A 70,617-nucleotide genomic window follows, 5' to 3' on the forward strand; every position below is an offset into this window, starting at 1 on the left:
GCACTTAAAAACTTATGAAGTGGTTAGATCTCACGTTGAGTGCTCTTACTACAATAAATACAATAAAAACAAAACATAACCACCATAGGACCCAGCACTTGCCCTCTCGGGCAATCCCAGAGAAATGAAAACTTACATTCATACAAAGACCTGTAACGGATGTTTTATTCAAAACAGCCCCAAACAGGAAACAACCCATATATCTTTCAACAGATGAATGGTTAAACAAACTGGTCCATCCATACCGCAGAACACTGCTCAGCAATAAAAGGGATACACCTGACAATTTGGATGAATCTCTGGGGAATTCTGCTGACTGTTGGGGGTGAAGCCAATCCTAAAATGTTATGTAATGTGAGTTTCCACTTACATAGTGTTCTTTAAATGACAAAATTATAGGAATGAGAACAGGTTGCTGGCTGCCAGTGTGCAGGGATGGGATGGGGCTGGGGGATGAGTGTAGATCAAGTGCATCAAGAAGGATCTTGGTGATAATGGGCTGCTCTGTATCTTGCCTATGATAATGCCAACATCCTGGTTGTGAAATTGCACCAGCATTTGGTAAGATGTTACCGTTAAGGGAAAATTGTGGTAAAATATACATAACATTTACCATTTTGACCATTTTAAAAAATTCATTTGAGAGAGACAGAGACAGAGATAGAGAGAGCACAAGCAGGGGGAGCAGCAGGCAGAGGGAGAGGGAGAAGCAGACTCCTCGCCGAGCAGGGAGCCGAACGTGGGGCTCTATCCCTGGACCCTGGGATCATGACCCGAGCCAAAGGCAGATGCTTAACCATCTGAGCCACCCAGGTGCCCCCCATTTTGACCACTTTTAAGTGCACAGCTCAGTGGGATAGAATACATTCACACTGTTGGGCAGCTGTCACCATCTGTCCCCAGACTTCTTTTCATCTTGAAGAACTGAAACTCTGTCCTCATTAAACAGCTCTGCATTCTTCCCTCCCCCAGTTCCTGGAACTCACCATCCCACTTTCCGTTTCTGTGAATTTGCCTATTCTGGAAACCTCATGTAAATGGAGTCATACGGTATTTGTCCTTTTGCGTCTGGCTTCTTTCACTCAGCATGTCTTCCGGGTTCAGCCACATGGTAGCATGTCAGAATTCCTTTCCCTTTTAAGATTAATCTTCCATTGTGTGGATATATCACATTTTGTTTATTCATTCCTCTATCAATGGACATTCGGTGTCTTTCCACCTTTTGGTTACTGTGAATAACGCTGTTATGAACATGGGTGTGCATACGCAGTCACGTCCTTCTTTCTGTGTCAGAATCCCACTTCGCACTTGGCATCTTAGGCTCCTGACCTTCAGTCTGTTTTGTTTTATTTGGTTTTGAGTTTTTAGTCTCCCCCCCCCCCCATGACTTTATAATCCTGAAGATTGCCAGTCAGGTACTGTATAGAATGTCCCTCATTTTTATTTGGTATTTTCTCATGATTGGACTGAGTTTATGGGTTTTGGGGGGAAGACCTCAGAGGTGAGATGTCCTCCTCATCACATCATACCTGGGGTTACTTGATAGCTACATGACTTTACCGACAATATTGACCTTGATCTCTTGGGTTATGGCGGCATTTGCGTTTTCCCATCCTTGGGTAACTGCTTTCCCTTTCCATACACTATTCTTTGGAAACACTGCAGACTGTGTTAAAGAAATCCTCCCTATCAGCGTCCTCAATGGTACAGAGGGCAGTGTCATGTGATAAAGCACCAGTGTTGACATTTACAGTTGGACAGTGATTTCGATGATTTGTAACTGTCTGAAGACACGTAGAAAACCTTAGCTGACTTACTGTATTTTCTTTGTGGTAAAATATAATTTTTAAATAAATAAATATAAATATATAAATATAAAATATTTTAAAATATTAATATATATTTATATATATATTTTATATATAAATATATATTTATATATATTATTTATATTTATATATTTAAATAAAATATATAAAAATATAAATAAAAAATATAATAAAATAATATATAATAAAAATTTGTGTGTTTAAATGTCATGACTCTTTTTTTAAGATTTTATTTATTTAACAGAGAGAGCTCACAAGTAGGCAGAGAGGTAGGCAGAGAGAGTGAGAGGGAAGCAGGCTCCCTACCGAGCAGAGAGCCCAATGCAGGACTCGATCCCAGGACCCTGAGATCATGACCTGAGCCGAAGGCAGCGGCTTAACCCACTGAGCCACCCAGGTGCCCCTAAATGTCATGACTCTTTAAGTGGATATAAAATAAAAAATTTTGCAGGGTCCTGGGATGGAGCCCCACATCGGGCTCTCTGCTCAGTGGGGAGCCTGCTTCCCCCTCTCTCTCTGCCTGCTTGTGATCTCTCTCTCTCTCTCTCTTTCTCTCTCTGTCAAATAAATAAATAAAATCTTTTAAAAAATAAATATAAATAAATAAATTTTAAGTGAGCAAAAGCACAGGAATTTAGCACAAATCCCCTCTTAGAACATTAATTATCAATGGGGGCAATATTGCTCCTAAGATGGTGAAAATCAGTTCTCGGAGGAAGGGACGCAAAAACCCTAGATGTTTCAACGGTTTGTGGCCCTCCAAATTTCAATCTTTTTTTTTTTTTTAAGATTTCACTTATTTATTTGACAGACAAAGATCACAAGTAGGCAGAGAGGCAGGCAGAGAGAGAGGAGGAAGCAGGCTCCCTGCTGAACAGAGAGCCTGATGTGCAGCTCGATCCCAGGACCCTGGGATCATGACCCGAGCTGAAGGCAGAGGCTTTAACCCACTGAGCCACCCAGGCATCCCTAAAGCTCCATTTTTGACAAAAACCTCATCAGTAATACTGAACTTCTCCCCTTAAATTAAATTGAATTGAGCTCTCTTTAGGGGCTGTTCTCTTTAGGGGATGATTATGGGGGGGGTTGAGAAATGCTGTCACAGAAGTTTATAAAATAGTGACTCATCTTACAATGGATGGCCTCACGCTGTGGTGACAAAAGCAAGGCTGGAACAATGAGCATAGGTTGCATTACAGTTTGTGCCTCAGTTTCCCTACCTGTAAAATCAGGATGGTTTGTGTAACAGGGTGGCTTTGGGAGTAAATGAGATGATCCATGGAAATCCAAGGGAAGTATTAGCTGTTGTTAGTAGCAGCAGCCACAGCAGCCCCATTTTATAAAAGAGGAGAGAGAAGGTCAGAGAGATCAAGCCACTTCCTGCAGGGCGCACAGCCTTGGAAGTGCCGCAGAGGAGAGTCAAATTGCTAGGTTGGCTGGGGGAGAACAGATTTCCCCAGCTGAGTCTGTCTTATTCCTCCCTGAGGAGCGGATCCTATCAAGGATCACCCCACCAGCAAACCCATACCGGCAGGCAGCACCAGGAAACGCATTCTCTCTGGATGCTCTCTTCCAATTCTTGAATACCAAGGGTAGAGTTTATGGCGGGAGAATTGGGCAGTCACTTGCTGCCCCCTGCAGGTAGTACTGGAAATGTCAGTCCAGAGCCCTCCTTTGGCCTGATGCCGGGAGGCTTGCTTCTCCCTCCTTCGCACTTCCTCAAAAGTCTTTGGCACAATTTGGGCAACAGCAGTCTAAATGAAAATGCACAAATATACATAATCTTGGAATATGTAGTACAGTAGTATATAATACTACGGATTCAGGCCATTGCGAAAGTGAGCTGAGATTTGTGGGCAAGTAGATGAGCGTTGGTTAGGGAGGGCCTCACTCAGCTTCGGCACCTCCAGCCTTTGAGGAAGGTGAGCAGAGGTAATTGGGGCCTTGTAAAGAGCTTCAAGACATTCAAGACACTGTGCTCCAGTGTGGGCATGGAGTCCGCTTGAGGGAGGGCTCTCTCTCCCTATGCCCCTCCCCACACTCGCACGCTAGCTCACTCTAAAATAAATTTTTAAAATCTTAAAAAAAAAAAAAGACAGTTTGCTAAATGAAAGACTGAGGACGGAAATAAAAAAAACATTGCACAGATATACAGATGTTGGCATATACACTTTTGTGCCGAAAAATATTAAAAATGAAATTGCTAATCACGTTGGAAAGAGGTAGGAAGAGACGTTTCTACTTTTTTGTTTTCTTTTTCCTTTTAACCTTTTCCATACTGCGTGCTTTTCTTGAATGGGGCGTATGCGTGTGTATATATATATTTTAATGTCAGCAGAGGATTATGGGAGATTTGAAGTCTTCTGTTTCCCTCAGTATTAACACACAAAAGCAGTCACAACATTCTGATGGGGAGAAGACCTAAAATCCCATTTTTAAAAAAGATTTTATTTATTTATTTGACAGAGAGATCACAAGTAGGCAGAGAGGCAGAGAGAGGGGGGAAGCAGGCTCCCTGCTGAGCAGAGAACCTGGTGTGGGGCTCTATCCCAGGACCCTGAGATCATGACCTGAGCTGAAGGCAGATGCTTAATGACTGAGCCACCCAGGCGCCCCGAGACTCAACATTTTATGAAGAGAAAAACCAAACCTTGCTACTATTCTACTTAAAGTAATGAAGGCATCAGAAGTGAGCCCAAGAAAAATGAAACTTAGGTCCATACAAAGACTTATAGACTGATGTTCACAGCAGCTCCATTCATTACGGCTCCAAACTGGAAGAAGCCCAAGTGTTGATGTACAGATAAGTGGATTTAAAAAAAATTGAGTATATGTATACAGTGAAACAACACTCAGCAATACAAATGGAGTACTTTTATAACAAACAAGAGCGGAGCACCTGAGTGGCTCAGTTGGTTAACTGGCTGCCTTGGGCAGCATTGGACCCCACATCTCTCTCTCTCTCTCTCAATAGCATGCTTTCTCTCAAATAAAAAAAAAAATCTTTAAAAAAAGGAAGAATTTCAAACACATTATGCTCATTGAAAGAACTCTAGCTCAAAAGAGTGTATATAATTCCATTCATACAGTATAATTCCATGTTTATGAAACTTAAAAAAAAAAAACAAATCTAATCTACAGTGAGAGAAAACAGGTTCAGAGTTGCCTGCGGAGAACGGTGGGGTGGGGGAGGGTGATTAACTGGGAAAGGGACCAAGGGACTTTGTGGTGATGGAATGTTCTAGATCTTGATTGCGGAGGTCATTACATAGGTGTGTAAACATGACAACATTCATTAAAACGTACAATTAAAATGCATGCATTTTACTGTTTATAAATTATACCTCAATAGAATATATTAAAAATTTTTTTTTCAAATATGATTTACATGTACTTCGCATAATACCATCATTCACCAAGACCGGAAAAAACTAGTTAAGTACCGATTAGGTTTACAAAATTAGGTCATCTATTAAACTCTCAGGGGTGCCCGGCAGGCTCAGTCAGCAGAAATGACACTTGATCTTGGGGTTGTGAGCTCTAGCCGCAGCGTGGGTGTAAAGATTACTTAAAAATAAAACCTTAAAAACCAAACAACTCTCAAAATACAGCAATAAAAGAGAACGGAACACCCCTGTGCATCAAGCCCCACGTTGGGCTCCCCGCTCAGTATGAGGTCAGCTTTAGAGTCTCTCTCCCTCTGCCCCTTCCCCCACTAGCCATTAGCGTGTGCTCTCGCTCTCAAATAAACATTTTTTTATAAAAGGTGGGGGAGAGAAGGAGGAGGAGGAGGAGAAAGAAGAAGAAAAGAGGAGGAGGAAATGAGGGCCCCCTCAAAGGACCTTCTTAGATCGAGGGGGCCCAAAGCCGGGCAAACCGAATAAGTCCATCAAGCCGTAACCGTGCCAGGATACTGCCTGCGCGGGATGAGATTCACTCAGACCCAGAAAGTGTGGTCCAGCTCCGGATGGCAAGAGCGCAGGCGCGCCTCCCAGCTCAACCAATCAAGAGGAAGTGAGGCGGGCGTTCGGACGTAAAGGGCGTACGCAAACAGGAAGTGTGGCAGTTTACCTACAGAACGGCGAGCGGCATCATGGCGGCCTACGAGCAAGTTCAAAAGGGGCCCCTGAAACTAAAAGGCGTTGCAGAGCTTGGCGTCACCAAGCGGTGAGGCCCCGAGAGCCCCTCAGAAGTTTGTCTTCTGTCCCCTTAAGCCTCTTCTAGAGTCCCCGCGTTCTCTCTACCTGATGCGCCCTCATCTCTCCCCGCTTCTCCCCATCCAGAAAGAAGAAAAAGAAGGACAAAGACAAAGCGAAACTCCTGGAAGCGATGGGAACGAGCAAAAAGAACGAGGAGGAGAAGCGGCGCGGCCTGGACAAACGAACCCCGGCCCAGGCGGCCTTCGAGAAGATGCAAGAGAAGCGGGTAAGGCCGGTGGGGAAGCTGGAGATGCTCCGCGCGGCAGGTCTGGGTCTCCGGAGGTAGATGGAGAAGCAGGGCCAGACTACTCGAAATTGGGGTCAGCCCCGGGTCTCTCGGAGGGGTGTGAGCGGTCAGAGAGACCTGGATTCCGGGAAGACGGTATCCACGGTTGGGGCAGTTCCGAGGACAGGAAGAGCCTCTGGTCAGAGTGGACGGCAGAGAAGAAAGCTAGAGCTGGCATTGAAAGGCCAGAGCTGGGGGCTGGCTTTGGATTCCAGCGCAGTTGCTCATTTGCCCAGTGACAGGGCTAATGATTCCTCTTCTTTCTGCCTCAGTTTACTTGTCTGTAAGGATCAGGATAGTGCTTTCTCCTAAAAAGGATGGGAACTTTAGATAAAGTCATGCAGATAAAGCATTTGGCACTCAGTCTGGCAAAAAGTCAGTCAGTGCTCCGTTGATGGTAGCTGTTGATATTAAATGGTGATGCTTCTGGCTATAAGTTTCCACAAAGTCTATTTCCATGATGACTTTGTTTGGCAGATTCGAATAGGTTGTGACTGTAACCTACGTCTGCTCCCATGAAGACGTTTGGCAGTGGTTGAGGTCATTTCTGTTTGTTAAAACTTCAGGGTGTGCTGATGGCTGTGGGAAGTAGTGCTACTGGCATCTAATGGGATGAGGCCCGGGATCCTGCTCAACATCCTACAGTAATCAAGACAGCATCCCCCACAGCAAAAATGATCTGGCCCCAAGTGTCAATTGTCCAGGCTGAGAAACCCTAACCCTGATCTGGGTGATTTTGTCCAGCAACATCATAAAGAGTTAACTCATCACTCTCAGGCTTAGTTGAGTTATTTTTTAAAAAGAGGGGGGGTGGTGAGACTCATTGGCTTTGACGAGACCGACCTGGGTTGCATTCTGTCTCTACTGCTTCTTGGTGGTGGCATAACTCTGGGCAGGTTGGTTAACCTCCCACACCTCATTTTCTTCACCTGTAAAATGGGGCTGAAGTCCTTATCTAACAGGTTTGTGGTGAGAATTTAACAAGTGAATGCGCTTAAGTTCCTTCCCTGAGGTTACAGTCCCAGGCTGGGCTGGGATGTTACTCCTGGAGTGAAAGCAGGGTTAGGGAGAGTCACCATTAGGTGACTAGTAACAGAATAGGACAGTAATAGTGGAAGCAATGGAAAGTATCAGGTTTGGGATTGATTTTGGACCAAGAACAGAATTAGGTGATGGATTGGGTGTGGACTAGGACATGAGAAATGGCCAAGATTTTTGGTGGGATATACTGGGTAAATTAAGTTCCTGTTTACTTCATTAGGAAGGACAGCAGGTAGCAGGCTTCTAAAGTGGGGAATCAGGACCTTGGTTTTAGGTCACTTGAATGTTGAATGACTGTTAGACATTCAAATGAAGGATTCTTGTGAACAGTTTGAGATCTGAATCTCCAGTTTGGAGGAGAGGTCTAGGCCTCTGGACCTTTACAAACGTTCTGGATTGCCGTGGGACTGGATGAGATCCTCTGAGGAGGCACAGTGACAGAGATGAGGTCTAGGATCTGAAATTGCAAAGGATCACGGGAAGGAGGAAAACCAGGAGAGTGTGTCCTTAGCCTGCGTGGAGAAAGTATGGGTGCCTGGGTGGCTCAGTGGGTTAAAACCTCTGCCTTAGGCTTGGGTCATGATCCCAGGGTCCTGGGATCGGCTCCGAGTCGGGCTGTCTGCTCAGCGGGGGAGCCTTCTTCCCCCTCTCTCTCTGCCTGCCTCTCTGCCTAGTTGTGATCTCTGTCTGTCAAATAGATAAATAAAATCTTAAAAAAAAAAAAAAAAAAGAAGGAAGTGATCAACAGTGTCAAGCTGCCAAGGGTCTTGTGGGGTGAGTACAGAGAGCCCTTAGTTGGAATGAGGAGGAAGAATGGCTGATTAGAGGGGATCATGGGGTGGGTGGGGAAAGGCAGAGGTGGAGACAAGACCCAGAAATAACTCTTGGGAGATGTGTCAAGAGGAACAGAAATGAATCTGTAGCTGGAGGGTGGTGGAAGGTCAAGGGGAGTTTTTTGTTGCTGGCACTGAAAACTGGGAGTTCTGCTATGGGTTTTGTTTTGAACCAGGAGAGAGATGGGAGAAAGTGTGGGCAAAGGTAGGTGGAATTGGGAAATGCGGATTCCTTTGTAGAAGGGTGTTTGATTGAGCGTAGTGAGCACGAAGGCTGGACAGTTCTTGGAAGAAAGGCCCATGGGCAGGGCCCCAGTCTGAGGGGATAGGGCTTGGCATCTCCAGTCTCATCACCCACTGCACAGGCTGGTCCTCATTTTCTGCATCTGTGAAGTGGGATACCCTGTGAACTTGGTACATGAAGTGGGGAGAGGGAAGGCAGAGCCCTACTGAGTGCCTGGCATTGGTGACAACTGGTCAGGTCAGTGTGGTCTCTTGTAGGGACACACAGGCCTCACAAGGGCTCACAGCAACAGGAAGATGGGAAAGCGGGTCAGCCAGGTGGGAGCCAACTGGATGCAGAGGAAAATGGGATAACAAATGAGATGAGGGACAGGAAGGAGCAGCCAGGTGGTGGCTGACATGGTCTTCTCCTGTGGGCTGGCTCGGCTTACCTGGATAATTCTCCAGCTTGCCTCGCTTGGAATCTATGCAGTCAGATGGCAGCTGGAGTTGGAGCCCCAACCAACGTCCAAGATAGCGTCACCATCACATTTCTGATGCCTTGTTGTTTCTCCCATGGCTCCTCTTCCCACATGTCATCTTATTCTCCAGGTCCTTTCTCTCCAGTAAGGTCATCAGAATTCCTGCATGGTGGCTGGCTTCCAAGAACACACAAAGGCTGCCGGGTCTTACATCTTTGGCCCAGCACTGGCACTGCATTCTGTTAAGTAAACTGAGTCACGGGGCTATCCCAGAGTCATTGTGGCAGAGGACTGCACTAGGGCACCAATACCAGGCAGCATGGGTCACAGGGGGGCAACCAAAGTTGGCCATAGTCACTCAGTCAGTAAACATAGAGCCAAGTGCAGCCCCAGGTTTGTCGGGCTCTGTGTCCTGTGCTCTTAGCTCTTACGAGGTCCCATCCAGTTTTGGGAATGGTGTGGGGCAGGTCATGGTGGTACAAGATACACATTCACAGTCACATCCATCAGGGTGATAATCTGGATCTTGGAGCCCTCGTGGCACTGTGGCACCAGCACCTACTTCCTTGAGCTCCTACCAGGTGTTGGGCCCTTCACCTTCCTCACTTTTCATCTTTCTTCAAACCCCATCTGAAACCTTCTTCTGCAAAATGAGAATGCAGTCAGTTGCCCGGGGATGCAGGAAGCACACATATAGTTCCCAGCAGAGCCTGCTCAAGTCAGTGCTCGTACATTCCTTGCCACTCTGACTGAAGGGCAGTTGACCAGGGTTCCTGGTGGGACATATTGGGGCCTGGGCATCCCTGTTGGACCAGCCTGAGTAGAGTTAAGAGAGGGACAGGATGTACCCCCTGAGACCTCCAGCGGTGCTAGGTGTGAGAGCCAAGCTGGTAGGGGCTTCTGTCTTCCACACCATTCTGGCCTGGGCTGTGTCAAGTGTGTGAACTCACCTCCATTTCTCTCCTCTGTTCAGCAAATGGAAAGGATCCTAAAGAAAGCATCCAAAACCCACAAGCAGAGAGTGGAGGTAAGTTACATGCCCAGTGGGGAAGACCAGGCTATGTAGCCTGGCAGAGGGAGCCACTGGCGTGTTGGGGTGGGGGTACCCAACAGAAACGACACCTCCCCAGGGTCATTTAAGGATGAGCCCAGAGTTCAGGACCAGGTAGCTTTGAGAGGAGGGGCCTCACAGAGGAGAAGTGGGAGTGGGCAGTGCCACACAGCACTAGTGCCCTGTCTGAGGCTGTGCTGATGTGCGTTTTCTTCTCGGCTTTCCCAGGACTTCAACAGACACCTGGACACCCTCACGGAGCACTATGACATTCCCAAAGTCAGCTGGACGAAGTAGCCTCCCCACCCAGGGAGTGGCACAAGGGGAAGTGGAAGGCAAAGTTGGGGTTATGTTTGGTGCCTTTGGTCTTTTCTAGAAATATACTTTTACACACACTCTTGCGTCTTGCGCTGAGACAAGTGCTTTCCAAAGCAGTGTGCCCTCTTTCTGGAACTTGATTAAAGTAATAAGGCTGTCCTTTTACTCTATTTTGGTTTGTCAGTAGCACAGATGATAAACCTTTTTAGTCTGGACTGGAAATTTTTGCAAGTTTACCCAGAGATTAAGGTTATTTCTGTGTGTCACAGAAAAGTGTCTTTACCTCCCAAGTTGGATCTAACTCTGACAGTCAGCCAGCTCTCTTTCCCCGGATGAAACAGACTCCAGAAGATAAGGAGCTAATGCCCCCACGGGGCCCTGCGTGAGCTGTCCTCCCAAGCTTCCTCTAGCTTGGGGCTTAGGCTATTCCTTCCAGAGCCTAAGGAAGCCACTTGAACCTTCATGACCTTCAGAATGCCTCCCCAGCCACGTGGTTTGTGAGACAATGTAGTTTGGGAAGCGGAACGACCATCTAAGGCAAGAATGGGATGCATGCCTTGTCCCTATCTGAGCCTGTGGCTGGCCTGCAGCCTCTTCCCCTGGTGTCTCCGTTCCAGACATGTCTAGAGGGTGTTGCCATGGCAGACATCACTAATCAAGCATGGCATCCCTTTGTAATAGAACCCTGACACAGCCTGCCGCTCTACTCTTGACCCTGGGCTCTAAGCATCCCCTGGGTTTATTCAGAGTTGGCACATGACATGTAGCCCGTTTGGCCCTTCTGGCCTAAGGACACCTCAGGGGTGACAGGACCTGGGCAGAGCCCCAGCACAGACAGTGCAGTCAAAGGGGAGGACCCAGATCCTGGTGCTGGAGAGCCGTGATCTCTGAAGACCTACCTGCACCCTACTTGCTGAGGATCAAACTGCATATACTCTTGGGAGGAAGACTCTGTTGACCTAGGTAGTGACAGAATAGCAAAGTCAAAAGAGAAAAACCAAGTGTTGTGTTTGAGGCTGTCACCTATGAATGGAATAAAGCAAAAAAATAGTTATTGAACAGAAGTCTGAGTGTCTTAATTAAAAGTGGTTTGATTATCACTAGAAACACTGCTTTTGGGATTGTTGCCCCTATAGAATGTGGATGCTACAAAGTGACCATTCACCCTCAACTTGGAAGAAATTAGGTGACGTATTTTTCCACCTGTGGCTTGCAGCCCACCTGAGAGCCCACTCATTAGTAGTGGCTCTTTGGGGGCAGGTTCCCCCTCTGCCTAGCGGAAAGGAACTTGTAGGGCTTTTTCATCTACGAGCCAGCAGCTGGGGTTTGTGAGCATGATGGGATCCTGTGAAAAGCCATCGTCAGTACGCTGGAAGATAGCTCCTCCACTTTCCTGCCTACCTAATCAAAGCCAAAGGACTTAAAACAGCAGGGTTTCTCTTCTTTGGGTTGACTGCTGGGCTGGACAGTTCTACGCCCTGTGGTATAGTTCCGTTGTGTCACTGTGTTAATTTGCCTGGGGATTAGAAAGTCTAAGGTGGCAGCTACGCCTTCTTCAGAATCTCTGTGTATTCTATTTTGTTGGCCAACACAAGTCACATTTGGCAGACCCAGTGAGGGAGAGAACTCCATGGCCACGCATACCAGGAGACCTGCTTGATTCAGGCCATCACTGCTATTCTACCACAACATTTCTCAAACTCTTGTGGATACTCTCCTGGGAGCATTAAGAACCACTGATGCTTCCTGGGGTGGGGTTGTCACTGAGATTTTTCAGAGCTCCTCAGATGATCCTAATAGGCAGCAAAGTTTGAGAAGCCCTGGTCTGCCACAATGGGTCTGGTCTTTTCTGAGATGGTGCAGAGGTCAAATCTGGCTTATACATTAAGTGTAACTGCCAAGGACAGTGACTTGAATTCTGCCCACACACGGAGAAGGGAGGGTACAAATAATTTATGTAAACAGTGTTTACTGTCATGGTGTTCTTGGCACTTGGGAGTCTTGTTTCTTCAAGACTTTTGTCCAATCTGTTCCTCCCAGCCCTATCCCCACCCCCCAATACTGATTTTAAACGTCTAAACATTGCCTAGAGCAAGCCTGAAATACTCCATAATGAGAGGGGTCGCCTCTTCTGGGTGGTTTTTCTTTTTATCTTGTACTTTTTGGCATTTCTGTAGATTTTTTTTTTTTCAGGGAAGCGTATAATTTTGTAATTTTCAAAAGACATGTTTTCCTAAAACATTGAAATGTTTTGGGCAAACTATGAGGCTGGGTATAATAGGGTATTGTACAAGACAGTTGCCCTGTCAAAAACAGTCTTCCAGACATTTTGTGAAAGAATTCTTCCAGCCCAGAATTTACTTAATAGTTTTTTAAATACTCCAGTTTTATTATCTGGATTTTCTTGCACGTCATCTTTATCCTAAGCAGAGGATGTATTGCAAAAACCATCTTTCAAAACCCCAAAGGAGATAGGAGGGAAGATTGCAGGATCGTGGTCTCCAGAGCACTGTGATGATTCACTAGACAAAATGCAGGCATTTCTCCACAGCCCAAGTGTTCTTAAAAGCAATGAGATACCCAATCGATTGACCAGGGGTCACAATTTGCATCACCCATTATGGTCACTAACTACAGAAACGAGAGAAGTGCTTTTCACGGAGGTTTGGTGGGGCATGGTTTCCAGATCATTCCAGGCAATACACAGGCACTGAAGAATGTTGACACTGACAGGTAACAAGCGGTGACTTGTTGGTAAGGCTGGATTGCCATTCAGAGAGTTTGGCCTCTTTCCAAGTAACCACCGCCTTCCCTTTCCCTATAAAGCATATCATAGTAACTCTATTTATTCCTAGACTCCCCCACCACACTGTGGGGTTCATGGGACTGGGCGCAAGGTGGGTTCTGCCACCGGTATGTCACCTCACTTGGCCCACGGCGGGGCGGGGTTTCCAGCTTCCCTGGCCTCGCCCCGCCTGGCATTTGGCGAGTGCCCGCTTCAGTCGGCCACGCCCGGTCCCGCCCCTCCGGGCCTTACTTCCGGGATGTTTGAGGCAGGAGCGGGAAATAAGGTCACATCGGGTGTACTGCGCCTGCGCATACTCCGCCTCGCGCCTGCGCCTTTCTGGCAGCCCCTCCCCGACCGGACATAACGGTCCGCGCGCGGCTCCCCGGACCGGAAGTGGAGGCGAACTGTCGCGGGGCGCGCCCGGCCTTGCTCAACGCCCGGCAGTCCCCGCCGTCGCCGCCGCCCTCGGCAGCTGCCGAGGCTTCCCGCAGCCGTCATGTCCGCCAGCGCCGTCTACGTGCTGGACCTAAAGGGCAAGGTACACACTGCTCGCCACCCTCCCCGTTGCCAGGCAACCGGTGGGGCCTCACCCCCTGGAGGGGACCCACCCTGTTGCTAGGTAACCCGCCAATGGGACCCACCCTAGTCTTGGGCGAGGAGGGTGGTCGCCCTCACCTGAAGTCCCCACCCTGTTGCTAGGTAACCTGGCGGGGGCTTCCATTCGGGAGCCCCGCCCTGTTGCTAGGTAACACACCTGCATGGCCCCCCCTCCCAAGGTGGGTCGGGTGCTCAAGCCTCCGTGGGGGTATGGGGGAACCCGAGGCAGCCAGGAGGGCGGGCCACAGTCAGCTTCGAAGCCAGGACTGGCGCTCAGGGGCCGTGCGACCCTTGGCCAGTGGTGGTGAGGCGTGTCGGGGACAGTGTGCCCTCGGGCCAGTCCCGCCCTCCTTATCCGGTGATTGCTCTTGGCCAGTCCCTGCGTGAATTTCTTAATGTTCTGCGTGACACAGAGTTAAAGGATTAAGTGAAGTGGATGGTGGGAGGGCCATTTTGCAGAGGGAGAAACTGAGGCACAGAGAGGCACCACCTGCCCAAGGTCACACCAGTCACAGAATGGCAGGTCTAGGAGTCAGCTGGTATTTAGGGAACACTCCTTAGGGGTGCTTAGCCTGGGGCTGCCTTTGGTAAGCAAAATCGGAATCCTGGAGCTCACAGTCTGGTGGGAGAAAGAGATACTAATCTCAGAATCAATGTCAGTTGCCATCATGAAGCAGTGACGATGTAATAGGAGACTGTGCCCTGGCTGGGGGTCAGGGAGGGCTTCCGGGAGGGAGTGACAAATCTGGCTGAGACCTAAAGGAAAAGTTGCACATGACTAGGACCCAGGTGCCATTCTCAGGGGACTCCAGGAAAACTTCTTCAAGGAGGGATCTCAGAGCCTTTCCAGGGGGGCTGCTGCCTTCCCCCAAGTCTGTCCTGACTAGGCAAGTGAGAGTATTGGCCTCTTGCATCTGGACATAAGAGGAACACTACCAACAATGCTAAACCAGTCCTGCGTGGATCACTGGAAGAGAGGTGGGCATTGGGCCCAGGGGGGCAAGTAGGAGTCAGCTCCAAAGCAGGGGGAGTGAAGAGGTGCGGTGGTTATCCCTTCCTGCCCCCATCCCAGAGTACCACGCTCTAGCACTTTCCGAGAGTCCCTCGAGTGGGTCGCCTGCCCTGGGTGCCACCCAAAGTCAACAACTAGTGAGGCCCGGTGCTGGACTCCTTTCCCTAGCCCTCAGGCAAGGGAAGACAAAAGGGCACACCGCGGCCAAGTGGGTGCAGTGTTCCTAGTGTTCTTGTCACACGCATTCTTCCTTCCACGGGAGTCACTGTGTCCGGGGTTCCCAAAAGCTGCCTTATCTCAGATCTCTCATTCCTTCTGCAAACATTTCATGAGCACCTAGCATGCACCAAGCCCAGTGCGGACTGTCTCATCGTGACTGTGCAGTTAGGGCTGAGTTCAAAACCCACCTCTGCTGCTCAGCTGGGTGACCTCAGGCAAATACCTTCTCTTCTCTGAGCCTTGTTTTCCTCACTGCTTACACAGGCTGGTTATGGTGTTACTGTGCAAACTCTCTGAGCAGACGTTTGAGATGGGCTTGCACCACCCATGGCCCACCGTCCTTATTAATGCCGTTTGGGGCCTCAAGATCTAGCAGGGGAGACACACGGAAGCAGATGGATCCAAATGGTCAGATCTAGGTAGCTTGCGAGGGCGTGGACACAGTCCCAGGTAATATAGATGCCAACCTCAGTTTTGGCTGCAGAAGGAGAGGCAGTTACAAAAGGCTTCCTGGAGGAGGGAGGTGCCGGAGCTGGGGCCAGGTGACAGTCAGGTGGGCATGGAAGCATCATGGTTGGCCTGAGGGGTCAGGGGCAGCCTGCTGGGGCTGGTGAGCCAGAAGACCTGGGTAATGCTGGAGCCTGGAGGTTGGCACCACCAGGGCCACGGGTGGTTGAGGATGTCCAGATGGGAATGAGAAACAGAAGGGACCAGTGGGATCCCGAGAAACAGGAGCCTCCAGAGGAGATTGTAGACTGGGAGGAGCATGACCAGACCTGCCTTTCGGAACGCTCCCAGGGCAATCATGGACTTGCCTCCTGTCCTCAGCAATCATCATGCTGTTTATTACTCCATTCCCCATGGACCTCAGGTTTTAAAAGGACCTTTTGTGCAGACTATATTTAATAAAAAGTAAGGTAATGGCCCATTAAGAAATTCATGACCACACGTCTATCTGCCAGCCAGAACCTCTGATCACCAGGGAAACCAGCATGGGCACAGTTAGCTGCTAGAAAGCCTTCATGGACTTCTCCTTGCCCTTACTTTCTGGTTTCACTGCAGCTTCTGACACCACTACTCCTTGGTGGGCTCCCTTTGGTCTCCGAGTTGTTCTCCCCTCTTATTTTGCCCATTTCTGTCTCCATGTACTGGCCTCTCCCCTTGGATGTTGATTCCTCCTGCTCAGGCCTAGGAGTCCCACCCACACTTTGGGCAGGCTTTGATTCACATCCCTATACCAGGGACTCAAGTTTGTGCCTCATTCCAGAGTACTTATCTGGAGATCTGTCGTCCTCTGGGACACCTTGGAGGTCCTACAGCCACCACAGACCTGGCATTTCCCAAAGTGAGCTGGCTGCCACCCCAGACCGGCTCTGTCCCCATCTCAGTGAGTGATACCACCATCCACGGGACTGCCCTCATTGGAGACCTGGGCATTATCCCAGCCTCCTTTCTCTCCTTACCCCATGTTCACCCCACAGACATTCACTGAGCACCCACCAGGATCAGGCTGTGTTGTGGGTGCTGGGACACAGTTGTGAACAAGTTAGAAGTGGTCATCATTCTCAGGGAGTGTTAGACTCTGGTAGAAGGGACAGACCATAAAAGAGGATAGAAATTATAGTGCAGCGGTGTTGTGGGCAGTGAAGGACAAGTGGCGCTGGGCTAGGGAGGGACAGGGTCTGCTCTCTCTGACTTCTTGGAGGTGCCGCCTGACCTGAGGCTTGAGAAGTTAGAAGAGGCTGGGGCATTCTGGGCAGAGGGAGCTGCAGGTGCTGAGGCCTTGAGGCAGGAACAGTTGTGGAGGGCTCAGAGAGTGGCTGGGGGACCAGGATGGCTGGAATGGAGTGACCTGAGGGTGGGGGAGTGAGGGGCGAGATGGACTGAGAGGCATCGGCGGAGCCATGAAGAACCGGTTTGCCATGGAGTTCAACGTGCAGTTTGCTTTCAGGATGGGGGAGACTGGGGTAGACAGCAGTTTCAGCAGGGGGAATCCCAGTCTGAGTTCTGCTTAAGAAGACCCCTCTTTTTTTGTGGGGAAGGAATTGTGGGGGTCAAGAGCAGCCATAGGGATATAGTTTTGTCTCAATGTTGCCTGCCTCCCTTCAATCTGTCTTGTCTCCTGCCTTTGGCCTCTCATCTGGGACCTGCAGCCCAAGTTCTGAGGTTCTCCTCACTCCATCTACCCAGCACTCACAGGTCCCACCATGGGCTGCACCCCCAGCTCTACCCCGTGGCTTCAGCTATCTTGGTCCCCCTGCCTCTATTCCCCCCATCCCTTCTGGCCTCAGTTTGAAGGTCACACCCTCAGGAAGCTCTCAGTTCCTCCTAAGCAAGTGTCCCAGTGCAGGGACTCTGTTTTGGTCACCTCCGTGTCCCCAGGTCCGGCCCGGTGTACGGCAGAGGGGCACACAGTGCCTGCTGGGGGGGTGAGTGGGCCTCTCTCCAGCCCTGGTGAAGAAGGTGAGCAAGAGAAGTTGCTCCCTGCTCTTTCCTCTGACCATTCTGGGGACTTGGGGCTCCCTGCCAGCAGCAGTCCCCAAAACTGTATACCTGGGGAAGAAGGTGGGCCTTGGGAAGCCAGGAAAGCCATGTTCAGGGAGCAGAAGAGGCAATGCAGGGGGTGAGAACTGGTTAGAATCCAGACTCACCTCTCCTGGCTGTGTGACCGCGGACAGGCCATGTGACCACGGGCAGACTGTGCATCTATCTAAAAGTAACAGTCCCGCCTTGTCTGTTCCCGGCAAGAATTAGCCCCGCCCTGGCCCATGTGCCCTGGCCCACTGGATGCTGGCTCCTTAAGGCCTTCTGGACCTCGCAGGAAGAGGACACAGACCAGGAAAGGGAAACTAGGAAAGAGGTTCTCGTTTTTGACTCTCTCTCTCTGATTCTCTCTCTGTCCTGGCTTGAAACAACAAAGACAATGTATTTTGTGGAACTAGAGGTTCTGAGGCCGGCGCTGCCAGTGTGGTCAGCTCTGCAGGGTCCCTCTTGCCTTGGTGCCAAGTCCTGCTGCCGCTGTCCTCCCGGGCTCGTGGCAGCAGCCCGGCACACACGGGCAACCGGGGGCCCAGGGCTGACTCAGGCACGGCCGCCCAGAGCACCCATCTCCAGAGAGAGCATTGTGCAGCCTGGCAGAGCTCGGCCTCCTCTTTATCCCTTCCGGGAGGGGTCGCTTTCATGTTCCAAACCGCGTTTATGTGATGAGTTCAGTCATTGTGTAAACCCGGGAAGCCGCATGCACACACTCCATCACCCCCGAGGCTTCCTCACTCCCCTTGTGTCGAGCCCATCCCTGGGCTGCCATGGGTGTGTTTTCTGTCACCTTTTGTGAGGGCTTTATGTAAGCGCAGTCCCCTGGGCCGGGATATGCTGCCCGTTGTCTGGTCGCTCTCCTGGCCCAGTGGTCCTAGGAGTCCGTCGTGCTGCCACTCATGGCAGTAGTCGTTCCTTGTCGTGGCTGAGGAGGCTTCCGCGCTGTGGATGGACAGAGTTCTTATTTCCATTCGCCCGTTGGAGGACGCTGGCTCTCCTTCCAGCCTGATCTGTTTACAGTAAAACTGCAGCGAATACGGGTCTTGGTGTGTATGTATGATTTCGCTTCTCTTGGGTAAATATCTAAGAGAGGAATGGCTGGATCTTACACTAGGTCTCCCTGTGTGAGAGCCTGCCAGACTTTCCCCATGTGCTTGTCCCATGTTAAGTCTCCGGGAGCAGCAGATGAGGGTTCTGGGTGCTGCGTGTCCTCACCCAGAGGCTGTGAAAGAGCAAGAAAGAAGCAGCAGCGCTAGGAGGTGCTTCTCGGGCCACAGGGGGATTCTGGTGGACACGGACATCCAGCGGTGTCCCCTGAATGGGCAGGCACCCCGACACAGGCAGAAGAGTGGGGTGTGTTAGCATAGGCAAGGCCCTGGGAAGGTCTGCATCGAGAGAGCTGACAGGATGTTGTTTTAACCTGGCACCCTGCAGTTGGCTCAGTCCCAGCCCCTTGTCCCCTATTCCCTTCCCCTGCAGAGCAGCCGGCTGCCCCTGTGGCATTCACTTTGGGAAATGCTCTCCTTGAGGAATTCCCTGGGGGACAGAGATCAGCATGGCCTGGAGTCTCTGATGGACAGGGCTGTGACTAGCTAGCCACCTTCCCACTCCAGGCACCTGGCTTGTAGGCTCACGGTGAAAGCAGTGTTCCTTCCCGCCCCTGCCCAGGTGCTCATCTGCCGGAATTACCGCGGCGACGTGGACATGTCGGAGGTGGAGCACTTCATGCCTATCCTGATGGAGAAGGAGGAGGAGGGGATGCTGTCGCCCATCCTGGCCCACGGGGGTGTCCGCTTCATGTGGATCAAGCACAACAATCTGTATCGTATCCCTTTGCGGGGCAGCTCCCCGGGGCTTGCTGTGCGCACACACACAGGCACGCATGGGCAGCCGAGAGCTCCCTGAGGTCCCGCTCCTGCAGCCTTTGTTGCTCCTTCCCCTCCCGCTCCAGAGGGCCTGGGGGGTGGCTTCAGAGTACCACAGGCAGCCTGTAGCCCAGGGGTTGGCAGTCTGTGAAGCTGCCCTGGGTCCGGGCGGTGGCTGCCCAGGTGTGGAGGTGGTGTTGGTGTGAGCGCAGCAGGAGCCATCTGACCAGTCCCCAGTTGGACCCGGGGAGGAGACGGCAGCCGCTCACCTCTCTGGGTGCTGCTGCCCTCCCCTTCCTGCTCCCTGGTTCCACTGTCGGTGACAGTTTCCAGCAGGGCCCGGCCTTGAGGGCCTGCTGTCCCTCCTTAGAAAGCAGCAGAAGGGCATGTGATCCCAGGCTGGAGGACAGAGGCCAGCACTCCTTTGACTGGCCCACCATCGGTTTCCCGGGTCCCTGCTCTGCGCAGGAAGTGAGGTGGACATGGGCCCCGGCATTCCTTCTGCCTGGAGCTCTGGGCTCAGCCCCAGGGGCCGGGCGGCACGGGTGTGTCATGAACGGGTACGTCCAGGGCACAGCACATGGGCCTGCAGTGGAGGAACCAGCCTTCCCAGGTGGCTCGAGGCCCTTCAGGGAAAGGAACGGGAAGTGTGTAGCACACGCTGCCCCCGTGAGGCAGGGCCCCTCCCCTGTGCTGGAGGAAGAGTCTGTGCCGCACATGTTACACACATCACCTCGATGAATCCACTGTCAGGCCCCCATCAAACAAGTAGGAAAATGGAGAGGCCATTACAAAGGTTTGCTTTAGGAGCCAAGGCTTGCAGGAAGGGCTTGAGCCAGTGCTGCCCCTGGCTGCCTCTGCTGGAGCCTGGCTGGGGAGCCCTGGGCCTCAGGGGGATCGCCTAAGCCACTGGCTTTGGAGAAGGACCAGTTGTAGTCCTGCTTTTCTGCTCCCTACCCCGGGACGTTCACCCCATCCAAGGTGCACCCCCACCACCATCCTGAGCTTTGGCTCTCGGCTCAGGTAGCAGCTCCTCACGGCAGCCCCTCTCCACCAACCCAGTGGCTGGGGTGGGCTCCCTGTGCCCCTTGCTGCTTCTCTGTCATGGAGGACTCCCTTGGGGACCTGGGTCTGGGCGATGTTGGGTGACTGCTATGTCTCAGGCCTGGCTCAGGCCATAAGCTCAGTAACTCACTGAAGGCCAAGTGAATGTCTGGGGTTGGGTTGAGGGAGGTTCTAAACCCCGCATGGCTGTGGGGTCCCCCTCAGACCTGTGGTGAACCGGGGTCTGCAAGGTACCAACCCAGGCCTCTGAACACTCCTTAACTGGGGCCGCCATGCAGTGGTCGCCACGTCGAAGAAGAACGCATGCGTGTCGCTGGTGTTCTCCTTCCTTTATAAGGTGGTTCAGGTGAGTCGAACCACAGTCACCCTGGCTCTGCCCACACCCCCTGAGGGCTGTAGCACCCTAGGGAGTTGCAGGGCTAGAACCCCGGGAAATGGGAAGGGGGAGCTCTAGCTCCCCACGTGTGGGATTTTATGGCCTTCGTTGTCCATCTGACATGGTGAGGAGGGGAAAGTGAACAAGAGGCAGAGCTCGGGGCAGATCATTGCGCCCTGAATCCAGGATTGGCTGGGGAAGAGTGGCAGGTGCCCAGCTGAGAGTCAGAGCTTAGCAAGGTAGGCTAGCCAGGAGGAGGGCAGAACCAGATTCTGCTCAGAGATGGGGAGGCAGTGAGAGCAGCACATGCAAAGGCCCCGGGGCAGGAGTGCATGTGGGATGGTATAGTCAGGGAGCATCGGGCTGGCCAGTGTGCTCAGGACAGTGTGAGGCTGAGGTCAGCAAGGTTGGTGGAGCTGGACTGGGGTTAGGGACGCAGAGGGGCTGGGGGGAATTTGGATTTCATTCTAAGTGTGATGAGAGATGGTGGGGAACTTGAAACGGGAGATTGACAAGACCTGACTGGAGTTGAGAGCATCTGGCAGGCTGCTAAATGGAGGAGGAACTAGAAGGCGGCAGGAGGCCAATGAGGAAGTTGCTGCAAGCTTCCATAGGGTAAATGGAGGGCCTGACTGGAGCAGGGGCCGGGGGGGTTGAAGAAAGTGGAGAACCAGACCCAGGAGGCCTGGGTGGGCCCAGGAGAGCTATGGTCGCCCAGGTGGTGCCATGTGCAGCTAGCTCAGGAGCCACAAGTGCTGAACACTGGGGAATGGGCTGGTCTGGGCGATGAGAACACAGGGGCAGGAGAGTGTGTGTCCCCCTGGGGAGCCTGAGTCCGGGCTGAGGAGTAGGTGCTCGTCCCAGAGCAGTGGCGCCGTTGCAGGAGTGACTTCCGAGTAGAGAAGGACCCAGAGTAGAGTAGAGTAGGACCCAGCGGCTGGCCCCAGGATGCAGAGGGAGATCAGCGGACCAGAGTAGGGGAAGGAGGAAGTTTCTTCTCCCTGCAGCATTTGGCATTTCCTTTTTGCCTTGGTGACTTTCCTTCAGGGTTAGTGCTAATGAAACTTTTCTCCCTTCCGTTCTTTGATCCTCTTAATTTCCTGTTGAACTGGGGGAGATGTGTCACAGCTCAGGGGAGTTGGAAGAGTCCAGAAGAACACCTTGTTCTGTCCCCCGTGGCTGTTGCCCCTCACCTGAGTCACTTGTGACACGCTCAGGGTGACAGTTAACAGTGGGGATTAAAGAGAAGCTCTAATGGGACCCTAGACCCAGTGGGGGCCATCGGGATGGAGAAGAGAGGGAACCCACAGGGATGGAGATGCAGAGCTCTGCCAGGCCCCCGAGGATGCCTGCACCGCAGCCTGCTCCTTGCCTCTCCGGCAGCCAGTGCTGTCCTCCTGCCCAGTCTCTGAGCCGAGGCCTCATCTGTGGCCTGTCGCCCAGCCTCGCACATAGGCAGATGCAGTGAGTGGGCAAGAGGGCTGTGGGCTCTGGGGCCTGAAGGCCAAGTGGCTTCCTGCAGGTGCTTCCCCTTGCTTGGCCCCGTGTCACCCATCTGCCGCCCCACTGCAGGTGTTCTCTGAGTACTTCAAGGAGCTGGAGGAGGAGAGTATCCGTGATAACTTTGTCATCATCTACGAGCTGCTGGATGAGCTCATGGACTTTGGCTACCCCCAGACCACCGACAGCAAGATCCTGCAGGAGTGAGTGGGTGGGGTGGGGGACCCGAGCCTGGCGACATCACAGTGTTGATGTCATCAGGTGCGGAGACAGGAGGAAATGAAAGCACCTTCCCGTTGTGAGCCGCCACCCCGTCTGCGTCTCTGGCCGAACCTGGGCGTTTGCGGGCTCCCGGGTGGGCGTAGATTCATGTCGCTCGTGCTAGGTGGTGCACTACGTGCCTTGTCGTTAGGGAATCACCTCCCTCTCTTTTCATTGTCATACATGAGGCCAAGAGAAAAACGCATTCTTCTTGGCAGCCCTGCCCTTTACACCAGGGCGGGCAGATCAAGTCCCTCCTGGGCACCAGGCCCTATGGCAAAAGCTTTACCTTCACGCCTTTGCGTGAGGGGCGTGGCTCCCCATTTTACATGGTGCAGGGGACACTCGGGGAAGCCACATGACTGGCTGGCATCCCGCGCCCATCAGTCCCCAGGTGGGATTGGGGTCACCAGCTCCCCCCCCTGCCAGGGGTCAGTCCCCTCCGCCCGCCGAGCAGGAGAGCAGGTGGTGCCCATTCCTTGTTTTCCTCTCAACTGCTGTCTCCTTGCCACCCCCCGCCCCCAAATTGTACGCTCTACACTCAGTGTAATGAGTTTGTTGGGGCTTCTTGACTGTTTTCCAAATGCCGGTGCCTCAGCTCCTGACCTTGGGTGTGGTCCCACAGATACATCACTCAGGAAGGCCACAAGCTGGAAACGGGGGCCCCGAGGCCCCCAGCCACCGTCACCAACGCAGTGTCCTGGCGGTCCGAAGGCATCAAGTACCGGAAGAACGAGGTGTTCTTGGACGTCATCGAATCTGTCAACCTCTTGGTAGGTTCCCTTTCCTTTCTTTGCTGCTTTTAGAGAAATTTAGTCTTCTCCGTGATTGAAGAAGAAGCAGCTAGACTTTTAAAACCAGCCAGGCCCTGAGAGACATTTACTTTCTGTGTGATGCTGACCAGGCCTTTCAGGTTAGGCCCCGCGGGGCCCCTGGGGCGCCTGTGCTCTCGGCTAGCTCTTGTTCCTATTCAGAGTCTCTGCGGGCACACTGCGCTGTTGCTGTTTAAAGCAGGGCGGAAAGTGAGAAGGCAAAGGCCTCCGCATTCAGACAGACCACCTCACTGAAGACTCGCTGTCATCCCACCCCCCCTACACATCCGCAAACGCGCGGTCTCTCCGTAAAGCTGAGAGCAGCAAGGTGTGGTTCTCCCACAGCTTCTTTCCTTGTTGTTTGGCTGTTTTGTGCAGGTTTGCTTTTTCCTTTGATTTTATTTTTTAAATTATCACTAAGTAAAATTGACCTTCTTGTCTGTTAAATTTAGCACATGTGCAGATTTTTGTAGCCCACTGCCATAATCAGGATACACATCCCGTCTAAAGCCTCCCTCCTGCAGCCCATTGGTAGTCCCCGCCTTCTGCCCCCCCCTCCGCCCAGCGGCCACCGCTGTGGTCCCCCTCACTGTCCGGGAGCCCCCACCCTCCATCGTTTCTCTTCCCTAGTCAACCGTGGTCTGGAATCCGAGGGTGCTCCTCCGGACTATTGTCAGAAGGTTGGTAGCAGCCACACGCTGCATCACCAGGCCCGTGGTCTAGTACAATCACATGTTGAGAGAGAGAGAGAAACCACATTCACATACCTTTTCTTATAGTATATTGTTCTGATTGTCCATTTTTATTATTAGTTCATTGTTCATCTCTCACTGTGCCTCGATAAATTAAACTTCACTAGAGAAATATATGTATAGGAATAAACATAGTACATAGAAGTTTCGTTATTGTCTGTGGCTTCAGGCATCCATGGGGTCTTGGAACGTATCTCCTGCAGATAAAGGGGGGACTACTCCAATGTTGTTTTGGGATTATCCTATAAACAGAATCATACAGTATGTGACCTTCTGAGTCTGGCTTCCACTTCGCATAATGCCTTTGAGATTCCAAGTTAACCGTGTTTATCAAAAGTTTGTTTCTTCTTATATTTACTTTACATTTATTTTATATCCTGAACCACACCTTGTGGGTCCATTCACCGATTGAAGGGCTGTTGGGTTGTTCCTAATGTTGGGGAGTTGTGAATAGAGATGCTGTAAACGTTTCACATACAGGTTTGCGTGTGGACAGAAGTTTTCATTTCTCTAGGGCAAATTCCCAGGAGGGAGATTGCTGGGTCCTATGGTAAGTGCGTGTTAACTTTGTAAGAAACTGCCAAACCGTCTTCCAAAGTGGCTGCAGCATCTTCGCCTTTCCACCAGCAGTGGAGGAGAGTTCTGGCTGCCCCACACCCTTGATCGGTGTTTCGATTTTCGCCATCCTCATCGGTGTGTCGTGTTAGCTCGTCATGGCTTTAATTTGTAATTTGTAATTCCCCTGATGGCTAACTATAACCACCTCTTCGCGGACTTCTTTGTCATCCATATATCATCTTTGGAGAAGTGTCTTTTCATGTCTTTTGAGTATTTTTAAACTGGGTTGTTGTTTTCCTGATTGTTGGATTTTGAAAGTTCTTCGTGAATTCTGGATACACGTCTTTCATCAGATGTGATTTGCAGATATTTTCTCCCGGTCTGTCACTTGTCTTTTCATGCTTTCAGTGCAGTGTCTTTCACAGGACAAAAGTTTTTAATTTTGACAAAGTACACTTACTGATTTTTTGGTCTGTGTGTTTTTGGTGCCATGTCTGAGAACTCATTGCCAAACCCAAGGTCATATAGGTTTCTTCTTAAATTTCTTCAGAAAGTTTTATAGTTTTACATTTATGATCAGTTTTGAGTTAAGTTTTATATAAGGTAGGAGATTTATATGTATTTTTAAAAAATCTGGAACAGTGTTTTGCAGTTGTTCCAGTATCATTTTTTTTTTCCAAGCTGACCCTTTCTCCACTGAATTGCTTTTATATTTTTGTCAGAAAGCAGCTGGCCATATTCATGCGAGTCTATTTCTGGACTCTCTTCTGTTCCATTGATCTGTATATCTGTTCATTCGCCCATACCTCACTGTCTTGATAACTGTAACTTTATTAAGTCTGAAAATCAGACTATGTGGTCCTGTCAGCATTCTTCTTTTTCAGAATCTTTTTAGCTATTTAGTTCCTCTGTATAAAATTTTAGAATTGGCTTGTCTATATCTACAAAAAAATCCTGCTGGGATTTTGATTGGTATTTTATTAAATAACTCTATTAATCAGTGTGGGAGAAAACTGATATCTTTAGTATATTAAGTCTCAAAAGCCACAAATGCTATATATCTGTTTCTCTGGTTAGGTCAGCTTTGATTTCTTTCATCAATGTTTGGTAGTTTTTTACCATGTGTATGTTTTGTTAGAGTTATACCTAACTATTTCATTTTTTTGAAGGTATCATAAATTGTGTATTTTTTATTTTATTTAGTGGAATTCATCTGTGAAACTCTGAGCCTAGAGATATCTTTTTCAGAATTTTTGTTTTAAGAGAGGATGGTCAGAAGGAGAGAATCTTAAGCAGGCCCCACACCCAGTGGAGGCTGATATGGGGCTCGATCTCATCACCTTGAGATCATGACTTAGGCCAAAATCAAGAATTGAACACTTAACCAACTGAGCCACCCAGGCATCCCTTTTTCAGGATAATTTTAGCCACAAATTTTAATCCTGTAATGGTTATAGGATTATTCAGATTTTCTCTTCATCTTGGGTGAGTTTTGGTAGTGTGTTATTTTTAAGAAGCTGTTCCATTTCCTCGAAGTCATTGAGTTTATATGCATAGTGTTGTTTATGGTATTCCCTTATTGTCTCTTTAATGTCTGCGGGGTCTATGCTGTTGTCCCCTCTTTCATTCCGGATATTGGCCATTTATGTCATTTTTTTTTTCTTTGTCAGTTTTGTGAGAGTTTCATCTATTTTATCGATCTTTACCAACAAGTGGCTTTTGATTTTCTTTTTGATTTTCTCTGTTGTTTTCCTGTTTTCAATTTCATTGATTTCTGCTATTAGCACCAGTATTTTCTTCTCTGTGATTTGAGTTTATTTTGCTCACTTTTTCTAGTTTCTTTAGCTGGAAACTGAAGATACTGATTTGAAACCTTTCCTCTTTGCTATAAATAAATATAAATATAAATAATGCTGTTAATATATAAGTACTGTGTTAGCTCCATCCCATAATTAGTTTGCTGTATTATCATTTTTGTTCAGGATATGTTCAAATTTCCCTTGAGACTTCCTTTTTGACCCATAGATTATTTAACAAAAGTGTGTTGTTTAATTTTTAAATGTTCACAAATTTTTCTGTCACTGATTTTTAATTTAATTGCATTATCATCTAAGAATCTACTTTTAATAATGTCAGTTCTTTAAATTTTGTTAAACTTTACTTTAATGACCCAGAATTTAATCTATCTTGGTGAATGTTCTATGCACTTGAAGAAAATGTATATTTTGCTTTTGTTGGGTGTTCTGTCAATGCCAATTAAATCCTTTTGGTGATGTTGTTCAATTCTTCTAGCTTTTTTTGCTAATTTTCTGTCTACTAGTTCTAACTATCATTGACAGTGTTAAAATCTCCAGCTGTTAATTGTAAATTAATGCGTTTGCTTAGCAGATTTTGACACTGTGCCGATAAGCACAAGCACATTTAGGATTCTTATGTTTCCTTGGTGAACTAACCCTTTCTTTTATCATTATATGATGTCCCTCTTTATCCCTGGTAATTTTTTTACTCTGAACTCTGTTTTGCTATTAATATTGTTATTCCAGATTCTTCCAATCAGTGTTTACACATTATGTGTCTTTCTATCCTTTTACTTCTTTTTCTAATCCTTTTATTTTATTTTTAAGGATCTTATTTTTTAGTAATCTCTACCCCCAGTTTGGGGCTCAAACTCACAACCCTGAGATCAAGAGTCACACACTCTACTGACTAAGCCAGGCAGGCACCCTGTCCTTTTACTTTTAACTTACATGTATCATATATCTTGTAGACAGCATATAACTGGGTCATTTTTTAAAGGTTTTTATGTAGATTCAACACTTCCATATATTACCCAGTGCTCAAACTGGGTCATTTTTTAAAATCTATTCTAGGAGTTTGTCTTTTAATTGATATGTTTAGAGCATTTATACTTATAGTAACTATTAATTTGTTAGATTAAAATCTACCATTGTATTACTTGTTTTCTTTTTGTTCCCTCTATTTTTTATTCCTTTGGTATTTTTTTCTCCTCTATCCTTCTATGGTCTGGGTATTTTTAGTTTTCCATTTCATTTCTTCATCATGGTCATTACTATATTTCTGTATAGTTTTTTCCTAGTTGTTGCTATAAAATGCATACTTATCTTTTCATCATCTACTTAGAATCAATATTTTCTCATTTCAGTTGGAATCCAGAAACTTTCCTACCCCTTGATGCTAGAGTTGTTCCATATATCCACCTAGATACATTGGAAACCACATCAGACAGTGTTATGATTTTTTTTAATGATTTTATGTATTTTTTTTTGAGAGGACATGTGAACATGAATGAGGAAGTGAGGGAGAGCGTGAGAAGCGGGGAGGAGCAGAGGGAGGACAGGCAAACTCCCCACTGAGTAGGGAGCCCGGAATCCTGACTTGAGCCAAAGGCAGATGCTCAACCGACTGAGCCACCCAGGCATCCCACACAGTGTTAAGATTTTTGCTTTCAATTCTCAAACACTGACAGCAGTCCAGAGTGGAAGAATAACAGTCTTCCACATAACCCAGACATTTGCCACTTCTGTTGCTTTCCCTTCATTCCCTGACTTTCCAGTTTTCCTTCTGGGATCCTGTCCCTTCCACCTAAATGGTAGAACTGCTTTTAGCAGTTCCTTCAGAACAGGTCCACTTGGTTTTTCCCTCATCTGAGAATGTCTTCCTTTCACCTTCATTCTGAAGGATGTTTTGACTGGTTATCAGATTCTGGGTTGACAGTTCTCCTTTGGCACCTTGAAAATGTCCTGCCATTCCTTAGGGCCACATGCTTCCTGGTGAGAAATCCACAGTCACTCAAATCCTTACCCCTGTAGGACATTGCATTTCTCAGGATGCCTTCCAAATTTTGTGTTTGTCTTTCATTTTTAGCAGCTGGATCATGATGTGTCTGGGTATGGATATCTTTGGGTTTCTATTGTTTGGGATTTGTTTGGCTTCTCAAATCTGTAGGCTTATGTCTTCTACAGAAATTGCGATGTTTTCAGCCAGTGTTTCCTCAAATAGGTGTGCATCACTTCATTCTTTTTCCTTTCCTTTTGAACTCCAGGGACATGAATGTTAGACCTTTTGTCAGTGACCCAAGGGTTCCTGAGGTTCTGTTCATTTTATCCCAACTTTTTTTTTCTTTTGGTTGTTTAGATTGGATGATTCCTTTGGATCTGTCTTCAAATTCACTGACCCTTTCCTGTTTTGTCCCCATTCTGCTATTGAGCCCATCTAACAAGTTTTGTATTTCAGTCATTGTATTTATTAGCTCTAAAAATTCCATTTGATCCTTCTTCCTGTAGTCTGTTTCCCTGCTGAGACTTTCTATTTTAACATTTGTTACCAGGGTGTTTGTGATTTTTACCTAGCTGTTTAAAGTCTTTGTCAGATAATCCTAGCATTTGCATCAGGGTTGGGACCTGCTGACTGTATTTTTCCATCTGAGCTAAAGTTTTCATGGTTGTTTGTACGCCAAATATGTTTAGATTTGATCCTGGACTTTTTGAATATTCTAAGATTCTAGGTATTGTTTAGATTATACCAGAAGCATCAATATTTGTGTTTTAGCTGATAGTTGACCTGGTTAGGTTCAGGCCACAAGTTGCAACCCCCAGTCAGTGGGCTTTGAGTATCAGTTCAGTTTTCAAAGCGTTCTTGCCGTTCGCTCTTTGAGCTTATCCAGAGTATGCACCACCTGGTGGCCAGTCTGGGACTGTGCAATTTGTATCTCAAAGTCTTTGGCATACTAATGAGCATCATAGCCACCCATGCCTAGTTCTAGAGAGCTCCGTGGAGACATAAACAAGTTGCATGGGTTTGTTTTCCTGGACTCCTCATTCTTGGCTCTCTTTCTGGTACTTTCCAGTTGCCTTGGGCATCCCTTTTTGGTTCTTGACCAACTGGGGACTCTTGATCCCCATTCTGTCATGCTTGTCTGCAGTGAGCTCCCATCCTGGGTTTGCCCCACCCTCTGGGAACAGCAGCTATGTGGCCTGGGGCCTGGGTGTGAGAGAACAGACAAAAGGGAGGAATTAGGGGATTTCTGTACTTGCTCTAAGAGGCAGGAGTTCCTCTTCTGGCCCTAAAGCCAGAGCTAGAGGATTCTGCAAGCTCTGTATGCACCCCAGTGCTTACTTCCACTTCCAGGTTTCCTCTCCACTTCCGCACGAAGGGGAGGTGGGGAGGGCGCTGTCCTACACCATTTCTTCCCAGATGCCCCTGCTGCACCTTCCCGTCTTCCGTGCTTGCCGGTAAACCCTGCCTAGGTTCGTCTTTGCAGTCAGTGGCAGGGAAGGGGGCTGAGAGCAGACCCCATGTCGCCTTCAGCCTGCTCCTTCTTCCCTTCAGAGATTACCATGACTGGGCCAATCCCATCGTGCGGCTCACTTGGTTGTGCCCATTTCCAGGTGCTGCAGACAGTGCAGAAATAGGCAAACTTACTTATCCCCAGACATGTGTTTGGGGCATCTCCCATCCCTGGGTGGGATTCCTGAAGGGTGAGTTCCCCGTTGTGGAATTGTCGAGAGTACTTCCCCAACAAATTCTCCCAGTGGACTTAACGTAAACATATTTGCCTTCTTACTGTTAAAGTCGTGGAGCAAGACAGTGGCCTCAGTAACTACAGGCCTCTCCTGTCTCAGGACCTTTGTCTGAATTGTTTATTGAGCCCAGAACATGGTCTCTCTGGCTCTAGAGTGTCCTGTGCTAGAAGAGCAAGTCCCAAGGAGCGGCTTCTAAATAGCTCTATGTGAAAGCACTAGGAGTTCACGGGGTGTCCAGCACAGTGCACCCCAGCATGTGGCTGTGCCCGAAGGAGCCCTGTTCTTCCATACACAGAGCAGCATGAGGGAGGTGTGGATACCCCGATGTGTCAGACACCAGACTCCAGGGTCTGATGGCAGAGCCGGCAGCCGAGTCAACATGGGCCTCCAGATTCTGGGGATCTGGACGCAGTGGGGTCCTTCAGCAGCTCAGCAGCCATCTCTGCTTTGCCCACCCGGCCTGGTTGCTGCCCACAGAGCTGAGATTAGCCTCGTGGACTGCACCCTTCCTGAGCCTGCCTTCCCTGATCACGTGCTTGGTTACAGGGGGCTGAGGAGTCCCTACTCCCCAAGGAGAAGATGGCCCTCCCAATCTAGGGACAGTCACCTCTGGGAGCCCAGAGGGCCTCCTGAGTAAGGCCAGTCAGTGCCAGAGCCTGGCTGGCCAGCGAGGGCCCCCATTAGCACGTGCTCTCTGAGGACCTTCTTCCCCCAGGCGCTGTCCTCATGCTGGCCCAGCAGTGAGCAGCCCGACACAGCCCGTCACCTGAGGAGGGGCAGAGGTGGGCAGGCAGCCAGAGCTGGCGAGAGGCAGGGGAGGAAGAGGTGGCTGCTGTGTGCTGTGGGGACAGGGAGGTACCTGCCCACTGGGGTCAGTGGGGGACAGTGTGGCCAGAGTGGAGTGAGCTGCGGGATTGGGGGTGATGGAGCCAGACCGTGCGGGCCTTCCGGACTGTTGTGTGCCTTTTCTGGGCTTGTCATCTACTTGGTGCCTCAGGTCTGTGCCTCCCTCAGAGGTAGAGGGCTCACCTGTGTGCATGCGGGGCTCTCCAGACACTCCAGTTAAAGGCTGGACGGGTTCTCCACCTCCTCTGCCAAGAGAGACAGCCCTGCACCACGGGAGTGTGGCTGGCCCCTCTGGGCCCCTGCGTTCCCAGCCCTGGCTCTCGCCTTTTCGTGTGGACGTGCTGATATGGGGTGGCAGTCCCAGCTGTGGCCCCAGCACGTCTGCCAGCCACCATGTGGCCTCTGCTCTGTGCCTCAGTGTCCTTGTGTGTGAGAGGTGTTGCAGCAGCCTGGCTCTCAGGACAGTCTCAGGGCTTGCCTGCTGGCCTGCCGTGACTGTCTCATTGCGCTCAGTTCCTTCCTGGTGTGCACGTGAGGTAGAGGGTCGCCCTAGTCAGAGCGCTGTCCTGCAGCTGTTGAGGCACGCAGAGCCCCACCCAGCGCGGAGAAGGGGCTCAGTCAGTTACCATACCTGTGTAAATGCACTGTTACTTTGGATCGGTGGTACCAGACTTCAGGGCCCCCCCGGGGACAGGGAGGGGACAGGGTCCTGGAAACCCCATCTTTAGGAAGTAGTAGAAGTAGAAGAAAAGCAAGTATGGCCTGCTCCAAAAGAGGCCTGCCCGCGTGGCCTGAGGCCCTGGCACAGAGGCTGGATGAGAGGCAGGTGAGGCTTGCCCAGCTCAGGGGATGGCGAGAAGGGGCAGGTGGTGAGTGGGGACGTCCCGTCACACCCGCCTTGCCACCCCCCAGGTCAGTGCCAACGGCAACGTGCTGCGCAGTGAGATCGTGGGCTCCATCAAGATGCGGGTCTTCCTGTCCGGCATGCCCGAGCTGCGCCTGGGCCTCAACGACAAGGTCCTCTTCGACAACACGGGCCGTGAGTACCCTGCCAACTCCACTGTGTCCCTGTGGCTGGAGCGGGCCTCCTGCTGAGCTCAGAGCAGAGCCAAGGGGATAATCAGCCGTGTGAGGGAATACGCGGATCTCAAGCACTTGCTTCAGACACATTTTCACGTTGTGTACGAGACAGCTGTGAAAACTAACAAATCAACACCTGGACATAGAAAGTACGGAAGAGTAAAGATCCTAAAGTCAAGTCCCCTCACCGCCCCATGGGCCAGAGGACACGGGCCAGTGCCTTAGATGTTAAGTTCCGGGAGGGTCGCACTCGCCCTATACCATCTTGGAGGGAGCAGCGGGCTCCAGGTTAGGCCTTATTCTCTCCCCTCCCTGCGGAGCTCCTGCCCCTGCATGGGGCATGGGGTCTGGGCTGCTGGAAGGCCACACACAGTGGCTCTAGCTCTCCCATCTGGCCTGGATGAGGTGGGAGACCCCAGGGGCCTGGCTTCCTGAGGCTCTGTGTTCGCAAACTGGACCGCCAGCCGCAGGAGCTCTGGCCGCGCTGTCAGACCTACCTCCACAGCAGCAGAACTGAGGGTCTCTCCGGTATTGGGCCATCAGGACGGCTCCTGTCTCTGGCTGGCCCAGCCTGCACAGCTCCTCTGGGGGGGTAGAAAACCAAGACAGGAACCGAGAACCCAAGGGATGATGATGGGGCCAGGGCACTCTGCGAGCCCTGAGCCGTCATTGTGCATCACCAGCCTGGTCTACTAGTTGTTCAGCAAATGTTCCTGAGTGGCAGCCCTGGCTAGACCCTGGCCTAGCTGCTGGGGACTCAGACTGAACCAGGCCACCCAGCCCTGCCCTTAGCATATGCCCAGCATCAGGATGCGATGAGGCTTCTGAGGGCCTAAGGAGGGACAGTGGAGGTTGTCTGGGAACCCAGGCCCCTTGGCCGTCATGACCCACAGATTTGAGAGGCAGCTCTGCTCTGCCAGGGGTGAGCCCCAAACAATGGGAGTGTTGCTGACAGAGAGACCCAGAGGGCCTAGGATCTGTCCCGCCCTCACCCTTGCCCGCCCCCAGGTGGCAAAAGCAAGTCCGTGGAGCTGGAGGACGTGAAATTCCACCAGTGTGTGCGACTCTCACGCTTTGAGAACGACCGCACCATCTCCTTCATCCCTCCAGATGGCGAGTTTGAGCTCATGTCCTACCGCCTCAACACGCATGTGAGTGTGCCCACGGGCCGCCGCCCAGACTCCACAGAGCCCATGTCCCACAGCCTGGGGCGCTGCACTTTCTGAGGGGCCAGACCCCATTCTAAGCAGCCCCAATGATGTGTTCTGCATTTTCACAGAGACCCCTTGGTCTCTATATCCATCGCGGTCTGGCTGTGGACTCCTTCGATAGCCCTGTGTGTTGGCAGGCTGGGCTCATACCCGGGCAGATGGGCCCTTGCCCTGGGCCTCAGTTTTCCCCTCTGTGAGATGGGCCTGTGTAAAATGACCGTGTGTGAGTGCCACCTTCACTCTCCTCCACAGGTCAAGCCCTTGATATGGATCGAGTCCGTGATTGAGAAGCATTCCCACAGCCGCATCGAGTACATGATCAAGGTGTGCATGCAGCCCACACACAGCGTTAGCCTGGGGGCGCGGGCAGGAAGAGAGGGGGCTGGTGGATGACCCCGCCTGTTCAGGGCCTTTGGCACAGGGTCCTAAGCAGGGCAGGGGCCCCATGGGGCTCTGTGCTCCCCATCCTGGGAGATAAGGCCTGCGGCTGATGCTCGTGCTGCCTCATTGTGAGCCAGAGGGAAGGATGGGGAGCCCTGAAGGTCAAAGGGACTGGAGGGCAGGAGAATCTCAGGTGGTTGAGAGGGTGTGAGCTGTGCCTAGAAGTCTGGGGGTCAGCTTGGTGGGGCCCACAGGCCAGGCCAAGGGGTGTAGGGCCCTGGTGGGAGCAGGCTGGGTGGGGGCTGGGCTCTCACCTTTGCCTTCCACAACGTTGGCCACACCGGCCTCATCTCCAGGCCAAGAGCCAGTTCAAGCGGCGGTCGACAGCCAACAACGTGGAGATCCACATCCCTGTTCCCAACGATGCCGACTCCCCCAAGTTCAAGACGACAGTGGGGAGTGTCAAGTGGGTCCCTGAGAACAGCGAGATCGTGTGGTCCATCAAGTCCTTCCCGGTGAGTGCCCTTTCCAGTGGGATACCCCTTGACTTCCAGGCACACCCCACCTGCTCCCTGTCCCCACCACAGTGCGGCAGCCTCGAAACAGGGCATGGGGCTGTGATCCCCAGCTGGGGATTCTGGGAGGCCAGTGGACGGAGAGCCGAGGGGCTGACTGAGCAAAGAAAGGAAGAGGAAGTTGGAGCTGGGAGAGGCAGCTTGTGTGTGAATGGCCTGTCTTCCGCATCGGGGCAGCACCCCCACCCCCCTTGCCCTCTCTCTGACACTGGTTCCGAACTCAACTTCCCTCGAGGGGACAAGACTGCCTTGCGGCCCGAGCAGCGTGGGTTTCGGGAATCCAGCACCAGCTCCAGGAATGTAGAACACTTCAGGCTGGCCCAGCTGCCTGCCTTGTGTTCAGGATGTTCAGCACTGGAGTCCGGGTGTGCAGGCAGTGGTGCCCAGAGGGCCTGGAAGGTGGAAGTGTGCGCCCGTGCCGGTTATGGCCCGCTGCCATTTTCTTACAAACAGGATGGAGCGCCTTTTCTTATGTCCGAGGGCCATTTGCATTTCGTTCTCTGGAAACTGTAGCAGCCACCTCTTGCTCATTTTTCTGTCAGGTTTGGTCATTTCCTTCGTTTGCGAGAGCTCTTTCTATATAAGCAAAATGAGCACTTTTTCTTTGATGTAAGTTGCAAATGGTTTTCCCCAGTTTAATGTTTCTCTTGGCTTTGTTTCTGGTAGTTTTCGCTGTGTGACCTTTTTTGATTCAATTAATTCTTTGTTTCATTATTATTTAACGCCAGATTTCTTGATCTTTTCCTTTTATAACATCTGAATTATAAGTCATGCTTTGAAAAGCTTTGCTATTCCCAGATGTAAAGGAATTCGTCCATATTTACTTCAAGAACCTGTATGGTGGCATTTTTCACCTTAGATTTCAGGTGCTTTCAGAGCTGGGTCTGGTAAATGGGGGGAGGTGCAGGTCCTGTTTTATCTTTTTCCAAATAGTTATCCAGTTTTTGAATATCGTTTACTAAAAGGTCCATCTTCTCCCCAGTGGTTCGAAATGCCATGTTTATTAAATATCAGATTTTCGCACAGCGAAAGATGTCTTTCTGAATGTCCTGATGTCTCTCTGTCCATGCAGCAAGGCCATATTTTAACCCAGGGCTTTATTCTGTGTTTTAACATCTGATAAGGCCAGGCCCACCCCGCCGGAACTTACTCCCATCCCTCCATAAACACATCGCTTGTTTGTTTCCTGGTGATTCTTGCTTGCTCACTTGTTCGTGTTCCTTATAAGTCTTAGAGTCAGTTTGTTGGCACTAAATTTAGAGTCAAGTCGGAAGCGCGAACACCTTTATGAGGCTCTGTGCCGCTGTCACCTCAGTGCTTTGGGATTGTCCTCACGTTCACCTTATGTACCTCACATAGCGTCTCTCTTGTTTTAAAAAGTGCTTTCATCGAAGTACAGCGTGCAGAATAGTAGACAGATGAAATGTGGACAGCTCAATGAATTTCCTCAGCGGGGACACATCCGCGTGTCCGGAACCAGATGAAAGCCGCAGAACGCCCCCCATCCATCAGGAGCCCCCAAGGCTCCTGCCAGTTTGCACATTTCTCATTAAGATGAGCTTTAAATCAGCATCCTGGTGAGTGGGGTCTGGTCTTCCGCTGTGCCCTCCGGTGGGTAGCCGCTATTTGCGTGGTAATTTCTGCCCTGGTTCCTTACCGGATGTCTGCTTTGGGGTAGTTTTTCTTTCAGTTCCCGGGGGTTTTCAGATATCCTCTCGTATCATTTCAGCCAGATACAGTTTTCCCTTCTCCTCTGCTCTTCTCGGGCGTTTGATGGCTCTGGCGCCTCCTTGCTTTGGCTGCTGTCTCTGGAACCTGTAAGTCGCGATGGACAGTGGCCGCCTGGTCTTGCCCCAGCCTGGAGATGCCAGTCTGATATGCCTTCCAAGTCCGACGCTGCACTGGGCTTTGGATTCGATCCAGCCCCACTTTACTGCGGTTTTGACACAAATGGGTGACAGACTTATCCAGGTGCCCCTTCAGTGTCTCTCAGTTCGGGTCTGTCAGTGGGTGGAGCTGGACTGTCCCTGCGTTCTGGCAAACTGCGCCTGATCTTTCCTTTTCCGTGCACCATTGCATTCTATCAGTAACATTGTATGCGACGTTTTCACTTTGATGACCTGTTTCACTTTGATGAGGCTGTTTTTTTGGTGTACTGTCTGCCAGGTGTTTGTGTTATGCCTGCTTTGTAAGTACTCTGTGTCCCATCTCCGTGCTGCGGAACAGTTAAGTGGCCAGGACATCGTCTGGTCTTGAGAAGGTTGATAGAATTTGGCCGTGTGACCTTCCAGATCTCGACTACTTTCTTCATCTCTTCTGTAGAAATCGGGTCATTCAGAGTTTCCATTTCTGTCGGAGACTGGGTAAATTATATTTCCCTTCAAAATGATCCATCCTAAGCAGATTTTCGCCGTTGTCTGCGAAGTTGGAGAAAGTGGTCTTTTTTCCCTCCCGTTCACCTGTAACAGTTACTTCTTCCTTATTCTTTCTTCTTGTGTGTCTTTGCGCCTTCTGGTTCCCTGGATAAGGCTGCCTAGCAGCTTATCCTTTTGTTTTTATTTTCCAGGTTTGCTTTTTAATTTTATTGTAATATTTTTCTGTCTTTTATAAGTCTTTGATTTGAATTTCTTCATCCTTTCTTTGTTCTAATTTTTCAGATTAGATATTTTCATTTGATGATTTTCTTTTAAAATTTATATTAATACAAGTATTTAAGCCATAGATGTTCCTCTGAGCCCTGCCTTACCTGTGTAACCCATAGTTTCTGACATGTAATATTTGACTTGCTCTTCTAGAAATTCTGTAACTGGGTAGAGTTGATTATTGTTGTTGTTTTTAAAGATGTATTTATTAATTTTAGAGCAAGCGTGCATGAGCATGGGGGGAGGGGCAAAGGGCGAGAGGATCTCAAGCAGACTGTCTGCTGGGTGCGGAGCCCAGTGCGGGACCCCAAGATCGTGACCTGAGCTAAAATCACGAGGCAGACGCTCAACCACCTGAGCCACCCAAGCGCCCTGTGGTTCTTTCCTAAGTCCCTAGGGGGCGGGCCTTCTGACTTTCATCTGTCCTCACTGCGGGCGCTGGAGCCAGAGAGTGTTGTTCGGACTGTTTCTACGTCTGGGATTCCTCGGCGTGTTTGTCGCGTGCTGACGGAAGGTCTGAGTTTGTAAATGCCGCAGGTGCACTTGAGAGGAGGACGAGGCTTCTGTTACCCGGGTAGGGAGCCCACGAGGTCTGCCCGCTTGGCACTGTCTTCCTCTGGTGCCCTCTGCCTGTTGTCTAGCATCTGCTTAACAGGTTGCAGCCGTGTTAGCTCGTGCCCGTGGATACTTGGGACTATGATCCCTTCCCTGTGGACACAGGACTGTAGCCTCCAGGACCGTGGCCTGGCCTCCCTTCTTGCCCTGAATTCTCCCCGGTGACAGCAGCCCCCGCTCTGTTTCACCTGGTCCTCCTGCTGGGGGATCTTTTGTCTGCCGTTCCAGCACAGAGCTGTGTTTTGGGCTGTGAGCCAGCCTGGAGGTCTGCCTCGTTCGTGGGAGAATCAGACCCATGGACATGGACATGACGGACCCAGGGGAGGGGAGCCCACTTCCACCGCCCCGCCGGGAGGGCCTGCCCCCTGCAGGTGCTTTTGCTTGCATTTTCCCTTTTGTCTTCGTAAGGCCCAGATTTGGGGTCTGGTTATTGTCTCATACACAGACTAGTGGAGCTGATTTTATTCCTTTGCCACCTGCTTTGTCTGCTGCTAGGACGCCATTATTCTTCCCTCACTGTCCCAGAGTCTTTACTCAGCACATGGGCCTGACTCGGGCGGAGTCCCCACTCTCGTGCCCCTCGGGGGTGGTGAGCAGAGACTGGTACCGTCCCAAGGCAGGGAGCCTGAGCGCCGCCCTGGGGAACGAGGGCGCAGCCCTGCTCTACCCGAGAAGTGCGAGGACAGCCCCCGGCTCGGGGTGGAGGCAGCTGGTCGGCAGCCACTCCTTCCAGGAGCCTGGGGATGAAGGCCTACACGGTCCTTGGTGTGGCCAGAGCTGGGCTCTCTTTGCTCCCCACTGCTGTAGGCAAGGCACACCAGGCCCCTGGACTGGAAGCATGATGCCTTCCTCCTATGCAGAACTGGGCTTCCGGTTCTTCCTGGCTCTGCCTCAGGCCCCATCTCCAGAGCCACTGCTCAGCCTCCGGGGCCAGAGCTGCCCCCATCCTAGCCCTCTGGGAGCAGGTCTCTTCTGTCACCTCCCTCTGTTCACCGTCCCTCACTTGGACCTTTCCCCTCTTGCTTACACATGCTGCCCGGACGTTGGACATATGGGGGTGTTCACTTGGACTCCGGCCTGGGCCAGGGGGCCCGTGTCCTACAGAGGCACCTGCACTGTCTCGGTGCTCTGTGCCCCCTCTTCCTTCCCGAGACCTGTCAGGCTAGGCTTCCTTACAACGACTATTCTGCCCTCCCTGAGAGTTTGTGAAACTCTCTGCATGCTTGGAATTCACTGATTTCCCCTGGCACGGCTGGCTGGACAGTCCGTGAGGCCTGCGTGAGTGTAAGTGCGCTGGAGGAGCTGAGACTCTGGGTGACCACAGCCACGCAGGAAGGGGCTCACCGGCCAGGCCAGCAACCTGGAACTCTCTGGGGGCAGCTGTCCACCTGACCGTCTCTGCTCGTCTGCTCCTGCAGGGGGGCAAGGAGTACCTGATGCGGGCCCACTTCGGGCTGCCCAGTGTGGAGGCGGAGGACAAGGAGGGCAAGCCCCCGATCGGCGTCAAGTTTGAGATCCCCTACTTCACTACCTCCGGCATCCAGGTGCGTACGGCCGGGGTCGCCAGGGCCCTGGTGCAGATGTGGCCAGGCCTGGCGGTCCGTCCCGGCTCAGAGAGCTGCAGATGACCGCTTCAGCGAGGATGCCGGACAGCCTGTCCCAGGCGGTGCGGCCCTGCTTCTGCCTCTCTCCACACCTGTCTACTCGGACCTGACCCCGCGCTTCAGCCCCAAGCTCAGAGATTCGTTTGACCCCCAGAACTCGAGTCCAAGCCTCTAGTGGCCACACACTTGCCACCACGGGGCCTGTTTCCCTAGGCACCTCCATGGCAAGTCTGTGAGGGGCGGGGAACTGGGGAGTCTGCTGGAGTGCTGGGCCTGAGGGTGCACCTCCGGCTCTCTCCCACCCTTCCACGGCGACTCCTCCCTCCCTTGGCATCAGCAAGTGACAGGCCCCGCCCCACCCATCTCCTCCTCTACCTGTGCTGTCCTGGTCCTTGTCAAGCCTCCCCTCCCTGGCCTTGGTGGGGGGGGTTGGGGGCTAGGACAAGGAGGGGACAGTGCATACACGCCCTGCTGCCTGTGCCCTAGGTGCGCTACCTGAAGATCATCGAGAAGAGCGGCTACCAGGCCCTGCCGTGGGTCCGCTACATCACTCAGAACGGAGGTGCGCATGGCTGAGAGGGCGGTGGGTGTGCAGCAGCCCCTGGGTCTGGGGGCGGGGACTCCCCCCCCAACCGCAGGTACAGAGCAGAAAACCAACGCCTCCCTCCCTGATTGTAGATTACCAGCTTCGCACCCAGTGAGGGGCCCTGCAGCCAGCGCCTCCCGGCCCCGGCGCTGGGGCTCCTGGCGGAAGCACCAGGAGGAAGCACCTGCCAAGCCTGCTGGATGGGGGGGGGGGGCACCCCTGGCCACTGGCCACCCTCCCGGCTCCTCCCGGGGACCCCTCCTCTTCCAGGCACACCTGCTCTGCCGTTGCCACTCTCGTCTCTGGGTTCTTTCTCCCGGAAGAGGCTCATCTTCGAGAAGTCTTGTCTCTCTGCCCCCTGAGTCAGTTTGAGGGGAAGGAAATGAAATCTTTCCCTCTAGAGATCAAATACAGCCTACAGCCTTCTGTGCTGTTGAGCCCATAGGCACCAAAAAGATGGGGAGACGCTCACCCAGCCATTGGCTGCACGCGGCCTCTGGCCAGGCCGACTGGGCCGCTGTTCGGTTGCTGTTCTGTTGAATGTTACAGGTTCATGAGTGTTCCTGGTTTCTGTCCCATCTGTTCATTGTTGTTTACGTGCACCCCACTGTCCGTGCCTCCCACCCTTTGTCCTGAAGCTCTCGGGCAGCACTTAGTGAGGGCACAGTGCCCTCCTCCGCAGCGAGGCCCACGTGACACTGGGTTCCCTCCCATGCCTGGCCTGACCCCGGCCCGCGCCTCTGGGGCAGAGGCTCCTCCTCGGGGACTCCCGGCCTCTCCCCACCCCCACTGAGGCCTCGCGGAGATGCCCTCCCAGAGTCCACCGCACCGTGCGACGCTGTCACTCAGCCACATCAGTGTTTGTCCCACCAAGGAGGTGGTGGCCTCAGAGGGCTGGGGGCACAGGTCACCCCCAACTGTGCTGGGTCACCCCACCACCACCCTGTCTATGTTCATGTCACGATTACATTAAATTCCATTACTTAAAGGTGCCGCCTCCTTTCCCTCTGATGCAGCACATGGCCGACTCCTCCTAGGTGAGCAGGGGCAGGTGCGGGGCTCCGATCAACCCCCGTGCTGGCCCGATGGTCTCCCTCAGAGTGTGGTCCTCGGAGCAGCAGCGTCAGTGTCCCCTCTGAGTGGCCCGAAATGCACATTCACAGATCTACCCTGACCTGCCAAGGAGAGTTCATAGGTTCCATGTGATTCATGCATGTGCTGGAGTTTGAGAACCGCTACCTGGTCTGCAGAGGGGATTATGGCAGGGGTCGCCTGGGCAGGAAGCACCCTGTCTTCCCACAGTGGGCGCCTGCCTCACACCTGCCCCCCCATCTGTGCCGCTGACCCCGCCTGGATCACCCCCTCTTGCCTTCAAAGGCTGTTCTCCCCTGTCCCTCTCCCGTATCACCCAGCTCCCCCTTGGAGGACTGGTGAGCATCAGCCCAAGTAGGAGCTTGGCCTCTCACCTGCGTTGAATAAAAAACACTGCCGTGGCCTAGGGCTTGGGCCAGGGCTGTTGGAGGCATCCTTGATGCCCTGTCCCTCACTGTTGACACCCATATCCACAGCCTGGCCTCCCTCCAGAAGACCTCGGGTCCAACAGCTTTTCCCATCCTCACTGCCATTGCTGGAGGCCCAGCTGCAGCCTCCAGAGCCCCTGTGGGACAGAGAGAGCGGTCATCTGCAGTGTAGAGGGGGGCCTCTGTTCCTAGCAATGCTTGGGACAAGGTTGTCTGCAAGCACTCCCGCTATTAGCTCGTATGTATGTGATGTTTAGTATAGTATATATAAGAGAAAGACTGAGAACGGTGGGCTAATCATCCATCTCAAGGAATCAGAAAAAAACAAAAGAAGCCTAAGAGCATAGCAGGAAATAATAGCAGAGAGGAAGGAAATAGAAAACAAGCATTCAATAAAAGCAGAGCTACAAGTTCGTTCTTTTAAAAAATGAATAAAGCTGCTAAGAAGTTGGATCAAGATAAAAAGGAGGCACAAGTTACTCTCACTGGCAAAGAAAGACATTACTGCAGCTTCTCAAACATGAAAGAGGTTAGAGCAGGACATTTGCCACCTCATGGGGCATTCAGGCCACCCGTGCCCCAGGAGCTCCAGCCACCCAGGAGGGGCTATCCTTGTCCAAGCTACCCAAAAACCCTGAAGGGGGTGAGGGATGCTGGGAGTGATTTTGTGCCAGAGCACTTGAAAGTGTTAACTAACATGGGTAAGTTCCTAGAGGACAAAAGCTGACCCAAAAAGAAAGAAAAAATCTGAGCAGTCCTATGGCTACTAAAGAGCCAGAGTCGGTCAGATCTCTTGGCCCAGATGGGCTTATTAGGAGAGCTCTACCCAACACTCATTGGGAGAAAAGAGAATTGAACAAACTCTCCCGGAGAATAGAAAAATAGGAAACATTTCCTGACTCATCTGTGAGACCAACATTTCCTCAAAACAATATGAAACAGGAAAATTACAGGCCAATCTCACTGATGGCCAAAGATGTGAAGATCCTAAATGAAAATTGGAGGGGAAGTGGTGATGCATACAAAGGACATAACCTTGGGTCCAAGGTTAAATCTTAGACAAAATCAGTTTAATGCTGGAAAATGGGTTAATCTAATCCACTGCCTTAAAAAGAGTGAGGAAGGAAAACTTATGATCATCAGTTCAATAGGTGCAAGTAAAGTGTTTGATAAAATTAAACATTAATTTATGATAAAAAAGAATAACCCTTAAGCAAACTACAAACTACTGACAACAGTATCCACCCTCCCCCCCCCAAAAAATGAAGTACCTGGGATTAAAAAATACACAAGTCCTCATGGGCAACATTATGGAGGATGTTCAGGGAAGACCTAAAGCTGGGGGCGGGGGGATACGTCCTTGTCATAGAATGGATGTCTGTGTCAAAGTGCTAATAATCCCTGTGGTTGGCAGAGTAGTAGCTCCCCACAAAGATGTCCGTGGTCCCCAGAACCTGTGGCTGTGTTAAACTGCATGGCAAAGTTTGCAGATGGAATTAGGGTTGCTAATCCACTGACCACAATGGGGAGGTTACCCTGAACAATCTGGTGGGTCCAATGTAATCACAACGGTCCTTAACAGTAGAAGAAGGGGACAGAGGAGGGAGAAGCAGAAAGCAGTAGTGTGGGAGGGACCCAGTCTGTAGTTGCTGGCTGTGAAGGTGGAGGAAGGGGCCATGGGCCAAGGATGCAGGCTGCCTCCAAAAGCTGGAAAAGAAAGAGACAAGTTCTCACCAGAGTCCCCAGCAGGAACACAGCCCCACTGACACCCTGGCTTTAGCCGCATGAGATACTTTCAGACCTCTGACCTCCAGAATTTAAGTTAATAAATCTGTGTTGTTTTATGTTTGTGATAATTTGTTACAGCAGCAATAGGATATGAGTAGACTTCAAAACTATTTATAGGTTGAAGGCATTCCCATTTAAAATCCCAATCAGGTTTTTGTGGAACTTGACAAGCAAATTCTAAAGTTCACATGGAAGGTCAGAGCCAAGAATCATGAAGAATCTTGAAGAATAAAATGGGGCACCTGGGTGGCTCAGTCAGTTAAGCATTAGACTCGATTTCGGCTCAGGTCATGATTTCAGTGTTGTGAAATTGAGCCCTGTGTCAGGCTCTGCATTCATCTGGGAGTCTGCTCAAGATTCTCTCTCTCACCCCTCTGCCCTTCACCCTAATTGCACTCTCTCACAAAAACAAAGTGGGGGGAGGATGACCTATTTGGGCAGCAAGGCCTATTTCATCAATAGTAATTAAGACACAAAATAACGCAGTGTGATTACTTCAGAAGGAAATTCAAAACCAGGCTTCAGTGAAACTGTTCTTTGGGGATGCTTCCATTTTGAGGGGCAAATCTAAAGAAGAAGTCAGAATGGATCTACCTGGGGAGAAAGAGGGGACAGCAGAGGGGGCTCCCGGGTGCTGGCCGCTCTCTCTTCATTGAGTGGGTGGTGGTGGTGATATGGGTGTTTGCCTCATAATTTTGTTGAATGGTATGTTTATGTTTTATGCGTTTTACAGGATGATGTTATAATGATGTTTAATGCTTCAAAAATCAGATGAATTTAATGTCATTTAACACTTTCTGTTATTGTTATGTAAATCAAAAAGATGGAGAGCCCCAATTCATTCTTTTAAGCAGTCAGGACTTGAATACCAAAACCAGTTAAGGAGGTAGAAAAGAAACCCGGGGGTGGGGGCAAGATGGTGGAGGAGCAGGAGACATGAACTTCATCTGGTCCCAGGAATTCAGCTAGAGAGTTATCAAGCCATTCTGAACACCTACAAACTCCACAGGAGATCAAAGAAAAGAATAGCAGCAATTCTATGAACAGAAAAACTACCACTTTCTGGAAGGTAGGAAGTGTGGAGAAGGGGATCCAAGGCAATATTTGGGAAGATAGACTGCATGGGGAGGGAGCCTCCATCAGTCAGCTACTGGCAAGTGACAGAGCAGTGGAGCATGAAATCAGAACGTTTAGAAGTCTGCTGCATGGAGGGATGTGGCTCCAGTGGCTAAGAGGGGGTGGAGCCCTCAAGGGGACAACGTGGTATCAGGACCCGTGGGGTCACAGAAAGACTGGGGGTGCCTGAGTATGGCAGGTATCAGAGCAGGGAAGCCGGCTGCAGAGACGGAGCTGAGGAGTGAGCTCTCAGCTCGGGGTTACCTTAAACTGTGATACCAGGTCACTACCCTTGGAGAAGGGACCCCACAAGCAGCTGGGAGACTCATCTTCCTCCCCCTGAGAGGAGTGGTGCGGGAGTGTGTGGCAGGAATCTGCTGGGTTTGGACACTCCAAACGGAGCCATGCACCAGAGATAGAAATGCTTGGTCATAGGCCAAGTGAGCATGGACAGCGGCTGGAGACCAGGGAAAGAGGAGGGACTGACTGCTTTTCTCTGAGGTCACACTGAGGAGTGGGTCTCCAAGCTCTTGGCTTCTCCAGGGTCAGAGACTAGGAGGCTGCCAGCTTCATTCCTGTCCTCCAAAGATGTACGTAAAGCCTTCAGGGAACAAAAGCTCTAGTAGATTACTTAGCCTGCCCTGGCAAGGGCGGTGCAATTCTGCCTCAAGCAAGACATTTAAGAATCACCGCAACAGGCCCCTCCCCCAGGAGATCAGCAAGAACATCTAGCCAAGACCAAGTTCACCAATCAATGAGAGCTGCTGAACCCCAGAGTTAGGGGGATACGCCACATAGAATTCCTGGCTTTTTCCCCATGATTCTTTAGTTTTTCAAAATTTCAAAATTTTCTTTATTTTTTTCTATTTTTTAAAACTTTTCCTCTTTCCTATTTTAAACTACAGCTTAAAAATACATTTTTAAAAAAATTTTTAATTTTTATTTTTATAGTCATATTCCATCTTTCTTCATATTTACCTTATGTTTGTACATATGTAAGTCTTTCTTTAAAATTTTGGGAGACAGTTTCTTCTAACAGACCAAAAGACACCCAAAATCTAGTGTGTAGCTCAGTTCTATTCACCAGTCTGATCATATTCCTTTTTTTCCTCACCCTCCACCCTCAGTTTTGGGTCTCTTCTGATTTGTTTAGTGTATATTTTTCTGGGGGTGGTTGTTCCCCTGTTTGCATTTGGTTCTCCCATTCCTCTATTCTTCTCTGGACAAAATGACAAAATGGAAAAACTCCCCTCAAAAAAAAAAAAAAAAGAGGAAGAGGTAGTACTGACTGCTAGGGACCTAATCAATATGGACATTAGTAAAATGTCAGAACTAGCGTTCAGAATGATAATTATAAAGATACTAGATGGTCCTCAAAAAAGCATAGAAGATACTAGAGAATCTCTTTCTGGAGAGATAAAAGAACTAAAATCTAATCAAGTCAAAATAAAAGTTATTATTGAGGTGCAATAAAAAATGGAGGCTCTAACTCTAGGATAAATGAGGCAGAAGAGAGAATTAGTGATATAGAAGACCAAATGATAGAGAATAAAGAAGCTGAGATAAGGAGGGATAAACAACTACTGTATCACAAGAGGGAGAATTTGAGAGATAAGTGATACCCTAAGATGAAACAATATTAGGATAATTGGGATCCCAGAAGAAGAATAAAGAGAGAGGGGTAGAAGGTATGTTGGAGCAGATTTTAGCAGAGAACTTCCCTAATTTGGAGAAGGAAGGAGGCATCAAATCCCAGGAGACATGGAGAACCTCCCCCTCAATATCAATAAAAATAGGTCAACACCCCATCATCTAATAGTAAAACTTACAAGTCTCAGAGATAAAGAGAAAATCCTGAAAGCAGTTCAGGACAAAAGGATAAAAGATTACAGAATCTATAATGGTAGAAACATTAGATTGGCGGCTGTCCTATCCACAGAGATGTGGCAGGGCAGAAAGGACTGGCATGATATATTCAGAGCAGTAAATGAGAAAATTATGCATCCAAGAATACATATCCAGCTAGGCTATCATTGAAAATAGAAGGAGAGATAAAAAGCTTCCAGGACAAACAAAAGCTAAAAGCATTTGCAAACACCAAACCAGCCCTACAGGGAATATTGAAAGGGGCCCTCTAAGCAAAGAGAGAGCCTAAAAGTAACATAGACCAGAAAGGAACAGAGGCAATATACAGTAATAGTCACCTTACAGGCAATACATTGGCACTAAATTCATATCTCTCAATAGTTACCCTGAATGTAAATGGACTAAATGCCCCAATCAAAAGACACAGTGTATCAGAATGGATTAAAAAAACAAAACCCATCAATATATTGTCTACAAGAAACTCATTTTCGACCCAACGACACCTCCAGATTTAAAGTGAAGGGGTGGAAAACAATTTACCATGCTAACGGACATCAAAAGAAAGCTGGGGTGGCAATTCTTACATCAGACAAATTAGATTGTAAACCAAAGACTATAAATAAGAGATGAGGAAGGGCACTATTCATATGTAAAGGGTCTATCTAACAAGAAGATCTAACAGTTTTAAATATCTATGCCCCTAACATAGGAGCAGCCAATTATATAAGCCAATTAATAAAAAAATCAAAGAAACACATAGACAAAAATACAATAATAGTAGGGGAATTTAACCCCCTCCCCTCACTGAATGAGCAGATCATCTAAACAAAAGATCAACAAGGTAATAAAGGCTTTAAATGACACACTGGACTAGATGGACCTCACAGATATATTCAGAACAACATTTCATCCCAATGCAACAGAATACACATTCTTCTCTAGTACACATGGAACATTCTCCTGGATAGATGACATCCCAGGTCACAAATCAGGCCTCAACTAGTAACAAAAGATTGGAATCATTCCCTGCATATTTTTGGACCATAGTGCTTTGAAACTAGAACTCAATCACAAGAGGAAATTTGGAAAGAACTCAAATACATGGAGGCTAAAGGGCATCCTTCTAAAGAATGAATGGGTCAACCAGGAAATTAAAGGAGAATTTTTAAAAAATTCATGGAAACAAATGAAAATGAAAACACAACTGTTCAAAATCTTTGGAATGCAGCAAGGATGGTCCTAAGAGGGAAGTATATATCAATACAATGATTTTCAAGAAACAAGAAAGGTCTTAAATACACAACCTAACCCTACCCGTAAAGGAGCTGGAGAAAGACAGCAAATAAAGCCTAAACCCAGCAGGAGAAGAGAAATAATAAAGATCAGAGCAGAAAACAATGGAACAGAAACCAAAAGAACAGTAGAACAGATCAACAGAACTAAGAACTTGTTCTTTGAAAGAATAAGATTGATAAACCGCTGGCCAAACTTATCAAAAAGAAGATAGAAAGGACCCAAATTTTTAAAAAATCATGAATGAAAAAGGAGTGATCATAACCAACACCAAATACAATTATAAGAACATATTATGAGCAACTATATGCCAGTAAATTAGATAATCTTGAAGAAATGGATGCATTCCTAGAGACGTATAAATGACCAAAGCTGAACCAGGGAGAAATAGAAAACCTGAACAGACCCATAACCAGTAAGAAAATTGAAGCAGTAATCAAAAATCTCCCAAAGAACAAGAGCGCAGGGCCAGATGACTTCCCAGGGAACTTCAACCAGACTTTTTTTTTCCTTCCTTTTTTTAAAAAATTTTAAATTATTTTTTAATTTTTTTATAAACACATAATGTATTATTAACCCCAGGGGTACAGGTCTGTGAATCGCCAGGTTTACATACTTCACAGCACTCACCATAGCACATACCTTCCCCAATGTCCATAACCCCACCACCCTCTCCCTACCCCCCTCCTCCTGGCAACCCTCAGTTTGTTTGTGAGATTGAGTCTTTTATGGTTTCTCTCCCTCCCAATCCCATCTTCTTTCATTTATTCTTTTCCTAACCCCAAACCCCCCACGTTGCATCTCCACTTCCTCATATCAGGGAGATCATACAATAATTGTCTTTCTCCAATTGACTTATTTCGCTAAGCATAATACCCTCTATTTCCATTCACATTGTTGTAAATGGCAAGATTTCATTTCTTTTGATGGCTGCATGGTATTCCATTATATATATATATACACCACATCTTCTTCTTTTTTTCTTTTAAAGATTTTCATTTATTTATTTGACAGAGAGAGATCACAAGTAGGCAGAGAGGCAGGCAGAGAGAGGGGGAAGCAGGCTCCCCGCTGAGCAGAGAGCCCGATGCAGGGCTCGATCCCAGGACCCTGAGATCATGACCTGAGCTGAAGGCAGCGGCTTAACCCACTGAGCCACCCAGGCGCCCCTACACCACATCTTCTTTATCCATTCATCTATTGATGGACATCTAGGTTCTTTCCATAGTTTCGCTATTGTTGACATTGCTGCTATAAACATTTGGGTGCACATGCCCTTTCAGATCACTACATTTGATTCTTTAGGGTAAATACCCAGTAGTGCAATTGCTGGGTCGTAGGGTAGCTCTATTTTCAACTTTTTGAGGAATCTCCATGCTGTTTTCCAGAGTGGCTGCACCAGCTTGCATTCCCGCCAACAGTGTAGGAGGATTCTCCTTTCTCCACATCCTTGCGAACATCTGTCTTTTCCTGACTTGTTAATTTTAGCCATTCTGAGTGGTGTGAGGTGGTATCTCATTGAGGTTTTGATTTGTATTTCCCTGATGCCGAGTGATGTGGAGGACTTTTTCATGTGTCTGTTGGCCATCTGGATTTCTTCTTTGCAGAAATGTCTGTTCATGTCCTCTGCCCATTTCTTGATTGGATTATTTGTTCTTTGGGTGTTGAGTTTGGTAAGTTCTTTATAGATTTTGCATACTAGCCATTTATCTGATATGTCATTTGCAAATATCTTCTCCCATTCTTTCAGTTGTCTTTTGGTTTTGTTAAGTGTTTCCTTTGTTGTGCAAAAGCTTTTGATCTTGATGAAGTCCCAATAGTTCATTTTTGCCCTTGCTTCCCTTGCCTTTGGCGATGTTCCTAGGAAGAAGCTGCTGCAGCTGAGGTCGAAGAAGTTGCTGCCTGTGTTCTCCTCAAGGATTTTGATGGATTCCTTTCTCACATTGAGGTTCTCCATCTATTTTGAGTCTATTTTCGTGTATGGTGTAAGGAAATGGTCCAGTTTCATTTTTCTGCATGTGGCTGTCCAATTTTCCCAACACCATTTGTTGAAGAGACTGTCTTTTTCCCATTGGACATTCTTTCCTGCTTTGTCGAAGATTAGTTGACCATGGATTTGAGGGTCTATTTCTGGGTTCTCTATTCTGTTCCATTGATCTATGTGTCCGTTTTTGTGCCAGTACCATACTGTCTTGATGATGACAGCTTTGTAATAGAGCTTGAAGTCTAGAATTGTGATGCCACCAACTTTGGCTTTCTTTTTTCAATATTCCTCTGGCTATTTGAGGTCTTTTCTGGTTCCATATAAATTTTAGGATTATTTGTTCCATTTCTTTGAAAAAAATGGATGGGATTTTGATAGGGATTGCATTAAGTGTGTAGATTGCTTTAGGTAGCATAGACATTTTCACAATATTTGTTCTTCCAATCAATGAGCATGGAACATTTTTCCATTTCTTTGTGTCTTCCTCAATTTCTTTCATGAGTACTTTATAGTTTTCTGAGCATAGATTCTTTGCCTCTTTGGTTAGGTTTATTCCTAGGTATCTTATAGTTTTGGGTGCAATTGTAAATGGGATTGACTCCTTAATTTCTCTTTCTTTTCACTTGCTGTTGGTGTAAAGAAATGCAAGTGATTTCTATGCATTGATTTTATATCCTGACACTTTACTGAATTCCTGTACAAGTTCTAGCAGATTTGGAGTGGAGTCTTTTGGGTTTCCCACATATAGTATCATATCATCTGCAAAGAGTGATAGTTTGACTTCTTCTTTACCAATTTGGATGGCTTTAATTTCTTTTTATTGTCTGATTGCTGAGGCTAGGACTTTTAGTACTATGTTGAATAGCAGTGGTGATAATGGGCATCCCTGCCATGTTCCTGACCTTAGGGGAAAAGCTTTCAGTTCTTCTCCATTGAGAATAATATTCACAGTGGGTTTTTCATGGATGGCTTTGATGATATTGAGGTATGTGCCCTCTATCCCTACACTTGGAAGAGTTTTGATCAGGAAAGGATGCTATACTTTGTCAAATGCTTCTTCAGCATCTATCGAGAGTATCATATGGTTCTTGTTCTTTCTTTTATTAATGTATTGTATCACATTGATTGATTTGCAGATGTTGAACCAACCTTGCAGCCCCGGAATAAATCCTACTTGGTCGTGGTGAATAATCCTTTTAATGTATTGTTGGATCCTATTTGCTAGTATTTTGGTGAGAATTTTTGCATCTGTGTTCATCGAGGATATTGGTTTGTAATTCTCTTTTTTGATGGGATCCTTGTCTGGTTTTGGGATCAAGGTGATGCTGGCCTCATAAAATGAGTTTGGAAGTTTTCCTTCCATTTCTGTTTTTTGGAACAGTTTCAGGAGAATAGGAATTAATTCTTCTTTAAATGTTTGGTAGAATTCCCCTGGGAAGCCATCTGGCCCTGGGCTTTTGTTTGTTTGGAGATTTTTTTTTTATTTGACACAGAGAGAGAGAGAGAGATCACAAGTAGAGCAGTAGACAGAGAGGGGGGGGGAAGCAGGCTCCCTGTGGAGCAGAGAGCCTGATGCAGGGCTCGATCCCAGGACCCCGAGACCATGACCTGAGCTGAAGGCAGTGGCTTAACCCACTGAGCCACCCAGGCGCCCCTTGTTTGGAGATTTTTGATGACTGTTTCAATCTCCTTCCTGGTTATGGGTCTGTTCAGGCTTTCTATTTCTTTCTGGTTCAGTTGTGGTAGTTTATATGTCTCTAGGAATGCATCCATTTCTTCCAGATTGTCAAATTTGTTGGTGTAGAGTTGATCACAATATGTTCTTATAATTGTTTGTATTTCTTTGTGATGGTTGTGATCGCTCCTCTTTCATTCTTGATTTTATTTATTTGGGTGCTTTCTCTTTTCTTTTTGATAAGTCTGGCCAGGGGTTTATCAATCTTATTAATTCTTTCAAAGAACCAGCTCCTAGTTTCGTTGATTTGTTCTATTGTTTTTTGGTTTCTATTTCATTGATTTCTGCTCTGATCTTTATGATTTCTCTTCTCCTCCTGGGTTTAGGCTTTATTTGTTGTTCTTTCTCCAGCTCCTCTAGGTGTAGGGTTAGGTTGTGTATTTGAGACCTTTCTTGTTTCTTGGGAAAGGCTTGTATCACTATATATTTGCTTCTCAGAACTGCCTTTGCTGTGTCCCACAGATTTTGAACTGTTGTGTTTTCATTATCATTTGTTTCCATGATTTTTTTCAATTCTTCTTTAATTTCCTGGTTGATCCATTCATTCTTTAGAAGGATGCTCTTTAATCTCCATGTATTTGAGTTCTTTCCAAATTTCCTCTTGTGATTGAGTTCTCGCTTTAGAGCATTGTGTTCTGAAAATATGCAAGGAATGATCCCAATCTTTTGATACTGGTTGAGACCTGATTTATGACCCAGGATGTGATCTATTATGGAGAATGTTCCTTGTGCACTAGAGAAGAATGTGTATTCTGTTGCCTTGGGATGGAATGTTCTGAATATATCTGTGATGTCCATCTGGTCCAGTGTGTCATTTAAGGCCTTTATTTCCTTGTTGATATTTGCTTGGATGATCTGTGCATTTCAGTGAGGGGAGTGTTAAAGTCCCCTACTATTATTGTATTATTGTCAATGTGTTTCTTTGATTTTGTTATTAATTGGTTTATACAGTTGGCTGCTCCCATATTAGGGGCATAGATATTTAAAATTGTTAGATCTTCTTATTGGACAGACCCTTTGAGTATGATATAGTGTCCTTCCTCATCTCTTTTTATAGTCTTTGCTTTAAAATCTAATTGATCTGACATAAGGATTGCCACCCAGCTTTCTTTTGATGTCCATTAGCATGGTAAATTGTTTTCCACCCCCTTATTTAAATCTGGAGGTGTCTTTGGGTCAAAAATGAGTTTGTTGTAGACAGCATATTGATGGTTTTGTTTTTTATCTATTCTGATACCCTTGTCTTTTGATTGGGGCATTTAGCCCATTTACATTCAGGGTAACTATTGAGAGATATGAATTTAGTGCCATTGTATTGCCTGTAAGGTGACTATTACTGTATATTGTCTCTGTTCCTTTCTGATTGACTACTTTTAGTCCTCTCTTAGAGGACCCCTTCCAATATTTCCGGTAGAGCTGGTTTGGTGTTTGCAAATTATTTCAGTTTTTGTTTGTCCTGGAAGCTTTTTACCTCTCCTTCTATTTTCAATGATAGCCTAGCTGGGTATAGTATTCTTGGCTGCATGTTTTTCTCATTTAGTGCTCTGAGTATATCATGCCAGTTCTTTCTGGCCTGCCGGGTCTCTGTGGATAAGTCTGCTGCCAATCTAATATTTTTACCATTGTATGTTACAGACTTCTTGTCCCAGGCTGCTTTTAGGATTTTCTCTTTGTCGCTAAGACTTGTAAATTTTACTATTAGATGACGGGGTGTGGACCTATTCTTATTGATTTTGAGGCGGGTTCTCTGCACCTCCTGGATTTTGATGCTTGTTCCCTTTGCCATATTAGGGAAATTCTCTACAATAATTCTCTCCAATATACCTTCTGCTCCCGACTCTCTTTCTTCTTCTTCTGGAATCCCAATTATTCTAATGTTGTTTCATCTTATGGTATGACTTATCTCTCGAATTCTCCCCTCATGGTCCAGTAGTTGTTTTCTCTCTTTTGCTCAGCTTCTTTATTCTCTGTCATTTGGTCCTGTATATCACTAATTCTCTCTTCTGCCTCATTTATCCTAGCAGTAAGAGCCTCCATTTTTTTATTGCACCTCATTAATATCTTTTTTGATTTCAACTTGGTTAGATTTTAGTTCTTTTCTTTCTCCAGACAAGGTTCTCTAATATCTTCCATGCCTTTTTTGAGCCCGGCTAGCACCTTGAGAATCATCATTCTAAACTCTAGATCTGACATATTACCAATGTCCATATTGATTAGGTCCCCAGCCTTTGGTACTGCCTCTTGTTCTGTTTTTTTTTTTTTTTTTTTTTTTTTTTTTTTTTTGTGGTGAATTTTTCCACCTTGTGATTTTATCCAGGTAAGAATATATGAAGGAGCAAATAAAATACTAAAAGGGTGGCAAAGATCCCAGGAAAATGTGCTTTAACTAAATCAGAAGAGGCCCCAAATTGTAGGGGGAAGAAAGGGGGTAAAAATAAGTTCAGAAAAAAAATTTTAAAAAGAAAACAAAGAAAAAAATATATATTAGACTGGTGAATTGAACAGGGTCACCCACTTAATTTTGGGAGTATTTTGGTCTCTTAGAAGAAACTACCTCCCAAAACTTTAAATAATGAAAAACATATATAAGGGTAAATATAATGAAGGGATGGAATATGACTATAAAGATGAAAATTTAAAAAAATTTTTTCTAGGGGCACCTGGGTGGCTCAGTGGGTTAAAGCCTCTGCCAATGGCTCAAGTCATGATCCCAGGGTCCTGGGATCAAGTCCCATATCGGGCTCACTGCTCAGAAGGGTCCTGATTTCCTTCCTCTCTCTCTCCTGCCTCTCTGCCTACTTGTGATCTCTGTCAAATAAATAAATAAAATCTTTTAAAAAATTCTTAAAAATTTTTCTAAAAAAGGACTTGATAAGATAAGTTGGTTGGGAGAATAAAGAAAAAGAAAGCAGAGAGAATTTGCTCATGCTGGAGGCTAGAACAAAGCCCTGTGCTAGATTTAGGGTGTATTTAGATCTATTAGAAGAAGTTGTACCCCAGATTTTTTTTAGAAGAAAAAACCCTATGTGTATACAAAAAATAAAGTTAGATACAATGAAGGATAAAATATGACTATAATAATGAACGTTCAAAAAAGATTTTTTTTAATGAAAGATATTGTTAAGATAAACTAGTTAACAATGTTAAAAGAGGAAAGGGTAAAAACTTTTAAAAATTAGCAGAAGAAAAAATAAAATTAAAAAAAATTAACTTTGCAAGACTAAAGAATCATGGGGAGAAAACCATGAATTCCATGCTTTGCTTTCTCCTCCTCTGGAATTCTGCTGTTCTCCCTGGTAAGTGAATTTGGTCTTTGCTGGATTTCTTGTTGATCTTCTGGAGGAGGGGCCTGTTGTAGTGATTCTCGGGTGTCTTTGCTGGAGGTGGAATTGCACCGCCCTTACCTGTGACCAGGCTAAGTAATTTGCAAGGGGTTCTATTTGGGGAGCTTTTGTTCCCTGAACGCTTTCTGTAGAGTTCTGGAGGATGGGAATGAAAATGGCAGTCTCCCAATCTCAGGCCCGGAGAAGCTGAGAGTTCAGGGCCCCACTCCTCAGTGCACCCTCGGAGAAAAGCGCTCAGTCACTCCTGTCTCCCTGGCTTCTGGCCGTGCTCCGAGCTCACCCAGCCTGTGACCGAGCATCTCTGTCTCTGGCACATAGCCCCACCTGGAGTCTCTGAACCCCACAGATCCCTGAGCTCTTCCAGGGGTTCTCCCTGGATCTTGTGGGGTCCCTACTTACAGAGAAGTGGCCTCTGCCACGGATCATGTTTTAAGGTGACCCCGAGTTGAGAGCTCACTCCTCTGCTCCTTCTCTATAGCCGGCTTCCCTGCTCTAATACCTGTGAGCTCTGTGACACTCGGACAGCCCCGATCCTTCTGTGACCCCACGGGACCTGAGGCCACACTGTCCCTGCATGGGCTTCACCCTGGCTTAGGCTCTGGAGCGATGTCCCTCAGTGGAGCAGACTTTTAAAAGTTCTGATTTTGTGTTCTGTTGCTCCACCACTTGCCGGAAGCCGGTGCCTCCTCCCGCGGTCTATCTTCCTGTCACTTTGGATTCACTTCTCCGCCAGTCCTACCTTTCAGAAAGTGGTTAATTTTCTGTTTCTAGAATTATTGCTCTTCCTCTCTTCAGTCTCCTGTTGGATTTGTAGGTGTTCGGAATGGTTTGATAAGCAATCTAGCTGATTTCCTGCTACCTGATGTCGTCTCAGCCTGCTACTTCTCCACCATCTTGACTCCTTTCCCCTCCAACCAGACATTGAAAAAAGAATTAATACCTATTTTCCTGAAACTGTTCCAAAAAACAGGCATGGAAGGAAAACTTCCAAACACATTTTATGAGGCCAGCATTACTTTGATTCCAAAACCAGACACAGATTCCATCAAAAAGGAGAATTACAGACCACTATCTCTGATGAACATGGATGCAGAAATTCTCACCAAAATACTAGGCAATAGGATCCAACAGAACATTAAAAAGAAAACAAAGAAAAAAATATATATTAGACTGGTGAATTGAACAGGGTCACCCACTTAATTTTGGGAGTATTTTGGTCTCTTAGAAGAAACTTATTCACTGTGACCAAGTGGGATTTATTCCTTGGCTTCAAGTTTTATTCAACATCCACAAATCAATCAGTGTGATTCACTACATGAATAAAAGAAAGAACAAGAGCCATATGATACTCTCAAAAGATGCAGAAAAAGCATTTGACAAAGTACAGCAGCCTTACTTGATCAAAACTCTTCACAGTGTGGGGCTAGACAGTACATACCTCAATATCATCAAAGCCATCCATGAAAAACCCACAGCGAATATCATTCTCAATGGGGAAAAATTAAGAGCTTTTCCCCTAGGGTCAGGGATGTCTACTATCACCACTGCTATTCAACAGAGTTCTAGAAATCCTAGTCTCAGCAATCAGAAAACAAAATAAAATAAAATAAAATAAAATGTATCCAAATCAGCAAAAAAGTTGCACTCTGCAGATGATATGATACTATATGTGGATAACCAAAAAGACTCCCCCCAAAACTGCTAGAATTCATACAGGAATTCAGTAAAGTGTCAGGATATAAAATCAATTCACAGAAATCAGTTGCATTTCTGTACACCAACAACAAGACAGAAAGAGAAATTAAGGAGTCAATCCCATTTACAATTGTCCCCAAAACCATAAGATACCTAGGAATAAATCTAACCAAAGAGGCTAAGAATCTATACTCAGAAAACTATAAAGTACTCATGAAAGAAATTGAGGAAGACACAAAGAAATGGAAAAATGTTCCATGCTCATTGATTGGAAGAACAAATATTGTGAAAATGTCTACACTACCTAGAGCAATCTATACATTTAATGCAATCCCTATCAAAATCCCATCAACTTTTTTCAAAGAAATGGAACAAATTATCCTAAAATTTTTGTAGAACCAGAAAAGACCCTGAAAGTACAGAGAAATGTTGAAAAAGAAAACCAAAGCTGGTGGCATCACAATTCCAGACTTCAAGCTCTACTACAAAGCTGTCATTATCAAGACAGTATGGTACTGGACAAACACAGACACATAGATCAATGAAACTGAATACAGAGCCCAGAAATGGGCCCTCAAATCTATGGTCAACTAATCTTCGACAAAGCAGGAAAGAATGTCCAATGGAAAAAAGACAGCCTCTTCAACAAATGGGGTTGGGAAAATTGGACAGTCACATGCAGAATAATGAAATTAGACCATTTCCTTACACCGCACACAAAAATGGACTCAAGATGGATGGAAGACTTCAATGTGGGACAGGAATCCATCAAAATCCTTGAGGAGAACACAGACGGCAAACTCTTTGACTTCAGCCACAGCAACTTCTTCCTAGAAACATCGCCAAAGGCAAGGGAAGCAAGGGCAAAAATGAACTATTGGGACTTCATCAAGATCAAAAGCTTTTGCACAGCAAGGGAAACACTTAACAAAACCAAAAGACAACTGAAAGAATGGGAGAAGATATTTGCAAATGACATATCAGATAAAAGGCTAGTATTCAAAATCTATAAAGTACTTACCAAACTCAACACCCAAAGAACAAACAACCCAATCAAGAAATGGGCAGAGGACATGAACAGACATTTCTGCAAAGAAGACATCCAGATGGCCAACAGACACATGAAAAAGCACTCCACATCACTTGACATCAGGAAAATACAAATCAAAACCTCAATGAGATATCACCTCACACCAGTCAGAATGGCTAAAATTAACAAGTCAGGAAAAGACAGATGTTGGTGAAGATGTGGAGAAAGGGGAACCCTCCTGCACTGTTGGCGGGAATGTAAGCTGGTGCAGCCACTCTGGAAAACAGCAAGGAGGTTCCTCAAAAAAGTTGAAAATAGGAGGAGTCAAGATGGCGGAGAAGTAGCAGCCTGAGACTACATCAGGTAGCAGGAGATCAGCTCGATAGCTTATCTAAACATTGCAAACACCTACAAATCCAACGGGAGAGCGAAGAGAAGAAGAACAGCAACTCTAGAAACAGAAAATCAACCACTTTCTGAAAGGTAGGACTGGCGGAGAAGTGAATCTAAAATGACGGGAAGATAGACCGCGGGGGGAGGGGCCAGCTCCCGGCAAGCGGCGGAGCAATGGAGCACAAAATCAGGACTTTTAAAAGTCTGTTCCACTGAGGGACATTGCTCCAGAGGCGAAACCAGGGTGAAGCCCACGCGGGGTCAGCGTGGCCCCAGGCCCCGCAGGGTCACAGAAGGATCGGGGGTGTCAGAGTGTCGGAGAGCTCGCAGGTATTAGAACGGAGAAGCCGGCTGCAGAGACAGAGCCGAGGACTGAACTCTCAGCTCGGGGTTACCTTGAACTGGTCGCGGGCTGGGTGAGCTCGGAGCGCGGCTAGAGGCTGGGGATACGGGAGTGATTGGGTGCTGTCCTCTGGGGGCGCACTGAGGAGTGGGGCCCCAGGCTCACGGCTCCTCCGGGCCAGAGACTGGGAGGCTGCCATTTTCATTCCAGTTCTCCGGAACTCTACGGAAAGCGTTCAGGGAACAGAAGCTCCCAAAAGCGAACCCGAGCCGATTACTTAGTCCGGCCGCCGGTAAGGGCGGTGCAATCCCGCCTCGGGCAAAGACACTTGAGAGTCACTACAACAGGCCCCTCCCCCAGAAGATCAACAAAATATCCAGCCAGGACGAAGTTCATCTATCAAGGAGAAAGCAGGTTCAATTCCTAAGACAGCAGAGCAATTCCAGAGGAGGAGAAAGCAAAGCACGGAACTCATGGCTTTCTCCCCATGATTCTTTAGTCTTGCAGCTACTTCAATTTTTTTTTTCTTTTTTCAATTTTTTTTTCTTTCTTCTTTTTTCTTCTTCTGCTAAATTTTTTAAAACTTTTACCCTTTTCTTTTTTAACGCTTTTTTGACTAGTTCATCTAAATATATATATATTTTTTCTTTCTTTTTTATATTTTTTTATTTGTTTTATTTTTTAAATTTTTTCTTTTTTTTCTTTTTTTTTCTTTTTTTTTTTTTCAGAACCTGTTTTTATCCCCTTTCTCCCCCCCACAATTAGGGGTCTCTTCTGATTTGGTTACAGCGCATTTTTCTGGGGTCTTTGCCACCCTTTTAGTAGTTTATTTGCTCCTTCATATCCTCTTATCTGGACAAAATGACAAGGCGGAAAAAATCACCACAAACAAAAGAACAAGAGACAGTACCGAAGGCTAGGGACCTAATCAACACAGACATGGGTAATATGTCAGATCAAGAGTTCAGAATGACGATTCTGAACATTCTAGCCGGGCTCGAAAAAGGCATGGAAGATATTAGAGAAACCCTCTCTGGAGATATTAAAGCCCTTTCTGGAGAAATTTAAGAACTAAAATCTAACCAAGTTGAAATCAAAAAAGCTATTAATGAGGTGCAATCAAAAATGGAGGCTCTCACTGCTAGGATAAATGAGGCAGAAGAAAGAATTAGTGATACAGAAGACCAAATGACAGAGAATAAGGAAGCCGAGCAAAAGAGGGACAAACAGCTACTGGACCATGAGGGGAGAATTCGAGAGATAAGTGACACCATAAGACGAAACAACATTAGAATAATTGGGATTCCAGAAGAAGAAGAAACAGAGAGGGGAGCAGAAGGTCTATTGGAGAGAATTTCCCTAATATGGCAAAGGGAACAAGCATCAAAATCCAGGAGATGCAGAGAACCCCCCTCAAAGTCAACAAGAATAGGTCCACACCCCGTCACCTAATAGTAAAATTTACAAGTCTTAGTGACAAAGAGAAAATCCTGAAAGCAGCCCGAGAAAAGAAGTCTGTAACATACAATGGTAAAAATATTAGATTGGCGGCAGACTTATCCACAGAGACCTGGCAGGCCAGAAAGAGCTGGCATGATATATTCAGAGCACTAAACGAGAAAAACATGCAGCCAAGAATACTCTATCCAGCTAGGCTATCATTGAAAATAGAAGGAGAGATAAAAAGCTTCCAGGACAAACAAAATCTGAAAGAATTTGCAAACACCAAACCAGCTCTACAGGAAATATTGAAAGGGGTCCTCTAAGCAAAGAGAGAGTCTAAAAGTAGTAGATCAGAAAGGTACAGAGACAATATACAGTAACAGTCACCTTACAGGCTAATAATGGCACTAAATTCATATCTCTCAATAGTTACCCTGAATGTTAATGGGCTAAATGCCCCAATCAAAAGACACAGGGTATCAGAATGGATAAAAAAACAAAACCCATCTATATGTTGCCTACAAGAAACTCATTTTAGACGCGAAGACACCTCCAGATTTAAAGTGAGGGGGTGGAAAACAATTTACCATGCTAATGGGCATCAGAAGAAAGCTGGGGTGGCAATCCTTATATCAGATCAATTAGATTTCAAGCCAAAGACTATAATAAGAGATGAGGAAGGACACTATATCCTACTCAAAGGGTCTGTCCAACAAGAAGATCTAACAATTTTCAATATCTATGCCCCTAACGTGGGAGCAGCCAACTATATCAACCAATTAATAACAAAATCAAAGAAACACATCAATAATAATACAATAATAGTAGGGGACTTTAACACTCCCCTCACTGAATTGGACAGATCATCCAAGCCAAAGATCAACAAGGAAATAAAGGCCTTAAATGACACACTGGACCAGATGGACATCACAGATATATTCAGAACATTTCATCCCAAAGCAACAGAATACACATTCTTCTCTAGTGCACATGGACCCTTCTCCAGAATAGATCACATCCTGGGTCACAAATCAGGTCTCAACCGGTATCAAAAGATTAGGATTATTCCCTGCATATTTTCAGACCACAATGCTCTGAAGCTAGAACTCAATCACAAGAGGAAAGCTGGAAAGAACCCAAATACATGGAGACTAAACAGCATCCTTCTAAAGAATGAATGTGTCAACCAGGAAATTAAAGAAGAATTGAAAAAATTCATGGAAACAAATGATAATGAAAACACAACAGTTCAAAATCTGTGGGACACAGCAAAGGCAGTCCTGAGAGGAAAATATATAGCGGTACAAGCCTTTCTCAAGAAACAAGAAAGGTCTCAAGTACACAACCTAACCCTACACGTAAAGGAGCTGGAGAAAGAACAAGAAAGAAACCCTAAACCTAGCAGGAGAAGAGAAATCATAAAGATCAGAGCAGAAATCAATGAAATAGAAACCAAAAAAACAATAGAAAAAATCAATGAAACTAGGAGCTGGTTCTTTGAAAGAATCAATAAGATTGATAAACCCCTGGCCAGACTCATCAAAAAGAAAAGAGAAAGGACCCAAATAAATAAAATCATGAATGAAAGAGGAGAGATCACAACTAACACCAAAGAAATACAGACAATTATAAGAACATACTATGAGCAACTCTACGCCAACAAATTTGACAATCTGGAAGAAATGGATGCATTCCTAGAGACATATAAACTACCACAACTGAACCAGGAAGAAATAGAAAACCTGAACAGGCCCATAACCAGTAAGGAGATTGAAACAGTCATCAAAAATCTCCAAACAAACAAAAGCCCAGGGCCAGACGGCTTCCCAGGGGAATTCTACCAAACATTTAAAGAAGAACTCATTCCTATTCTCCTGAGACTGTTCCAAAACATAGAAATGGAAGGAAAACTTCCAAACTCATTTTATGAGGCCAGCATCACCTTGATCCCAAAACCAGACAAGGATCCCACCAAAAAAGAGAACTACAGACCAATATCCTTGATGAACACAGATGCAAAAATTCTCGCCAAAATACTAGCCAATAGGATTCAACAGTACATTAAAAGGATTATTCACCACGATCAAGTGGGATTTATTCCAGGGCTGCAGGGTTGGTTCAACATCCACAAATCAATCAATGTGATAGAACACATTAATAAAAGAAAGAACAAGAACCATATGATACTCTCAATAGATGCTGAAAAAGCATTTGACAAAGTACAGCATCCCTTCCTGATCAAAACTCTTCAAAGTGTGGGGATAGAGGGCACATACCTCAATATTATCAAAGCCATCTATGAAAAACCCACCGCAAATATCATTCTCAATGGAGAAAAACTGAAAGCTTTTCCGTTAAGGTCAGGAACACGGCAGGGATGTCCATTATCACCACTGCTATTCAACATAGTACTAGAAGTCCTAGCCTCAGCAATCAGACAACAAAAAGAAATTAAAGGCATCCAAATTGGTAAAGAAGAAGTCAAACTATCACTCTTCGCAGATGATATGATACTATATGTGGAAAACCCAAAAGACTCCACTCCAAAACTGCTAGAACTTGTACAGGAATTCAGTAAAGTGTCAGGATATAAAATCAATGCACAGAAATCAGTTGCATTTCTGTACACCAACAACAAGACTGAAGAAAGAGAAATTAAGGAGTCAATCCCATTTACAATTGTACCCAAAACTATAAGATACCTAGGAATAAACCTAACCAAAGAGACTAAGAATCTATACACAGAAAATTATAAAGTACTCATGAAAGAAATTGAGGAAGACACAAAAAAATGGAAAAATGTTCCATGCTCCTGGATTGGAAGAATAAATATTGTGAAAATGTCTATGCTACCTAAAGCAATCTACACATTTAATGCAATCCCTATCAAAATACCATCCATTTTTTTCAAAGAAATGGAACAAATCATCCTAAAATTTATATGGAACCAGAAAAGACCTCGAATAGCCAAAGGAATATTGAAAAAGAAAGCCAAAGTTGGTGGCATCACAATTCCGGACTTCAAGCTCTATTACAAAGCTGTCATCATCAAGACAGCATGGTACTGGCACAAAAACGGACACATAGATCAGTGGAACAGAATAGAGAGCCCAGAAATAGACCCTCAACTCTATGGTCAACTAATCTTCGACAAAGCAGGAAAGAATGTCCAATGGAAAAAAGACAGCCTCTTCAATAAATGGTGCTGGGAAAATTGGATAGCCACATGCAGAAAAATGAAATTGGACCACTTCCTTACACCACACACGAAAATAGACTCCAAATGGATGAAGGACCTCAATGTGAGAAAGGAATCCATCAAAATCCTTGAGGAGAATGCAGGCAGCAACCTCTTCGACCTCAACCGTAGCAACATCTTCCTAGGAACAACGGCAAAGGCAAGGGAAGCAAGGGCAAAAATGAACTATTGGGATTTCATCAAGATCAAAAGCTTTTGCACAGCAAAGGAAACAGTTAACAAAACCAAAAGACAACTGACAGAATGGGAGAAGATATTTGCAAACGACATATCAGATAAAGGGCTAGTATCCAAAATCTATAAGGAACTTAGCAAACTCAACACCCAAAGAACAAATAATCCAATCAAGAAATGGGCAGAGGACATGAACAAACATTTCTGCAAAGAAGACATCCAGATGGCCAACAGACACATGAAAAAGTGCTCCACGTCACTCGGCATCAGGGAAATACAAATCAAAACCACAATGAGATACCACCTCACACCAGTCAGAATGGCTAAAATTAACAAGTCAGGAAATGACAGATGCTGGAGAGGATGTGGAGAAAGGGGAACCCTCCTCCACTGTTGGTGGGAATGCAAGCTGGTGCAACCACTCTGGAAAACAGCATGGAGGTTCCTCAAAATGTTGAAAATAGAACTACCCTATGACCCAGCAATTGCACTACTGGGTATTTACCCTAAAGATACAAACATAGTGATCCGAAGGGGCACGTGTACCCGAATGTTTATAGCAGCAATGTCTACAATAGCCAAACTATGGAAAGAACCTAGATGTCCATCAACAGATGAATGGATAAAGAAGATGTGGTATATATACACAATGGAATACTATGCAGCCATCAAAAGAAATGAAATCATGCCATTTGCGACGACGTGGATGGAACTAGAGCGTATCATGCTTAGTGAAATAAGTCAATCGGAGAAAGACAACTATCATATGATCTCCCTGATATGAGGACATGGAGAAGCAACATGGGGGGTTAGGGGGATAGGAGAAGAATAAGTGAAACAAGATGGGATTGGGAGGGAGACAAACCATAAATGACTCTTAATCTCACAAAACAAACTGGGGGTTGCTGGGGGGAGGTGGGATTGGGAGAGGGGGAGGGGGCTATGGACATTGGGGAGGGTAAGTGCTATCGTGAGTGCTGTGAAGTGTGTAAACCTGGCGATTCACAGACATGTACCCCTGGGGATAAAAATACATTATATGTTTATTAAAAAAAAAAATTTGGAAGGGGAGGCGAACCATAAGAGACTATGGACTCTGAAAAACAACCTGAGGGTTTTGAAGGGTCAGGGGTGGGAGGTTGGGGGAACAGGTGGTGGGTAATGGGGAGGGCACGTTTTGCATGGAGCACTGGGTGTTGTGCAAAAAGAATGAATACTGTTACGCTGAAAAAATAAATAAAATGGAAAAAAGTTGAAAATAGAGCTACCCTACGACCCAGCAATTGCACTACTGGGTATTTGCCCTAAAGATACAAATACAGTGATCCGAAGGGGCACGTGCACCCAAATGTTTACAGCAGCAATGTCCACAATAGCCAAACTATGGAAGGAACCTAGATGTCTATGAACCGATGGATGGATAAAGAAGATGTGATGTGATGTGTATGTGTGTGTGTGTGTGTGTGTGTGAATATTATGCAGCCAACAAAAAATATGAAATCTTGCCATTTTCAATGACGTGGATGAAACTAGAGGGTATTATGCTAAGTGAAATAAGTCAAGCAGAGAAAGACAATTATAATATGATCTCCCTGATATGAGGAATTTGAGAAATAAGACAGAGGATTGTAGGGGAAGGGAGGGCAAAATGAAATGAGACGAAACCAGAGAAGGAGAAAAACCATAAGAGACTCTTAATCTCACAAAACAAACTGAGGGTTGCTGGAGGGTGGAGAGGAGAGATGGGATGGCTGCGTGATGGCCATCAGGGAGGATATGTGCTATGATGAGTGCTGTGAGTTGTGTAAGACTGATGAATCACAGACCTGTACCCCTGAAACAAATGATACATTATATGTTAATTTTAAAAAAAGAAACCGTGGGCAAAACTTACTTATGAATAACAAAACAAAACTCCTAGACAAAATATTAGCAACTGGGATGGAGCAGCCGGTGAACGGTACCACATGCTGTGACTAAGCAGGGTTGATTCCAAGAACATGAATGGGTTCCTCAGAAGCCACTCAATCCCTGTAACTCATCCCACCACCAAACCAAACCATGTCCGTAAGTTTGAGAAAGAAGTGTTGCCACAACAGACATCCCTAATGGAAACAAGCACAGCAACAGGAGGGAGCAGCTTCCCTACTACAAACGATCCCATTTCCCGCCAAGCATCAGAAAGTGCCTTCTAGTAGCAGACAAGCAGGGAAGGAGGGTTTGGTTGGTGGCTTTCTCTAGCAACGTGCACAGTGGGTGAGAGGGGCCAGGACCTGCGCCAAAGCCCCCATGATGTGACAAGTGCCCCTGGGAGATGCTGAATCTCACTTTTGGGGCTAGTGAAAGCAACACTGTCATCACCGTCCTGCCACCCTGGTCCGAGTTCCATCACGCCCCTGCACCCTGCCTCGCACAGGCACAAACATTCCAGAAGTCTCCCCGCAGTCCTGTAAGAATGGACAGTGGGGCACGGCCCAAGCACAGCCAAGAGAAGGAGGGCGGAGCAGTTGTGTGTCCATCCAGGCGAATATTCTGCTCACTCAGTAACTGGCCAGAGCTGGGTGTGCTGACACGGCCACAGCCGCAGCTCCGCTCAGTGGTTCCCACCAAAGCTGAGCTTTCACACAGCCTGCAACCCCGCAGTTCCACCCCCGGCCATCTACCCAAGAGAAGTGAGCATGTGAGTCCCTGAAAACACATGGACACGAATGATCATGGCAGCCTGACTCACGGGAGCCCCACACTGGAAACACAAATGGTGGGAGCCCCACTCAATCCCATAGGACACAGCGATGAAAAGCCACAGAGGTCCACTCCCCGCCTCCACAGAACAGAGCATGGGCAAGTGCGGAAGCATCTACTCCTGGGAGCAGCAGACCGGACGGAACCTTCTGGAAGGATGGGAAGGCCCTACATTTTGACGTGGGTGCTGCTCCCACTCGTGTGCACGTAGGTAACACATACCGAGATAGCCATCTAGCACATGAGCACTTTATACATTTCACTTGTGTGTTTGCGCGTCACACCTCAGTTCTTCAACGCTTAAAAAATAAAAATACCAATAGTTAAAAATATGAATGATCTTAATGAAATCAACCAATTACAGGAGGATGTTGTCTTGTTATTTACATAAAGCCCAAAATCACATAAATCCTGTTGCCTTTGGCCAACATACATAATAAAGTGTAAAGCCCATGAAGGAAGGACTGACTCCCAGTTCTAGACCGCTGTCTTCTCTAGGGCGGGAGAGAGACAGCTGGAGACCGCAGGCCTCCACTCCATCTGTCAAGTTCATTCCTTCTGGTCAGTGGTGCACAAACAAATATTTGTTAAATTAGCACCCGTGTTTTTGTGATGGCCTAAGGCGGCTCTTAATAAAGGAGACAATTCAGATCATATTTCTCCCCTGCTCAAAATCCCACCATGGCTCCCCAGTGCCCTCAAGAATAAAACCCCTCCTCCTGCAGGTCCAGCCCAGTCCCGGCTCTGGCTTCTATGCACACCCTCCTGCTCTCTGATCATGCCACCCCTGCCTCTTTGCCCCCAACCTGTCTCCCCTGCACCCTTTGTACATACATGTCTCTCTCCCGGTGCAGCCTTCTCTTGGCTGCCTTCTTGACAGTGAGAGGTCAACTCAAGTGGCACTTTCCCCCTGCCACTCCAGCTTGTCCCTACAGGCAATTGTTCTTTGTCCCACATTCTTCTGTGCTCCCCATCTGCCTTAGAAGGCACCCAAAGGCAGGGTCCCCTGTCTGGTTTGTCATGTATCCCCAGGCTGCACCCAGCTGTCCTGGGCTGGCACAGGGATCTGCGGACGCGCCCACAGGTTCTGCCAGCCATCACCACAAGGGGGCGCCTAGAGGTCAGAAATCAAACGTAGGACCGGGCCACTGGGAGAGGTAGGCAAGACAGACCCGCTCTGAACCCAGGGGCGCCCCAGTCCCCTCGTAGCCCTCCTGGGGTTCTCACTGCAGCCTGCCTGTGACAGATGTGCAGACGGAGGCTTGGAAAGGTCACAGAAAGATTACGGGTTCTGAATGTGTCCCAATGGCCCAGGGGAGCCTTCTCAGACCCTCTGGAAGAAGCTAGGGAAGCTGCAGGTGGGGGGTTGGGGGGGACTGGGAGCCCTGACCTTGGGGTGGGGACTGTGGTCCCCACTGGCCACTCTGTCCTGGCTAGAAGGACCAACTCATGACCAGCCAGGGGTCAGGCTGACCCTCCCCAAATCAGGGAACCTCCACTCAGGTTGCCCAGTCCCTGTCTGAGCCCTACAGCCCCCACGGTACACGGGGGAACTGAGGCACAAAGACAGCCCAGAGCAGTCCCCTATTCCCAGTGCTACCCACCCACCTGCTCTAGCTGCACGCTGGGGTGGGGAAGGAGGACTGGGGAGAGAGCAGGCAGGGTGACCCTCACCCACTTTCTTCCAGCCTCCTATTCACCAAATAGGGAACTGGGTCTGTCCCTCACCCAGCCTTTCCGGGGGTCCCCAGCCCAAAACTGAGCCCCAGAGACCAGCTCCTCTTGCTGTGTGACCTTGAGCATTCTCCTTGCCCTCTCTGGGGCTGTTTCCACATCCATGCTGGGGCTTCTGCAGGCTAATTGGTTAGAAGAAAGAGTCTCTTGAAGAAGGAAGTTTCAGGTTGCTGTCAATCAGGTGGGAGCTCTTGGGTCGCCCTCTCTAGGGGCCATGATCCTGTCATCGTTTTTCAGCTGAGGCGAAGTTCACATGACATACAGTTTGCCGTTTTAAAGTGAGCAATTCTGTGGCATTTAGGGCATTCACAATATTATGCAACCACCGCCTCTATCTCATTCCAGAACATTCTATCACCCCACAAGGAAACCTGGTTCCACGAGCAGTCCCTCCCCGCCCTCCTCTCCCAGCTCCCCAGCAGCGGCCAATCTGCTTTCTGCCTCTGTGCCTTTGCCTCCGAGGGACACTTCGTGTAAGTGGAACCTACTGTATTTGTGTTTTGGGACCCACTTCTGTCACCCAGCGAAGTGTCCTTGAGGTTCATGCACGTTGTAGCATGTGTCAGGGCTTTCTGCGGCTGAGTGATACGCCGCTGTGTGGACCTGCCACGTTTGTTCACCTGCCCGTCCCCTGAGGGACACCTGCGCTGTGTCCACCTTCCGGCGACCGTGTCTAGGGCTGCTGTCAACATCGTGTGAAAAATCTGTTTGGGTCCCCACCTTTGGGATATATACTTGGGACAGAAATTACTGACTATATGGTAATTCAGGGTTAATTTTTGAGGGATATCCCTGATTTTTATAAGGTTAAAAGGTCATGGCACCTGGGAATATCCTGCCTGGAAATTTCTGACAAGTTCTTTTGAAGATTTTATTTATTTATTTGACGGACAGAGATCACAAGTAGGCAGAGAAGCAGTCCGAGAGAGTGGAGGAAGTAGGCTCCCTGCCGAGCAGAGAGCCCGATGCAGGGTTCGATCCCAGGACCTGGGATCATGACCCAAGCCGAAGGCAGAGGCTCCAACCCACTGAGCCACCCAGGCACCCCTGGCAAGTTCTTTTGGATGAACTCTTTCCTCTGCACCCACCTGCCTCTCCCATCAGCCCCTGCCCCATCCTCACTGACCACGGCCCCTCCTCCCAGTGACCCCAGTCCACTAGCCCCGACCCCCACCCCCCACCCAAGCGACTACACACTGCTTCACATCCACACACCGACACACTTTCTTTTTAAGGTTTTATTTATTTATTTGAGAGAGAGAGAGAGAGAGAGGAGGCAGGGGGAGGAGCAGAGGGAGAGGAACAAGCAGACTTTGCGCTGAGGGCAGAGCCCGATGTGGGGCTCAATCCCGGGACCCTGAGATCATGACCTGAGCCGAAATCAAGAGTCGGACTCCCAGCTACTGAGCCACCCAGGTGCCCCACCCACACACTTTTAATGCTACTGATAGTTCGTGTATTTAAAGTCTACCCAATTGTTTTTTGCTTAGTGAGTCTGTATATTCACTTTCGGATTGAGATAGAACAGGCAGCAAGATGTGCCTGATACTCCGATCTTGTATGAAGCCTGACACGTGTTTATGTCCATGTGTTCAGATCGACACGGAACACCCCATCCACCCCTCACCCCGTGCCCCACACCGCAGGCTCCCTCCCGAGCTCCCTGAGCAAGCCATCCCCATCGCTCGGTCTCCCCTGTTCCTGAATCCAGACAAATGGAATCCCGCAACGTGTCCTGTTCCGGATCTGGCTGCTGCTGCTCGGCTCCGTGCCGGTGAGATTCAGCCACGTCCGGGTGGGGACTTGGGGACAGGGTTTTGGGGACTGGGACGTGGCTTGCTCCATCTCCTCACCAGCACTCAGTGTTACCAGCCTTTTCCGCGGCAGCCCTGCTGCGGGTGCTGGGGTTCACGCACGTTCCGACGGCACCGCAACCCAGCTCCACTGACGTAAACCCAGTGGGGTGCCGACCGCACCTCCTTTGTCCAGCCGCACCCTCTGCCCTTGGCTTCTGAGCCACCACCTCCTCCCGCGGTTTCCTCCCACGGCTCCTTCTCTGCCCCGCAGATGGATCCTTTCTCCACTTGACCTTGAAACGAGGATGGCTTCAGGTTCTCCGGCCTCCCAGGAGAAACCACAGGGCAGACGGGTGCCCAGAAGAACCGGTGTCTTTCCTGGCATCCTGCTCCTCCTCCTCACTCTGAGGGACCTCTCCTGCTTCAGTGAGCCAGGCCCGACGGTTCCACAGCACGAAGGGAAAACCGAGGCTCACCTTCCCCGGTATCAATCGGCGCTGCTCCTGCTCTTTCCACCTCCTGAATCTCACCTCCCCACCCACTGGCCCTCCCCTCCCACCTCACCCGGCTTGAGTCCCTGCACTGGGTGAGCCCAGCTTCTGACAGCTCCCCCCCCACCCCCTAGCCCTGCCTGTTGGCACTCACGCTTTCGTCGGCCACCAAAGGGCCACTCCTTAGACCATGAGGGGCCCAGCTCACGGCGTTTCACCAACTCCCTGGCCTTTGTCCCCTGACCTGCCCCAGACCCACAGGCAAGTCCTCACCCCACCTGGCTCCTCTGCCCTCTCCAGCCCCTCCTTCACCTTCATTCATTCAGGTATTTATTGAGCACCTGCTGTATACTGAGTCTGGTTCATAAAGAAGGGAGGCAACTAGACCAGACAAAACCCCTCCCCTGGGGCACAGCGGGGTGGGAGTGACAGTTATCTCCATGCTCCTGCATGTGGGGGCTGATGGGGTACGAAGGGCCCGGCCCTGGCACGCACTCCCTGTGGAGACTGAGGCTTGGGCAGAGGGCTGAGGCTTGGAGTCTGGGGTTGGAGCCAAAGAGGGTTATGGTTTTCACAGCTTCCCCTGTCAGTTGATGGGAGAAAGGAGCGCTCAGGCAGGAGGGAGGTCAGGGGCCAGGGGCTGAGGGCGATGGAGAGGAGAGGTCAGATTCGGGGTGTGGCCAGAGAGCCGGGAAGGCTTATGGACAGCGGGACTCTGGGGCAGCCTAGGGGAGCCTCCCACACCCTCTGGGCAGCAAACACATCGGACCAGGGGATTCGGTTCCTCAAAATTGCCACACAGACACGTGGGCACCCATGGGAGCAACGTGCACGCAGGGAGGCACGCAACACAGCTACACAGCAGCGCATACACACACAGAAAAATGAACACCCCCATGAGCTGCCTACAGCACCAACACAAAGAAACACGTCACAGACATGGATACAGCGCACAGACACACAGGCTCGCTGTCAAAACTGACCTCTGGGGGCGCCTGCGTGGCTCAGTGGGTTAAGCCTCTGCCTTCGGCTCAGGTCATGATCCCAGGGTCCTGGGATCGAGTCCCGCATCGGGCTCTCTGCTCAACAGGGAGTCTGCTTCCCTCTCTCTCTCTCTCTGCCTGCCTCTCTGCCTACTTGTGATCTCTCTCTGTCAAATAAATAAATAAAATCTTAAAAACAAAACA

General features: G+C 48.1%; 2 protein-coding genes across 2 annotated transcripts; both read left to right on the forward strand.

Annotated features, from left to right (window-relative positions):
- Window positions 1–5,888: 5,888 nt before the first annotated feature.
- Window positions 5,889–11,320, forward strand: FAM32A (family with sequence similarity 32 member A). The gene is made up of 4 exons (XM_045992278.1): window positions 5,889–5,996; window positions 6,113–6,254; window positions 9,866–9,919; window positions 10,172–11,320. The coding sequence occupies exons 1-4, from the start codon at window positions 5,923–5,925 to the stop codon at window positions 10,238–10,240; spliced, it is 339 nt and encodes a 112-aa protein (XP_045848234.1). The 5' UTR covers window positions 5,889–5,922; the 3' UTR covers window positions 10,241–11,320.
- Window positions 11,321–13,436: 2,116 nt separating this feature from the next.
- Window positions 13,437–40,672, forward strand: AP1M1 (adaptor related protein complex 1 subunit mu 1). The gene is made up of 12 exons (XM_045991176.1): window positions 13,437–13,587; window positions 19,081–19,237; window positions 20,621–20,688; window positions 22,291–22,421; window positions 23,105–23,252; window positions 31,903–32,029; window positions 33,079–33,221; window positions 33,534–33,605; window positions 34,019–34,177; window positions 38,913–39,038; window positions 39,585–39,660; window positions 39,777–40,672. The coding sequence occupies exons 1-12, from the start codon at window positions 13,546–13,548 to the stop codon at window positions 39,797–39,799; spliced, it is 1,272 nt and encodes a 423-aa protein (XP_045847132.1). The 5' UTR covers window positions 13,437–13,545; the 3' UTR covers window positions 39,800–40,672.
- Window positions 40,673–70,617: the final 29,945 nt, after the last annotated feature.

This window comes from Meles meles, chromosome 20 (genome assembly GCF_922984935.1).
Source record: "Meles meles chromosome 20, mMelMel3.1 paternal haplotype, whole genome shotgun sequence".
Taxonomy (NCBI): Eukaryota; Metazoa; Chordata; class Mammalia; order Carnivora; family Mustelidae; genus Meles; species Meles meles.

What these genes read in the sequence shown, in the direction of transcription:
- FAM32A (XM_045992278.1), top strand. Translation starts at nt 5,923, where the DNA reads ATGGCGGCCTACGAGCAAGTTCAAAAGGGGCCCCTGAAACTAAAAGGC. An exon ending in GAGCTTGGCGTCACCAAGCG is followed by an intron (nt 5,997 to 6,112) that starts GTGAGGCCCCGA and finishes CTCCCCATCCAG; the next exon opens with AAAGAAGAAAAAGAAGGACA. An exon ending in CCCACAAGCAGAGAGTGGAG is followed by an intron (nt 9,920 to 10,171) that starts GTAAGTTACATG and finishes CGGCTTTCCCAG; the next exon opens with GACTTCAACAGACACCTGGA.
- AP1M1 (XM_045991176.1), top strand. Translation starts at nt 13,546, where the DNA reads ATGTCCGCCAGCGCCGTCTACGTGCTGGACCTAAAGGGCAAG. An exon ending in CCTCTTCGACAACACGGGCC is followed by an intron (nt 32,030 to 33,078) that starts GTGAGTACCCTG and finishes GCCCGCCCCCAG; the next exon opens with GTGGCAAAAGCAAGTCCGTG. An exon ending in GCATCGAGTACATGATCAAG is followed by an intron (nt 33,606 to 34,018) that starts GTGTGCATGCAG and finishes CCTCATCTCCAG; the next exon opens with GCCAAGAGCCAGTTCAAGCG.